Raw genomic sequence first — 72,089 nt, 5'->3', positions numbered from 1 at the left:
ACAGATCGTGACAAATGCCATTGGAACAAATCATTTCTACTGATTTAATATACCAGTAGAGATGTCGCGAACATAAAATTTTCCGTTCGCAAACGGCGAACGTGAATTTCCGCAAATGTTCGCGAACAGGCGAACCGGGCGAGCCACCATTGACTTCAATAGGCAGGCGAATTTTAAAACCCACAGGGACTCTTTCTGGCCACAATAGTGATGGAAAAGTTGTTTCAAGGGGACTAACACCTGGACCGTGGCATGCCGGAGGGGGATCCATGGCAAAACTCCCATGGAAAATTACGTAGTTGACGCAGAGTCGGGTTTTAATCCATAAAGGGCATAAATCACCTAACATTCCTAAATTGTTTGGAATAACGTGCTTTAAAACATCAGGTATGATGTTGTATCGATCAGGTAGTGAAACGGTTATGCCCGCTTCACAGTGACAGACCAAACTATGACAGACCAAACTCCCTGTTTAACGCCCTGCAAACAACCGCAAACAGTCCATTTGCACAACCGCAAACTCCCCATTTGCACAAGGTTGGATACCAAGCTAGCCATGTCCCGTTCCTTGTCCTCACTGATGTCATTGAAGGTCTCTTACTCCACCCAGCCACGTATAACACCAAGGGTCCCCGAAAGGTGACAAGAAGCCCCCTGGGACGCCTGCTGTGTTTGGTCTTCCACCTTCCTCCTCTGACTCCTCTTCTTCAGACTCCTCTCTCTGCGTTGCCTCTCTCTGCATTATTATAAGGTGTGTTAAGTAATACTATTCCTATCAGTTTAATCCCTGTTACGTCCCCTATCAGGGGACGTGTATATGGAATTGATTTTAGGAACCGGGAGATGGAAAAAGATGCTTGGTCGGTCCTCCTACTTCAAATTTGGGGCACTGCGCGTGCAATTTAATGTGCCACCAGATATAAGTGATGTGCTAAGTAGTACTATTCCTATCAGTTTAATCCCTGTTATGTCTCCTATCAGGGGACGTGTATATGGAATCGATTTTAGGAACCGGGAGATGGAAAAAGATGCTTGGTCGGTCCTCCTACTTCAAATTTGGGGCACTGCGCGTGCAATTTAATGTGCCACCAGATATAAGTGATGTGCTAAGTAGTACTATTCCTATCAGTTTAATCCCTGTTATGTCTCCTATCAGGGGACGTGTATATGGAATCGATTTTAGGAACCGGGAGATGGAAAAAGATGCTTGGTCGGTCCTCTTAATTCCAATTTGGGGCACTGCGCGTGCACTGTGTAATGTACTGTGCAATCCCAATATGTGTGGTGTATTAAGTAGTACTATTCCTATCAGTTTAATCCCTGTTACGTTCACTAGTATTATTATTATTATAAGGTGTGTTAAGTAGTACTATTCCTATCAGTTTAATCCCTGTTACGTCCCCTATCAGGGGACGTGTATAGAATAGATTTTAGACAACCGCGAAGAGTTGTCAATAGTTGACACACTCATGACATAAATTTTATTCCTCTATGCGTCAATCTTGGTGTAGTGATGACTGTGCTCGTGCGCACGCTTGGGAGATTGCAGGTGATGGGGTTTTTTCAAAGCCTATGGTCGTGCTGAGGTAGTTCAGTGACAGTTAAGTGACACAGAAAACAATGATTCTGCAGTGTGGGCTCATTGTTGGCCTAGTAGGCTTTAATGATTGATCACCTTAGATGATCACAAAGAAAATTAATGTTTTTTCTATGCAAAATTATCCAGCCGATCGCTTTTGGTCTGTTCACAATGAAGCAACGACCTTATCATCTGGGGTGTGCCAACATTGCCATTGCCAACACACTCATAGAGGTGGTCGCTTCAATTGTGATATGCAAGCCCCTTCACCACAACAAGGTAACGATCACGAAGGGGAATTGACACATGTATGTAGCCTTTTTGTTTGTTTGTTTTTGCAGCCACAGTGCAGCACCAGAGGCCCAGAAAAATTAGGCATGTACACATGCCTGAAAAATTAGGTATTGTTGCAGCAGCTGCTGTAGCAGCGAGCCAGAAAAATTGATGTTTCCCAGGCAGAAAGTGCACTAAAACATTGCGGCTTGGAACCTAGTTGGTGGCGGAGAAGTCACGCAAGTCATCCGGCATGCAGAGATAAATACAGCAGCGTGTGGACCATTTTTAGCCCAAGGCATCTCATAGGCCTTTTTTAGTCAAATGCATCCCCCACTGTCAGTCCCTTCAGGATCCATGCCTCATTCATCTTAATAAAGGTGAGGTAATCTAGACTTTTTTGACCTAAGCGACTTCTCTTCTCAGTGACAATACCTCCTGCTGCGCTAAAGGTCCTTTCTGACAGGACACTAGTAGGCTTTAATGATTGATCACCTTAGATGATCACAAAGAAAATTAATGTTTTTTCTATGCAAAATTATCCAGCCGATCGCTTTTGGTCTGTTCACAATGAAGCAACGACCTTATCATCTGGGGTGTGCCAACATTGCCATTGCCAACACACTCATAGAGGTGGTCGCTTCATTGTGATATGCAAGCCCCTTCACCACAACAAGGTAACGATCACGAAGGGGAATTGACACATGTATGTACCTTTTTGTTTGTTTGTTTTTTGCAGCCACAGTGCAGCACCAGAGGCCAGAAAAATTAGGCATGTACACATGCCTGAAAAATTAGGTATTGTTGCAGCAGCTGCTGTAGCAGCAGCCAGAAAAATTGATGTTTCCCAGGCAGAAAGTGCACTAAAACATTGCGGCTTGAACCCTAGTTGGTGGCGGAGAAGTCACGCAAGTCATCCGGCATTCAGAGATAAAATACAGCAGCGTGTGGACCATTTTTAGCCCAAGACAGCTCATCTCATCAGGCCTTTTTTAGTCGAATGTATCGTCCACTGTCAGTTCCTTCGGGATCCATCTCTCATTCATCTTAATAAAGGCTAGGTAATCTAGACTTTTTTGACCTAGGCGACTTCTCTTCTCAGTGACAATACCTCCTGCTGCACTGAAGGTCCTTTCTGACAGGACACTTGAAGAGGGGCAGGCCAGAAGTTCTATCGCAAATTGGGATAGCTCAGTCCACAGGTCAAGCCTGCACTCCCAGTAGTCAAGAGGTTCATCGCTCCTCAGAGTGTCGATATCTGCAGTTTAATCCATAAATACAGGACCAACCTGGGCAAGGTTAATTAAACACGTATTTACAAATGCCTATGCAGGCGATAGAAACCTATCTTGGCCCGGGTTAATTTAATACTTCACTTTTATTAAACACATTGTTAAAAAGTGTCACTATTCGTTGTGAGTCACATTTGAAAAAGACACAGACAAAACACAAAATAACTGCTAAGGTGTTAAAAACACAGTTGTGGCCCACCACAAGAGATACTGTATGTCAACAATTAGAGGCGATATACTGGATCGCTCACTCTAAAAATAAGGAGAACAGCAGGATCAATTCCATATACCCACAGGGGGTGATATTAGTTATTGCCGGCAAGACTAATTTGATATTGGCAAATGTCAATAGTGGGAGACTAATGTCATCATACCACTTAAATGCTGATAGATTATTTGCCAATCTACTGTTTGCCAGCATACAGGGCTCTTATCAAATATGCCCTGGACTAAAAAGGTGAATGGTCCTGCTAGTGCCAAGGAATTTCCTGTGAACCAAACACAGCCACTATTGTTTATTAGCGGGGTGCATGACCACGTGTCGGTGTATTATTGACAACACCAATTTTTTAGCACCAATAGGCGACAAATCGCACAAATTGTTGCACCTTAGATGTATGGGGGGATTTATGGCATCCACCCTCTATACAACGAGGCATACTCTGGGGTAACTAACACCAGAATAATGGCATAGGCTGTACTGCTAGTGAGTGGGATGTACAAGCTGCTGGTGATTGCCAAACTGTCGAACCCAGCACAATCAAAGCTCACTACTGGTGCCAATAAAATGCCACTGAACAAGCCCAGCCACTGCTTGTTGTTGGCTAGGTGTGTTCCCACGTCTCAGGATACTGTTGCCAGCGATTCTGGTTAACAGCACATGAGGCAGCATGTAGAACAAATGCTGCCCTTTGTTAAGGAAGATTTATTGCATCCACCCTCAATACACCCAGGACGTGATCATGGTGCAGTTTATCCCTAAACAGAGGAGATCGCTGTGCTGTTATAACCTAAAGGTGCAGGTTGCTGACATTAACTAGCCAGTTAATGTCAGTGCAGTGAGACTGATGTATTCTGTGTCTAACTAGAACCACCGACTGTTGGTGCTGTTAGACAGATCAGATGGTATACACAGGACTGGCAGGACTGCTGTCCTCCTGTAAGTGTGACCAGTCATAGACAAAAGACGGGTCACTAATGGTGATTGTCAGATAGGGGCCACATGTCTGCTGATTAAAACCTAAAACTGCCCCCCGACATGTTTCGCCAGTCTCGCTGGCTTCCTCAGGGGTAACGGGCAGCAATGAATCAAACTCTGTACCGGAAGGCTAAATGGTGTCCCCGTGATTGACAGAACCGACTGGCCAATCAATGATGAAAGCAAAACGTTCCAGTAACCAATCGCTGTGAGCGGAGCAGGCTGACATCATCTCCCTGTGCCAGACCTCTCCATTAACGTCATCACGGCGTGACACTGCCACAGAGGTCATGCGCCAGAACTCCGACATGAGATTTTCACTGACGCGGCTCAATGCGCATGCGCTGCGCAGCGAAAGAATGCGCACGAACTCTGAGTAAACCGGATCTCCCCGCAGGGCTCAACTGTATCATATCTGCCATCACGAAGGTGGGAAATGGTTATGTCTATCATTGTGGGAAAGATGGAAGATAATTCTCATGATTATAGACGGTGTTATATACTCATTGTCATCTTAATACTTTGATCCGGTGCAGAGAATTCAAACCTATTATTCTGGTATTATGTCTGTGCATAGATATAGATTCAACTGATAATCCAAACACTTAATAGTAGTTGGAATAATTGGATAACTGATCAATTCCAAATAATTATTAATATTTTCCAGTATTTATAGAAAGGTAGTGAAAGCGAATCCTTCGTTCAATCCCTTTGGATTCAAGCTATCAAGGCGGTAGATCCACCTGGTTTCCTCTTGTAAAAGAATGGCGTCCAGGTCACCTTTCCTTGCTCCTAAAGTTTTTTTGCAGATGCCCCAAAACTTCAGGACCTTATGATCTCCCCCATGATGACTTCTGACATGTTTCGAGATGGATGTGTCTGCAAGGGTGTTAATACTGCTGATATGTTGACACATCCTTCTCCTAAATTCTTGGGAGGTCTTACCAACATAAATTTTGAGACAAGGGCATTGGATTGCGTAAACAATGCCTTTAGTTTTACAATTGATATATTGTCTAATCTGATATTCTTTTTTATCAACAGGATTTATGAAGGACCGACATTTTTTCACAAGCGGGCAGTAGACGCAGTTCCCACAAGGGTAAGTACCAGTAACATTTGATTTCAACCAGGTTGTCTTTTGTGGTTCTGGACGAAAGAAACTGTGGACTAATACGTCCTTTAGGTTTCTTCCACGACGGTAGGTTAGACTGGGATTAGCTGTAATGACTGCCCTCAAGTCATTGTCAGCCCATAGGACATGCCAATGCTTCCTAAGGATCCCAAACACTTTTTTATTTTGTGCATCAAAAGTGCCAATACACCTGACAATAGGCATCTTTGAGGCCTTAGATGGATTGGTCAGAAGCTCCGTTCTACTAGTCCTCCTTGCCCGGGCATAGGCATGATGTAGGACTTTTTTTGGATAGCCTCTGGCTCGGAACCGATCGTATAAGATCTGCTGTTCTCCTTATTTTTAGAGTGAGCGATCCAGTATATCGCCTCTAATTGTTGACATACAGTATCTCTTGTGGTGGGCCACAACTGTGTTTTTAACACCTTAGCAGTTATTTTGTGTTTTGTCTGTGTCTTTTTCAAATGTGACTCACAACGAATAGTGACACTTTTTAACAATGTGTTTAATAAAAGTGAAGTATTAAATTAACCCGGGCCAAGATAGGTTTCTATCGCCTGCATAGGCATTTGTAAATACGAGATATCTGCAGTTAAGGCGAGGTAGTCGTTTTCTGAGTGTGGACCCCGAATGGCTGTGGCGATGCGTAGGACTTAAAAAGCTCTGCATGTCCTCCATCAACAACACGTCTGTAAAGCGTCCTGTCCTTTCCGGCATGGTCGTGGTAGGAGGAGGTATACTTTCACCTCTTCCCCTGTTAGATTCCCGTTGTGCTGTGACATCACCCTCATACGCTGTGTAAAGCATACTTTTTAATTTATTTTGGAACTGCTGCATCCTTTCCGACTTCCGGTAATTCAAGAACATTTTAGGCACTTTCTGCTTTTACTGGGGGTCTAGTAGCATGGACACCCAGTACAGGTTGTTCTCCTTCAGCCTTTTTATACAAGGGTCCCTCAACAGGCATGACAGCATGAAAGACCCCATTTGCACAAGGTTGGATGCCGAGCTACTCATGTCCCGTTCCTCGTCCTCAGTGATCTCACTGAAGGTATGTTCTTCCCCCCAGCCACGTACAACACCACAGGTACCAGATAGGTGACAACGAGCACCCTGGGATGCCTGTTGTGGTTGTTCTTCCTCCTCCTCCTCAAAGCCACATTCCTCCTCTGACTCCTCTTCCTCACACTCCTCTTCCAGCGTTGCCGCAGGTCCAGCAAGCGATGCTGATAAGGCTGTTTCTGGTGGTTATGATGGTGACCACAACTCTTCCAGTAACATGGCAAAAAATTCCCAGCTCCGCAGAGGCTGTCCTAGCACCCCATTCATACAAATACTCGTTGACGGCTTTTTCTTGTTGGAGCAGGCGGTCGAACATTAGGAGTGTTGAATTCCAATGTGTCGGGCTGTCGCAAATCAAGCACCTCACTGGCATGTTGTTTCAGCGCTGAATGTCTGAAATGTGCGCCAAGGCCGTGTAGGAATGCCTGAAATGGCCACACACCTTCCTGGCCTGCTTGAAGACGTCCTGTAAGCCTGGGTACTTATGCATAAAGCGTTGTACAATCGGATTACACACATGTGCGATGCACGGCACATGTGTCAACTTGCCCAAATTCAATGCCGCCAACAAATTGCATTAATTGAAATATATTGCATTGCAGGTATACTGGTCACAATCTGTCATCTCTGTTCACTACGGGTCCACTTGTATGTTGAAGATTAGTTAAGAAAAAAGAAGAGGGACATATAAATAAGGTGAATATAACCTTATTCTGATAAGATCCGAAGATTAGAAAAAACTACAGATATTCTCAATGGGTATATGCTGCTGCCCCAAACATCAACAAAAAACTCAATGGGTATAGGCCACTCTCATTCTCCCATGGTTAGAACTTACCTGTGCCGCAATTTGAAAAGAAGTCAGAAGAAAAACACACCAAAAAGTGCTCTGGAGCACAGGGGTATACCGGTGTACTGTGTCTGTTCCCTGCTGTGATTAAATAGCCTGCCCGCCTTGTGGGAGGCGGCCTATCACAGGAAAACATGTCGACCTCGTTAGGGCCGATACAGAAGAAAACACACCAAAAAGTGCTCTGGAGCACAGGGTTATACCGGTGTACTGCGGCCCATCACAGGAAAACATGTGGGACGCGTTTCACCTACCAGAAGTAAATCGTCAGGTTAAATGCATCGGGACCGGAAGTTGGTTTCTCAAATTGCGGCACAGGTAAGTTCTAACCATGAAAGAATGAGAGTGGCCTATACCCATTGCGATTTTTGTTGATGTTTGGGGCAGCAGCATATACCCATTGAGAATATCTGTAGTTTTTTCTAATCTTCGGATCTTACCAGAATAAGGTTATATTCACCTTATTTATATGTCCCTCTTCTTTTTTCTTAGCTAATCTCCAAACATACAAGTTGACCCGTAGGGAACGGAGGTGACAGATTGTGACCAGTATACCTGCAATGCAATATATTTCAATTAATGTCTTTTTTTAGCTGAATATGTAAATATATCACTGTCAGTAATGTATTCTAGAAGGCTCCAGGACTACAAATTGTGGCCCTGTCCGCGTATCTTTTTAAACGCACTTTATGGCCGCATGTCATACTTAAAGTGTTAAAATAAATAACACCTCTGATTGATGAAAACAATATCTGGCTGTGATTAGAGATGTCGCAAACATAAAATTTTCCATTCTCGAACGGCTAACGCGAATTTCCGCAAATGTTCGCGAACGGGCGAACCGGGCGAACCGCCATAGACTTCAATAGGCAGGCGAATTTTAAAACCCACAGGGACTCTTTCTGGTCACAATAGTGATGGAAAAGTTGTTTCAAGGGGACTAACACCTGGACTGTGGCATGCCAGAGGGGGATCCATGACAATACTCCCAAGGAAAATTACGTAGTTGACGCAGAGTCGGGTTTTAATCCATAAAGGGCATAAATCACCTAACATTCCTAAATTGTTTGGAATAAAGTGCTTTAAAACATCCAGTGTGTGTATACAATCAGGTATGATGTTGTATCGATCAGGTAGTGTAAGGGTTACGCCCGCTTCACAGTGACAGACCAAACTCTGACAGACCAAACTCCCCGTTTAACGCACCGCAAACAACTGCAAACAGTCCATTTGCACAAGGTTAGATACCAATCTAGCCATGTCCCGTTCCTTGTCCTCACTGATGTCATTGAAGGTCTCTTCCTCCACCCAGCCACGTACAACACCAAGGGTCCCCGAAAGGTGACAACAAGCCCCCTGGGACACCTGCTGTGTTTGGTCTTCCACCTCCTCAAAGCCACCTTCCTCCTCTGACTCCTCTTCTTCAGACCCCTCTCTCTGCGATGCCGCAGGTCCAGCAATCGACGACGACATGGCTGCTTCTGGTGGTGATGGTGACCACAACTCTTCCTCTTCATGCTCATCTATGGCCTGATCCAGCATTTTTCGCAGGGCACGCTCCAGAAAAAACGCATATGGGATGAGGTCGATGATGTTGCCTTGGGTTTGACTGACCAGGTTTGTCACCTCCGCAAAAGGACGCATGAGCCTACAGCCATTGTGCATGAGCGTTCAGTAACGCGGCCAAAAAATACCCAGCTACGCAGAGGCTGTCCTCTTTTTTTTAAATAAAAAAATTTGTTCTTACCAGTTTAATCTCTGTTTTGTCCCCTATCAGGGGCCAGTGTATGGAAAAGATTTTAGGAACCGGGAGATGGAAAAAGATGGTTGGTTGGTCCTCTTACTTCCAATTTGGGGCACTGCGCGTGCACCGTGCAATGTACTGTGCCACCCTATATGAGTGGTGTGTTAAGTAGTACTATTCTTATCAGTTTAATCCCTGTTACGTTCGAGAGATTGCAGGTGATGGCAGTTTTTCAAAGCCTATGGTCATGCTGAGGTAGCTCAGTGACAGTTAAGTGACCCATAAAACAATGATTCTGCAGTGTGGGCCCATTGTTGGCCTAGTAGGCTTTAGTGATAACCATAGATGATCAGAAAGAAAATTCATGTTTTTTCTATGCAAAATTATCCAGCCGATCGCTTTTGGTCTGTTCACAATGAAGCAACAACCTTATCATCTGGGGTGTGCCAACATTGCCATTGCCAACACACTCATAAAGGTGATCGCTTCAATGTGATATGCAAGCCCCTTCACCACAACAAGGTAACGATCACGAAGGGGAATTGACACATGTATGTGCCTTTTTTTTTTTTGCAGCCACAGTGCACCACCAGAGGCCCAAAAAATTAGGCATGTACACATGCCTGAAAAATTTGATATTGTTGCAGCAGCTGCTGTAGCAGCGATCGAAAAAATTTATGTTTTCCAGGCAGAAAGTGCACTAAAACATTGCGGCTTGGACCATAGTTGGTGGCGGAGAAGTCATGCAAGTCATCCGGCATGCAGAGATTAAATACAGCAGCGTGTGGACCATTTTTAGCCCAAGGCATCTCATTAGGCCTTTTTTAGTCAAATGCATCCCCCACTGTCAGTCCCTTCAGGATCCATGCCTCATTCATCTTAATAAAGGTGAGGTAATCTAGACTTTTTTGACCTAAGCGACTTCTCTTCTCAGTGACAATACCTCCTGCTGCGCTAAAGGTCCTTTCTGACAGGACACTTGAAGAGTGGCAGGCCAGACGTTCTATTGCAAATTGGTATAGCTAAGGCCACAGGTCAAGCCTGCACACCCAGTAGTCAAGGGGTTCATCGCTCCTTAGAGTGTCGATATCTGCAGTTAAGGCGAGGTAGTCTGCTACCTGTCGGTCGAGTCGTTCTCTGAGGGTGGACCCCGAAGGGCTGTGGTGATGCTTAGGACTTAAAAAGCTCTGCATGTCCTCCATCAACAACACGTCTGTAAAGCGTCCTGTCCTTGCCGGCGTGGTCGTGGCAGGAGGAGGATTACTTTCTCCTCTTCCCCTGTTAGATTCCCGTTGTGCTGTGACATTATCCTTATTTGCCGTGTAAAGCATACTTTTTAACTTGTTTTGGAACTGCTGCATCCTTTACGACTTCCGTTAATTCGGTAACATTTCAGCCACTTTCTGCTTATACCGGGGGTCTAGTAGCATGGACACCCAGTACAGGTCGTTCTCCTTCAGCCTTTTTATACGAGGGTCCCTCAACAGGTATGACAGCATGAAAGACCTCATTTGCACAAGGTTGGATGCCGAGCTACTCATGTCCCGTTCCTCGTCCTCACTGATCTCATTGAAGGTCTGTTCTTCCCCTAACCACGTACAAAACCACGGGAACCAGATAGGTGACAACGAGCACCCTGGGATGCCTGTTGTGAATGGTCTTCGTCCTCCTCAAAGCCATATTCCTCCTCTTCCTCAGACTCCTCTTCCAGCGTTGACGCAGGTACAGCAAGCGATGCTAATAAGGCTGTTTCTGGTGGTGATGGTGACCACAGCTCTTCCTCTTCAAGCTCATCTACAGCCTGATCCAGCACTCTTCGCAGGGCACGCTCCAGGAAGAAAACAAATGGGATGATGTCGCTGATGGTGCCTTCGGTGCGACTGACTAGGTTTGTCACCTCCACAAAAGGACGCATGAGCCTACAGGCATTGCGCATGAGCATCCAGTAACGTGGCAAAAAAATACCCAGCTCTGCAGAGGCTGTCCTAGCACCCCGGTCATACAAATACTCATTGACAGCTTTTTCTTGTTGGAGCAGGCGGTCGAACATTAGGAGTCTTGAATTCCAACGTGTCGGGCTGTTGCAAATAAAGCGCCTCACTGGCATGTTGTTTCGCTGCTGAATATCGGAAAAGTGCGCCATGGACGTGTAGGAACGCCTGAAATGGCCACACACATTCCTGGCCTGCTTGAGGACGTCCTGTAAGCCTGGGTACTTATGCACAAAGCGTTGTACAATCAGATTCAAAACATGTGCCATGCACGGCACATGTGTCAACTTGCCCAAATTCAATGCCGCCAACAAATTGCTTCCGTTGTCACACACCACTTTGCCAATCTCCAGTTGGTGCGGAGTCAGCCACTGATTCACCTGTGCGTTCAGGGCGGACAGGATTGCTGGTCCGGTGTGACTCTCTGCTTTTAGGCAAGTCAACCCCAAGACGGCGTGACACTGTCGTATCCTGGATGTAGAATAGCCCCTGGGAAGCTGGGGTGGGGTGCAGTTGATGTGGAGCAAGACACAGCAGCAGAAGAGGACTCAGCCAAGGAGGTTAGCGAAGAGGATGGAGTAGAAGAGGTGGCAAGTCGTGGCGGTGTCACCAACTCCTCTGCAGAGCAACGCATTCCATGCTTGGCAGCCATCAGCAGGTTTACCCAATGCGCAGTGTACGTGATATACCTGCCCTGACCATGCTTTGCAGACCAGGTATCAGTGGTCATATGGACCCTTGCCTGAACACTGTGTGCCAGACATGCTATGACTTCCTTTTCCACAATAGAGTACAGGTTGGGGATTGCCTTTTTTTTTTTTTACTTTTGTCCGGGTACCTTTCACTGCGGTGTCCCAATAGCTACAAATTTTTTGAAGGCCTCAGACTCCACCAGCTGGTATGGTAAAAGCTGGCGGGCTAAGAGTTCCGTCAAGCCAGTTGTCAGACGCCGGGCAAGGGTGTGACTCTGTGACATTGGCTTCTTACGCTCAAACATTTCCTTGACAGACACCTGACTGTAGGCAGATGAGCAGGAACTGTGATTCCTCTGTGCCACTCTGATTGCGCTCCACGGATGGAGCACTTCCGGCCGGTGAAGGTGAGAGGCGGAGTGGCAGGTGGTTAAGAGGGGGCAAGGAGGACAGCAGTGGTTGACGTGGCAGAAGATGCTGGACCAGGAGGAGGATGGTGGCTTTGAGTTTGTGTGCATCATGTGTTGATCCCATAGGCGTTTGTGATGTGAGATCATGTGCCTTCGCAAAGCAGTTGTACCTAGTTGGATGTTGGACTTCCCACGACTCAGTTTATTTTAGCACAGGTTGCAAATGGCATTGCTGTTATCAGAGGCAGACACACACAAAAAATGCCACACTGCTGAGCTTTGCAATAACAGCATTCTGGTGGTGGCAACAGCATGAGTTGATTGGCGTGCTGTCTGGCTGACCACAGGTGCTGATACATACTGTCTGACTGTGCCACTAGCTCCTTGCGACGACCTCCCCCTGCTTCCAACTCGTCTCCTCCTCCTCTCTGTCTCCCCATCTGAACTTTCCCCCTGTTCTTCTTCTCTTCGAGTGGGCACCCACGTGACAACTTGTATCTGACAACTCAGCAAAGGAAGCAGCAGCGGTTACAACATCATCATCATCACACTGTACGTCCATCTGTGTAATGCTGCCTGACTGAGACATATCCCTGTTATCTACAACCTCTGGCAATAATGGTTGAGCATCACTCATTTCTTCCAACTGATATGTAAATAACTCCTCTGACAGATCAAGTGAAGTGGCTGTGGTGCTAGTGTTGGTGGGGGCGGCAGGCGGGCGAGTGGTAACTTGAGAGGTGCCCGAAGCTGAGCTGGAGGAGGATGATGCGTCAAGGTTCCGAGCGGAAGCTGTAGAAGATTGGGTGTCCTGCGTTAGCCTGCCAGTCAACTATGTCCTCAGAACTTTTCGAGTTCAGGGTACGTGGCCTCTGAACACTGGGCATTATTTTAGGGCCAAAAGAAAATCACAGCACCACGATTACGACGGCCCCTGCGGGGTGGCCTGCCTCTGCCTTTTTTTTTAGATTAGTGGTACTATGCGTGCAAGGTATTGTGCCACCCGATTTGAGTGGTGGGCAGTGGGCACAGTACAGTCTATGGGCCTGACACACGCTGGCAGGCAACTGCAAGTATATTACAGAGAAAAAAAATTATTACTTTTTTATCTGCAAGGTACTGTGCCACCAGATATGAGTGGTGGGCACCGGCAGTGGGCACAGTACAGTCTGTGGGCCTGACACTCACTGGCAGGCAACTGTAATTATATTACAGATAAAATAAATTATTACTTTTTTATCTGCAAGATACTGTGCCACCAGATATGAGTGGTGGGCACTGGAAGTGGGCACAGTACAGTCTGTGGGCCTGACACCCACTGGCAGGCAACTGCAATTATATTACAGAGAAAAATTTGAATTACTTTTTTATCTGCAAGGTACTGTACCACCAGATATGAGTGGTGGGCAGTGGGCACAGTACAGTCTGTGGGCCTGACACACACTGGCAGGCAACTGCAATTATATTACAGAGAAAAAAAATATTAATTTTTTATCTGCAAGGTACTGTGCCACCAGATATGAGTGGTGGGACACTGGCAGTAAGCACAGTACAGTCTGTGGGCCTGACACACACTGGCAGGCAACTGCATCAGAAGGTTCACCCAGTGGGCAGTAAAAGTTATGTATCTTCCCTGCCCATGTTTGCTAGACCACCTGTCTGTGGTCAGATGTATCTTGGCACCGACACTGTGTGTCAGAAATACATTCACTTGCCGGTGAACGTGGCCATATAGCTCCGGGATGCCCTTCTGGTAGAAATATTTCCTTCCGGGAACATTCCATTGCGGTGTGCCAATGGGCAAAAATTTTCTAAAGGTCTCCGAGTCCACCAGTTTATATTGCAGTAGTTGGCGGGCTTTGTAATAAATCACAGCTAGAGATATCCCGAACTATTCGCCGGCGAACAGTTCCCGGTGAACATCGCTTGTTCGCGTTCGCCACGGCGGGCGAACATATGCGATGTTCGGTCCGCCCCCTATACGTCATCATTGAGCAAACTTTGACCCTGTACCTCACAGTCAGCAGACACATTCCAGCCAATTTGACCCTCCCTCCCAGGACCCTCCCACCTCCTATCAAAATGCAAGGACAGCATCCATCTTAGATTCATTCTGAAGCTGCAGTGTTAGTGAGAGCAGGGAGAGTGCTGCTGCTGCTGAATGAATAGGGAAATCTTAAGCTAGGCCAGTGTTCTGTGTCCACTCCAGTCCTCAAAGACTCATCTGCTGTAAGGACAGCGTCCTGACAGCACCCCAAAAAGCACTTTTTAGGGCTAGTACATCAGTCTTCTTTTTTCTAAATATATATATATATATGTATACAGCTTGCAAGAAACTAATTAACTAATCATCGCACACGCACACAGGGACTTTATTATAGAGGATATATATCTATACTAATAAAAGCCCTGTGTACAGTGCTCAGGACTGGTGTCCGTGCGTGTGTGCCAATTATAGAAGTATGCATGCGCAGCGGAAGGACACACACACAGGCCAATCCTGGTCGCAGAGCCGGGCTCGGGGGCAAATCGGCGGGACAGCAGCGCTTAGGGAGGAGGACGCCGGGAGCCGGGCACAGCAGCTTTCAGAGTTACTCTGCCCGGAGCACATGGGACAGCGCAGCCATCACAGATCCCGGGGAGCTGTCCACACTGAGAACTGGCTATCTTACTCATTATGCCGCACTGCACATGCGCCCTCTTACCCACACGCGCAGTGCGGCCAAACGCCGCTCTATCGGCACACAATCCACGGACACTACATGTGCAGCATTCTATTGTAATGGCAGCGGGGAGCAGTCACTGTGTTGCACCGGCCCCGCTCACTTACTACATGGTGAGGCAGGAGGCCAGGCGGGCGGCCAGGCACTGGTAGCGTAACTCACTAAGTGACGCCCCTTCTCCGCCCACTGCATGAATGAAGCAGACGGTGCAGGCGCATGACGCAGTGAGTTACGCTGCCAGTGCCTGGCCGCCCGCCCGGCCTCCTGCCTCACCATGTAGTAAGTGAAGAAGTAAAGATCCTTATTTTTATTACAGTTATTCAAAGTATTACTACTCTGAGCAGTGCCGGTGCAATACATTGACTGCACCGGGCCCCGCTGCCATTACATTCACACTAAACAGCGACACTGTTATGGGGGGACCTATGGATGACACATAGCATAAGATGCTATGTGTCATCCACAGATACCCCCATAACAGTGTCAGCCACAGACCAGCCCCATAACAGTGTCAGCCACAGACCAGCCCCATACCAGTGTCATCCACAAATACCCCCATAACAGTGTCAGCTCCAGATACCCCCATAACAGTGTCATCCACAGATACCCCCATAACAGTGTCATCCACAGATACCCCACATAACAGTGTCATCCACAGTTACCCCCCCATAACAGTGTCATCCACAGGTACCCCCCCATAACAGTGTCATCCACAAGTACCCCTCCATCACAGTGTCATCCACAGGTACCCCCATAACAGTGTCATCCACAGGTACCCCCCCATAACAGTGCCATCAACAGGTACCCCCCCATAACAGTGCCATCCACAGGTACCCCCCATAACAGTGCCATCTACAGGTACCCCCCCATAACAGTGTCATCCACAGGTACCCCCCCCCCCATAACAGTGCCAGCACTACTGTTCTAGTGCCCTTTATTGTAACAGGCTTAATGTCTAGTTATATTATAAAGCCCTTGTAGTGCCCCCAATACTTATGTCCACTTGTGATGCCCACAGTAGTTATAAATAAATGCCCAAGTACTTGTAATTTCCCCCTGTAGTTCTCCTTGTACTTACATTGCCCCCTACAGAACCAACCCCTGATAGTATATCCCCCCAAAGTGACAGAAAAAATACCTAAGTCTTGCTCCATGCTTCCACCTGCAAAGCCAGCTACCATGCGTCCAGGCACAGACGGTTGCAATGAAGGAATAGCGCTGAGACCTGGCGCTGACTGTTGTGATGCTGTCATCGTTTTGGGATCACCTGATCTGCCTCTCCATCTTTAGTGGCCTGTTAGAGTGAGTGGCGGGGTCGGGTATACATTGGTTCCTGTTCCCCTACTTTCAGGGCCCTGGCCAAAACATTTGGGGTCAAAGCCCAAAATGATTTCGCCTAGTGATGCCGCTGGAGTTGGGCGGCTCACACTTGCACTAGCCCATGGGTAGTCTGACCCTGTTTATATGTGTTAGTATATTACTTCCATGGTGCCGTACATCTACAAGAGGCATACATACATAATGTAAAATAACACAAGTCCAATGAGAATGAACGTAAAAGACTGGTACAGCGGGGAAGATGACCCTGCTCTTGAAAGCTTACATTTAGGATTGGTTCTAATTTTACACATTAAAGATGATTTTTGCAATCTATAAATATATTTTACAACTCCAATATGTACGTCTGAATGTCCCATGGCTCATTGGCAGGGCTATATTTGCATATAACCACATTCTGAATTGCAATTGTAATTAAGTTCTCTCTCACTATAACATAAACTAAGTTTCTTCATTAGCCTATTGCTGAAATAACATTTACATCACTTGAAACGCCTGAAGAAATTCTGTTAATAAAGTAATTGCTCTACAATAGGCATCACCGTTGATGGTTTCCGGCTGATTTGGACACCGTTACCCTGAAAATGTGAGCGTCTACAAATTCTGTTAGCAGCTGTTCTCCCTCCAGCTCAATATAAACCAGAGGATGACAAAGCGGTTATGTCATTTCACTGCATTACCTAATGCCTGGTCGGAGAGTTTATAATGTAAAGATGAAAGAAAGGCTGTAAAACACAAAATCTGCTCTGTATGTGCGTTTCATGGATCCTTTCAGCAAATCCGTCCATCTCTCCATTAATAAACGAAAATGGCATGCTTGTTTGTCTCTTCTCGGCATTAGTGTACCCACATGTGGATGGACATACTCTGAGAGTTAAAGAGAGGTCTGGAATGATTACAGAATCACATCTGCAAAATGAGTTTAATGCAGCGGCTTCCATCACCTAATGTAAATCTCCCCATGCCTTTGTAGGATCAGAAGCACTACATTTTTGAAGCATAAATAAATGACTGGCAAATTTGGAATAAATGGCCTTTCTTGCAAAAAGGTAAGAAGATATCAGGCAAACATCCCCGGGAAAAAATAAAATAAAAAAATTGCTGTGACACCATTAGGCCCCATTCACACGTCCGCAATTTTGCTCTGCATTTTACGGAACGGAATTGTGGATCCATTCATTTCTATAGGGCCGCACAATGTGCTGCCCAGATACGGAATTGAGGACCCGCACTTCCGGGTCCGCAATTCCGTTCCCAAAAAAATAGAACATGTCCTATTCTTGTCCGCAATTGCGGACAAGAAAAGGCATAGTCTATTAGTGCCGGTGATATGTGGTCTGCAAAATGCGGAACACACATTGCCGGTGTCCGTGTTTTGCAGATCCGCAAAACACGCTACGGACGTGTGAATGGACCCTTAAAGTTTTAGTTTTTTTTCCTATATTTTAATACTGATGACCTATCATCTGGATGGTTATCAGATCTGATCGGTGGGGGTCCAACACACTGGAAACCTGCCAATTTGAAACCTACTTTTGAGAAAGCACCAACCATCCTGTGAGCAGTGATGGCCAGTTCGCCGTGTTCGTCCGCGAACACATGCGAGCTGCCATCTTAAAACACAAGTCCGGCGAGGCACAGGTAAGTCCTTACCTGTGCCTGCGGCACGAGTCGGCCTGGAACAAATGCAGTCACCGGGAGCAGGCAGTTCCGAGAACAGCCACTGGGGCCTTCATTAGGCTGTTCTCGGAACTGCCTGCTACCGGTGATCGCATTTGTTTCAGACCGGCTCGCGGCGCAGGCACAGGTAAGGATTTACCTGTGCCTTACCGGACTTGTGATTTAAGATGGCAGCTCGCATGTGTTTGCGGGCGAACACTGCGACCTGGCCATCACTGCCTGTGAGCGCCATAGCCTTCTCTCAGCTTTCCCTAGGTCAGTGACGACACGTTCATTGGTCATGTGACCTAGGCGCAGCTCAACCCCATATAAGTGAATGGGGCGAAGTGTGATACCAAGCACAGCCGCTATACAATGTATGGGGCTGTGCTTGGTAAGCGGCGTGAAGGCACTGTGGCGCTCACAGGTGCACCGATGCCTTCTCAAACAGCTGATTAGTGGGGGTCCCCCACTGATGAGATACTGATGACCTATCCACAGGATACATTAACTGTATATAAAGTTTGTCTTCTGCAAATTTCTGGGAAAAAACCTACATGTCAAAATTACGTACTAAATGGAAAAAAATAGGCAAAAATGACACAGAAAGGATTTAGGAAAATGAATTGACAGGAAATGGAACTGTAGCATCCAGTGCCAAGCAGCTGCTTCCAAAGCTAATAGGATCAAAGGGAACATAGATGCACATGATGAAAACGTAGTTTTACCAAATCACTAGTCAGACCGCACATAGAATATTTGGCTTACAGGATACAAGAAAGACAGAAAGCTTAATTTGGTTCCAAGGTAGTCAACCAGTGGCGCCACGGGTGCAGGCTCACGGGGGGGGGGGGGGGATTGGGTGCCAGAAGCAATGAGCGCTTCCATCAATACAGATGAAAGCACTCATTGCTGGAGCACTGACGCCCACATACTGCGGCGGGGCCTGGTAGCCTATAGTTTCCTGCCCTGCCGCCGATCACCTCCAGAGGCTTCGGGCCTAGTAGGCCTTAGGCCTGTGTGGTAGTAAAATCCCGATGCAGGTGTGTGTGATGATGTAATCGCACGCGCCTGTGCCAGGATGCAGCAGCACAGTGTAGTGTGCGCACCTTCCTCTGCGAGTAAGCACCTGGACATAGGTGAGTATTTAGCTTTTAGCTTTTTAGTTTTTTTAATTTTATGTGCCAACTTTGGGGGACACGGGGGGGGACAGGAGGACATGTGGGGGGAAAATATGGTGGGATACTGTGTGGGGGGAAATTATTATAGGAGGAATTACTATGTAATAATTATGGGAGGGATTGCTATGTCGGGGGCAAATTACTATATGGCACAATGTGGGGGAAACTACAGTGTGGGGCAAATTACTATATGGGGCAGTGTGGGGGAAATTACTGTGTGGGGAGCAGTGTGGGGGAACTACTGTGTGGGGAGCAGTGTGGGGGATGTTGTTATTGGGGAGGCACTGTAGGGGCAATTAAATTATTACTGGGGACACTAAATAGGGATTATTACCTGGAGCACAATATAGGGTGTTATTATTACTAGGGGCACTCTAGGGGACATTATAGCTGCTGTGGACACTATAGGGACATTTGGGGTAATTTATCAAACTGGTGTAAAGTAGAACTGGCTTAGTTGCCCATAGCAGCCAATCAGATTCCACCTTTCATATTTGACAGCTCTTTTGGAAATCCAGTTCTACTTTACACCAGTTTGATAAATGACCCCAAGTATGTCTACTGGGTTGCTATTTTTTCAGCATTATAGTACCTGGGGCATTAGAGGCACAACGGGCACAGTATTGGGGGTGGCAGCAGGATGACACTGGGGGGGAGGGTTTGATAAAAGAAAACTGAGAAATCTAACGTGTCTGTGTTACAAACTCTGTAGAGACGAGATGTGGCTGAAAGAATTTCTCATGGCGGTCTAACGGAGGAGAAGAGGAAAGAGAAGGTCTACATGACAGGAGATGTCCCTGGATGTAAAAGGTATGTGGTCAAGTATTGGTGGTGGGGGGGTGCCATTGAAAGGACCTGCCATGGGTGCCGAACACCCTAGGAGCGCCAACCAATATGGAAACTGGAATAGGTGGACTGCAATACCAGAAAGAGTATCAAAATTAGAGTTATTTAATTTAGGAAAAAGAAGCAGTTGAGGGGTGACTTAATACCTATCTAAAATATATCAAAGATCAATAGAGGAAACGTCTAGAGGAAAAAGGGTTTTCACACCAACATAGAAGAGGATACCATGAATGGCATATGGACATTATGGAGAGCCATCTGTCACGGCGGACAAGCACTCAGACACACAGAAAAACCAACAACCAGGCTCTGAGCGAGAAGCAGGGTAAGGGTCACATCCTAGCTAATCCCTGACCTCTCTTCCTGCACTGCTCAGCCCACAGGCAGACCTTGGTGGTAGGAATGCTGTGTCCTCGTGCCTGAGCTAATACACCCTAACTTCCTTGAGATGGTGAAAAGGGGAAATAGGAGCAGCCTGCTCGCACAGAACCTGGATGGGAGAGAAGATACCAACACAACTAAAACAGCAAACAACAAGAACAGAAACCACACTTATCTTAACAGAACTGGGACAGAAAACCTTCCTTGCTTGCTTCCTAGGCCAGACTGATTTCTATAACCCGCTCAGAGCACTGGAATTGAGAGCCATTTAAACTAATGACCCCACCCAGTGCACCTGATGGGAGGCGGATCCAGCATGACTCCAAAACAAACACTAAAGGCATGCTGCTATTCTGGCCGACCTCCTGCACATAGTCAGAGCCGGGAATGACACCATCAATATTTGATTTAGGGGGGGTCTGACACTACACAAAGGATGGGGCTGTGTATTATAGTTCTGATGCCCCTCTCCAACACCAGAGAGTTATTACCAAACAGCTGATCAGCACTTGTGTTGTTTTTTAAGGAAACTCATATATTATAATATGGTCCTATTACTATGTTTAGGAATTTGGGCAATGGATAAGAGGGACCCTGTGCAAATTACATTTTCTGTAGCCAAACCAATATTCTTATGCTTGCCTTTGTCTACTACACTATATCTAGAAAATTGAGTACGTATAGTGCTGATCCGTGCACAGATGAATGGGATATTGGATTTTTTGCCAGTCTAATATCTTGTGGATATGTCATTCAGATGTAGTGTTTGTTACCTTGATCGCTGTGGAGCACCTATGCTATTTGTATAATGTGCCACTCATTTACTTTGTAAGAGAATGGCTGTGCTATGCATTAAATGCGTAGCTTGCCCACAGTAAAGATAAAGCATGCCACATCTGTTAATATCTTAGATGGAAATAGTACCACTTTATTAAGAAATTGTGGGAATGAGAGGAGGACACCTTTTGAGGGACAAGCAGGCTATTCTGCTGTATTTTGTACAAGCCATAATAACTTTGTACACTCCATTAAAGATAATGAATTAAAAGAGTAGTCCAGGATTTTAATATTGATGGTCTATCCTCAGGATGGAGCTGGTTACGGTCCGCTATGGAGGTTAGTGTTAAGGGGCATATTGCTGTATAGGCCACTGTTAAAGGGACGGAGTGTTGTGGAAATCACTGGGGTACTGTGGAGGTCACTAATAAAGGGGTGGCCTCTGTGGAGGTCACTGTTAATGGGGCGGGCTGCTGTGGAGGTCACTGTTAAGGAGGCGTGATGTTGTGGAGGTCACTGTTAAAGGGGCAGGCTGCTGTGGAGGTCACTGTTAAAAGGGCGGGTGCTGTGGAGGTCTCTGTTAAGGAGGAAGGGAATGGTGGAGGTCACAGTTAAGGGGATGGTCCGCTATGGAGGTCAGTGTTAAGGGGCGGATTGCTGTATAGGCCACTGTTAAAGGGACGGAGTGTTGTGGAAATCACTGTTAAGGGGATGGGGTACTGTGGAGGTCACTAATAAAGGGGTGGCCTCTGTGGAGGTCACTGTTAATGGGGCGGGCTGCTGTGGAGGTCACTGTTAAGGAGGCGTGATGTTGTGGAGGTCACTGTTAAAGGGGCAGGCTGCTGTGGAGGTCACTGTTAAAAGGGCGGGTGCTGTGGAGGTCTCTGTTAAGGAGGAAGGGAATGGTGGAGGTCACAGTTAATGGGATGGTCCGCTATGGAGGTCAGTGTTAAGGGGCGGAGTGCTATAGAGGTCACTGTTAAGGGTGCGGGAAGTTGTGCAGGTCACATTTTAAGTAAACGGAGCTCTCTGGAGGTCACTGTTGGGTTATTGTGGAATCATTGTTAACGAGACAGGGTACTGTGGAGGTCACTAATAAAGGGACGGCCGCTGTGAAGGTCACTGTCAAAGGGGAGGGCACTGTGGATGTCACTTTTAAAGGGTCTGGGTACTGTAAATGTCACTGTTATAGTGGATACTGTTGATATCTTTTAACACACACAAACATTAAATTAAATAGATGAAATATACCCGTGCAAAGCCGGGTCATTTTGCTAGTATGTATATATATATATATATATATATATATATATATATATATATATATATAGTATAGTACGAGCTGTAATTTATACCTCAAACCTAAACTTCATATCAGAAAACTGCTGTATATACTGGGCAGGAACGTGCAGTGGGACGGGCTATGAATGAGCATGGGGGTCGAATTTCGATTCTTGACATTGGGCCCAGTGATTCTATGTACGCCCGTGGTAATATATAAGTGCTTTTCAAATAGATGATCACAAAATGCAAATCTACCATTTAGATGTCATGCCATTATTAAAAAGGCATAATTGTTATCCTTGGAGAAACCTCATCCTCTGCCTTGACTGTATAACAAGCCTTGAATATACAACAAAAGTTACAAATGTGCCTTCCTTAATGGCTCTGCGTCTTTGTGTTTTCTCACCCATTTACCAAGGTCTTATTGATAGACCCACACACTGCTATGCCAAAGTGTGTCATTTCAGCTTTGAGAAAATGAGCAGAATGTATTTAACCACGCGGCACACCAAATTTTCTCATATATTCTCTAAAGTAAACAACAGAATCAAAATCACTTCTTTTCCTTTGTTATGCAGAAACCTCAAGCAACTTACTGAAAGACGTGCTTTAGGATAGAAATCACAGCATTTCAGAACAGAATGTCCTTGTTTAATGATGAATGTTATTTCATCATCTTTAAGATCCTGCAATGAAAACTTTACACAACATACAGTGAGTGCTGCTGAGCTGAAGAGCTGTGAAAAGATTTGTTATCGCACACACAGTTCTGCTTAAAATATCTTCATTGTTCTTGATTTCTGTTTCCCCATGCAACATGAAAATGTTCTTACCACCGAACGGGATGGAAAATTATAATCGATCCTAGTGAGGGGTATTGATAAACTTTTTGTTTGGTGCCAGTGGGAAGTTAGTAGAAAAGCTTTGGTTAGAACCTGCCATCCTATGGAATAGACAGAATAAAGAATACAGATAAAGATGTAAGTAAATTCCCCTAAATTCCTGTATATAAATTACATGAACAGTATATAATGTTATTAACATTTTTTTTTTTTTTTTGGTGCTCTGGCTTTTTAGACCATTGCATCTTCTTTATAAAGCCAATCTCTGGTCATTAGACTTGCTTTTTTGTACAGGTGACTGAGACTATTAATTTGATTCAACAGAGGGTGGAAACAGTGTAAAAGCCCTTCAACACAATACATTATTGATGGCCTAACCTACAGATTTCATCGAAACTGGACAACTTTTGTATAAAGGTCTCAAGACACTCTGCAATGAAAAATGATAGTGGGGGAGTAAAAAACTTTGAACGATGAATTTTAATGCCAAACCCTTTCCCCTCTTTGCCGTTCGAAGAGTTGGTGGAATAGTTGGGCGGAATAGCTGTTGGCCCAACAAGCATTTGGCCTACAAATAAGATGTATGGGCACTTGTAGTCACTGAAACCCTTTAGTAGGCCAGTTGATGGCTTTAAAATTTTTCAGGGTAAGTGTAAAGTTACTCATTTTATTAATATTTGAAGCGTATGCTCCCTAGGCTCAACATCTGGAAACTGAAGATAAAATTTAGTTTACATTTTGCTACCTCCACATGGTGATATTGCCACATTGAAACATATGATGTAATAAACTGATAGACTTATATATGGAATTAAATAATTTGATTATTCTGAAGATGGATTTAAATATACTGTAGTTTTCTGATTATAGGCGCTCAGCACCATTTTGAGAGGAAAATAAACAAACCGAGAAGTAAATCACAATAATTAGATGCTAAATTATGGATTTAATTGGCTAATTGTTGTTTATCACAATTTACAAGAAAAAAACAGGAAGTGTGAGGGTAATATTTGCATAATGTGTGACAAATTATGCCTTCAGAGAGCACTTAGTTGTCCTTGACTTTAAGCCTTATATTTTATTTCCTAGTTTTATTACCAGTTTCAGATTATGGCTTTGCAGAGGCTAAACCACATCACTTGTTCATCGTATGGCTCCATATTGCTGCGGTGAAACTTGTCCTGAATCTCACAGCAAAACCTGCAACAAGGCCTTCCTACTATGTGCTGTTTGTTATGTTATTTCATTTGACAGAGGGGTCTTTAGGTCAACCTAGGGACTAAGGCTCAGTTGTGACTGCTACCTCTGCACTCCTTGGCTCTAGTCTATTGAAACATGAGGCCGAATGTTTGAAATGTCAGATTTTCGAGATAATAAATGTGTCATCGTCCCACAAAAAATGCTATAATAAATTAAATTTACAGCTTTATTGCAAGATCATATTTTAGCGCCATACTGTCCTTCATACTTTTAGCCAAGAATATTATTATATTCCAAATACTTTTCTTTCTGGTTCCATTTCTGGCTACAAACCGGATTCCAAAAAAGTTGGGACACTATACAAATCGTGAATAAAAACTGAATGCAATGATGTGGAGGTGCCAACTTCTAATATTTTATTCAGAATAGAACATAAATCACGGAACAAAAGTTTAAACTGAGAAAATGTACCATTTTAAGGGAAAAATATGTTGAATCAGAATTTCATGGTGTCAACAAATCCCCAAAAAGTTGGGACAAGGCCATTTTCACCACTGTGTGGCATCTCCCCTTCTTCTTACAACATTCAACAGACGTCTGGGGACCGAGGAGACCAGTTTCTCAAGTTTAGAAATAGGAATGCTCTCCCATTCTTGTCTAACACAGGCCTCTAACTGTTCAATCGTCTTGGGCCTTCTTTGTTGCACCTTCCTCTGTATGATGCGCCAAATGTTCTCTATAGGTGAAAGATCTGGACTGAAGACTGGCCATTTCAGTACCCGGATCCTTCTCCTACGCAGCCATGATGTTGTGATTGATGCAGAATGTGGTCTGGCATTATCTTGTTGAAAAATGCAGGGTCTTCCCTGAAAGATGACTTCTGGATGGGAGCATATGTTGTTCTAGAACAAGAACCTTAATATATTTTTCTGCATTGATGGTGCCTTTCCAGACATGCAAGCTGCCCATGCCACACGCACTCATGCAACCCCATACCATCATACCATCAGAGATGCAGGCTTCTGAACTGAGCGTTGATAACAACTTGGGTTGTCCTTGTCCTCTTTGGTCCGGATGACATGGCAGTCCCAGATTTCCAAAAAGAACTTTGAATCGTGACTTGTCTGACCACAGAACAGTCTTCCATTTTGCCACACTCCATTTTAAATGATCCCTGGCCCAGTGAAAACGCCTAAGCTTGTGGATCTTGCTTAGAAATGGCTTCTTCTTTGCACTGTAAAGTTTCAGTTGGCAACGGCGGATGGCACGGTGGATTGTGTTCACTGACAATGGTTTCTGGAAGTATTCCTGAGCCCATTCTGTGATTTCCTTTACAGTAGCATTCCTGTTTGTGGTGCAGTGTTGTTTAAGGGCCCGGAGATCACGGGCATCCAGTATGGTTTTACAGCCTTGACCCGTACGCACAGAGATTGTTCCAGATTCTCTGAATCTTCGGATGATGTTATGCACAGTTGATGATGATAGATGCAAAGTCTTTGCAATTTTTCGCTGGGTAACACCTTTCTGATATTGCTCCACTATCTTTCTGCGCAACATTGTGGGAATTGGTGATCCTCTACCCATCTTGGCTTCTGAGAGACACTGCCACTCTGAGAAGCTCTTTTTATACCCAATCATGTTGCCAATTGACCTAATTAGTGTTAATTGGTCTTCCAGCTCTTCGTTATGCTCAAATTTACTTTTTCCAGCCTCTTATTGCTACTTGTCCCAACTTTTGGGGGATTTGTTGACACCATGAAAATTTGAATCAACGTATTTTTCCTTTAAAATGATACATTTACTCGGATTAAACTTTTCGGATTAAACATCTACGTTCTATTACAAATAAAATATTGACATTTTCCATCTCCACATCATTGCATTCAGTTTTTATTCACAATTTGTTTAGTGTCCCAACTTTTTGGGAATCCGATTTGTACATTATTGACCAAAATATGATTAAGAAACAGAGCAAAATATGCATGAGAAAAAAAAGGACCCACAAAGACGACATGGACATTATAAAAGTATTTCCATTTTAGTAATCGAGGCACTGTTGTTTAAACATGAATATATTTTCTACTCCCCTTTGCATACTTGGGTCCCATGACTGGACTTGAAAGAGTTACCAGAGTGCTAGCACATTGGTGGTCTCTATGGTACAATCTGATAGTATCCATAATTGTAGTTATGAAAGTAGAGGTATATGGTAGTAAAGTTCAGTCCCATATTCTGTAACTCTGAGTTCCCATTATGCCTCTGTATAATGTTAATGCTCCAAGATAGAGTGCAAGATGGGTACGACTACAGGATAAAGGAATCAGGGAGAAGACAAGGGGCGACTCACGTGGCTCTGTTGTGTTAAGCACACATCTGGTAGTGCATGTAGCTAGGGTTTTCCCTGCAGTGGCTGGGTTTGGGGTGGCCCCAACACTACACTGGGTCCCCTGGATGCCTTCAAGCTGTCACCACGTGTTGCTGCTCTCCAGATAGTAAGGCATGGTGCACTCCAATGAGAAATAAGTCCAGAGACTCAGGGTATGCAGTAACCAGGGAGCTTCTTTACTGGAGGAATTCAGGTGCAAAACAATACCGGCGAGGCATAGGGCTGGCTTCTCCAGTCTCCTCCTGGGCAGAAGAAGGGTTTAATGAAAAAAAGGCCTGAGCTAGCTGTCCCTCTCTCTCTCTCTCTCTCTCTCTCTCTAAGAAGCCTGGTGCCCTGGACAAAGGCTGGTAATCCAGGACCTGTGACAGAGTATCTCCGTCTCAGTGTCTTCTTTTGGACACTCAAGTAGTCTGGCAGAGTCTCCTCTTCTAAGCACTGATTATTGACTGCAGAACACTGGGGGCTCTGACTGCTCTTCGTATAGTGTCTGGCTGAACTAGAATCTTCTAGTCTAGTGAGAGGGGCAGAGTGGAGAAACTCAGCCCAAACAAATACAATGTTACTCTTTCTATCTCTCATAGACTTACATTAGAGCTTCAATAATACTCCATGGCAATGAGACAGCAGTTTGTCCAGACAAATTCAAGTATTCAGACATAATAGACATATATAAACCTTATGGTAGTTTTGGAAAATTACTAGCTTCTCATTTTTAGCTAGAAAGTCCCAAAAACCCTTTCCACCGTGCCATTTAAATATAGTGCAAATGAACAGACCAAAAGTTTGGACACACCTTCTCATTCAAAGAGTTTTCTTTGGGGATTTATTCAAAATTGAAGGCATACTGAACCAGCATGGCTACCACAGCATCTTGCAGCGGCATGCTATTCCATCCGGTTTGCGTTTAGTTGGACCATCATTTATTTTTCAACAGGACAATGACCCCAAACACACCTCCAGGCTGTGTAAGGGCTATTTGACCATGAAGGAGAGTGATGGGGTGCTGCGCCAGATGACCTGGCCTCCACAGTCACCGGACCTGAACCCAATCGAGATGGTTTGGGATGAGCTGGACCGCAGAGTGAAGGCAAAAGGGCCAACAAGTGCTAAGCATCTCTGGGAACTCCTTCAAGACTGTGGGAAGACCATTTCAGGTGACTACCTCTTGAAGCTCATGTGCAAAGCAGTAATCAAAGCAAAAGGTGGCTACTTTGAAGAACCTAGAATATGACATATTTTCAGTTGTTTCACATTTTTTGTTATGTATATAATTCATAGTTTTGATGCCTTCAGTGTGAAACTACAATTTTCATAGTCATGAAAATAAAGAAAACTCTTTGAATGAGAAGGTGTGTCCAAACTTTTGGTCTGTACTGTATATCAAAACAAACATATAAAATGCAGTTACACAGTTTTAAAGAGTATAATTCAGTGAAAGTTAATCCATTAAAGAAATAAAGGAGTTGATGAATTTGCATAGGGGGAAACAAGGGCACATGTCTACAAATGTCCAGACTTCAAAGTATCCCTGCTCCACAGCACAACATCTCGCCCATTGATTTCCTGAGAGAGTACAGCTCCGAGGCCTACTTCAGAGGAACTGGTCTGTACCACAAACTCCCTCTTGAAGTTGGGCATCACCAAAACCGATGACCCGCACAGGACCGACCTTAGCTGCACTTTCTCCGCTATAGCTTGTCGCCGAGCCTTGAGTACCCGGTATGTTTTTAACCGAACTCAATGACAATGTCATGCCGGATTATGGAAGTGTGTCCAGGGAGGTCTGAGAACACATCCTTGTTCCGACTAATGAACTCCCTGGCTTCCTGAGAATGTTTAGAGGAGAGTCTGTCACTGACTGTCAGCCATTTTTACTGTGGCAACTGCTTTTCTTGCATCAGACCGAGGAACCTGAACCTTTTCTCCTACAAAACCTGGCTGCAGGCTGTCTTCAGTAGAGGACTCCCTATCTTTCCTTGGTTTTAGTAAATTTAAATGGTACCTACTCCAGCTTTCGCCACCCCGGCTGGTGTACCTTGTAATTTACCTCTCCTACTTTCTTAAGTACCTCTTAGGACCCTGCCACCTAGCTATGAACTTACTGTCTATGGTTGGTACCAGAACCAAAACCCGATCACCCGGATTAAAGTTCCGGACCTGAGCCTGCCGATTATAGACCCTACTCTGGGCTTGCTGCGCTGACTCCATATGCTACCTGACCAGAGGAAACACTGTCTTCATCCGTCCTTGCATCTGGGTGACGTATTTAATAACACTATTGTGCAGTGTAGGTTGTTGTTCCCGCGCTTCATTGGCTATGTCCAACATACCGCAAGGATGTCTGCCATATAGCAGTTCAAAGGGCGAGAGGGGGGCACCTCTTGCACTGTGAACATGAGATAGGGCAGAAGAAGGTCCCAGTCCCTCCCATCCTTTGACACCACTCTTTTTAGCATGTTTTTAAATGTTTGATTAAATCTCTCTACCAGGCCATTCGTTTGCGGATTATACACAGACATCCGTAGCTGTTTTATGTGGAGCAACTTACAGAGTTCCCTCATGACCTTAGACATAAAAGGGGTCCCTTGGTCAGTCAGAACCTCTTTAAGTAGTCCCACTCAGGAAAACATCTCCATTAACTCCTTAGCTATGAGTTTAACTGATGTATGTTGCAGTGGCACTGCCTCCGGGTACCGAGTGGCTTAGTTTAGGAACAACCAAGATGTGTTGTTGCCCTCTAGCGGACTTCGGTACTTGGCCTATGAGATCCATAGCAATTTTCTTGAACGGGATCTTGATAATCAGTAGAGACACCAGGGGGCTCCGAAAATGTGGCTGGGGGCTATTTATCTGGCAGATTGGGCAAGAATTACAAAACTCTTCTACCTCTCTGAACACACTGGGCCAGTAAAACCGCTGTGGTAACCGGTCCTGTGTTTTCTGCCACCCCAAGTGACCCCCAAGAACATGTTGGTGGGCAAGATCCAATATGAGCTTGCAAAACGCCTTGGGCACCACCAGCTGTTCAATATGTTCACCTTTTAGTTGGTTTACCCAATAGAGCATTTTCTGGTGAACGACAAAACGGGGAAACATCGACTCGGCCCTGGGTTTTTGTGGTTCACCATCAATACAACATTCTCCAGGCCCGGGATAAAGTTGGGTCCCGGTGTTGTACGGTTTCGAAATTTTCATGGGAGACATTGAGGTCTGCCAATTCAGGACCCAATGGCAAGTCCTCAACTTCTCCTACCAACACACTCAGCGGGGTTGCCTCCAGCCCGAGCTAGGCCACTCTGCTGAAGTTACCCCTGACTCAGGGCCATCAGAATCCTGTGCCAGGTAAAGTGGTGGCAACAGCCACCTCGTGGGTCCATTTTCCGCCTCCCATGGTTAGAGACACCAGGTAGGATAGTCATTAAAATCTCCATGTATGCAGACGACCCCGATTTTTCAGCCAGTATACTAGTCGGGCCACACCAGGGTAGCTCTTACCAGGGACACCAGACTCCCTGAGTCCAATAAAGCCACCACTGCCAGAGTGTCTCCCACTTCTACCTGGCACAAGTGGTTATTGTCTATAGTCTCTGGGATACCTGATGCACACAGCTTCCTGGCATAACGCAAGTTGCAGTATCCATAGTTATTCTCCACGGGTTCGATAGGGAAAGTCAGCCCTTACATGGCCAGGCTCCTGCCACTGCCAGCATACTATCAGATCCGGGTCTATGGGGTACACCCCGGCTGGGCTTGGTTGGCACAAGTCACTGGGTCTGGGATTGAGACAGCGGGGGTTTGGCTGCCCCCCTCCCAAACGAACCCCCTTTCAAATTCCACCATCTCAAGGGCATTACCAGGAGACACCTGGCCGATCCAGTGCTGGAGGGGGGACGTCAAAGCCCTCCAGAACACATCAAACAACAGACGGTCCAACATAGCAGTGGGACTCAGCACGTCAGGTTGCAGCCATTTTTGCAACAGGTGTAATAGGGTATAATACTTGGGGCCTCGCGGGCTTAGCCGGGTTAAACGCCCACTGATTTACCCGCTGGGCCTGGACTAATACATTCACCCCCAATCTTGCCAGGATCTCACCCTTTACTGTCAGGTAATCAGCCGCTTAATCATCTTAGTCAAAATACACCTGCTGGGGTACAGACGCCTGGAACGGAGCAACAACCTCAGCCCTTTGCTCCCTGGGTAGCTTCTCTCTCATGGCCACCTTCTCGCCAGATAGGTCTCGACGTCGGCTACGGTGGTTATCTTGGGGATCGCCGCGCGGACTGCTTTCCGGGCATCTGGGATGCTCTTGCTGCTTGTAAAGCCATCACATGTTGTAACAGCAGTTGGTTTGTTTCCTGCTGTTGCCTATTGGCCTCCCGCTGTTGCAGGTTATCCTCCACGAGGCACTGTCACAGAAGCCAACTACCTAAAACATAACTTTTATTCTTAATGCAATAAGATCAAAAGGTCCCTCACTTGGGGACTAATACATATACAACACAGACAAACAAACAACCGTAAGCAGCCAACAAGGATGAGGTAAAGATGTCCTGGTACTGACAACGGGTACTGGGCAACCATATAGGGTCCCTGGTGTATCCCTAGGATATTCCTGGTCTTATTCTCTGCCCAGAGATGCCCCCAGATAGTAGAGGCACTCTGTCCCCGTGCCTAAAACTATCTGTCCTTGAAATGCCCTTACCACACAGATTGGCTCATATGGATGCCTGGGTCATTCAATGCGCTAGATAAACTCCTGTTGGTAATATACTTCTGGTCTTGACGCGTTTCCCCTATTAATAACAGGTTCATCAGGAGACAAGGAAGGTAATCAAGTGGGCCACAATCAATGCTTAGTGTCCACTCACCAACGGTTTGACAGATATAAACCAAAAGCAAAAACAATGAAATAATAACTGGAGCACCCCCACGGCCGCGTATAGCTGCCACGGATTTCACAACAATGGTGCACTATAATAAATCACAGCCAGTTCAGATAGAAACAATGATTTTAATTTAATCAATACTTATCTTTTGCTGTATAGGTCCTGAGCAGCGACCTGCGGACTGGGGTGCTCCAAGGGGCACTAAAAATGCGGCTCCAATTTGTGTGCTATTCCCTAGCATATTTAAACCTCCAGGTAGGGGCAGTACCTAGTGGTTAGCCTCCAATCACAGTGGTGGCAGGAGCATCATGTGGTCTGGTCCCCTCCCCTCATATTCACAGGTGCATGGATTAATTACAAATTTAATGTAGATATATTTAAGTACATCATTGCACATGATGTTATTCCAGACTCCCCCCCAGTGTGGATAGATCGCCGATGTTCTCACCCGTCCTGTCCGTAGCTCTCGGTCATAGCTGGTGGAACGCACGCCGGAGTTTAAAGATGGCCGTGCGTTCCACCACGAGGCGGCCAATCAGGGCCATCCACGTCATCACAGGGGCGCGGCGACTGGATCGCAAGTATGCTTGCGCTCCAGCGCGGCATCCCGTGGGCGTGGTTATGCGGTCCACTGAGATGTAGCCCTCGTTCTGAGCCCTGCATACGCAGAAGCCGGTAAAGGAGAGGAGGGAGCTAATGTTAATTATGGGGAGAGGCGAGGGGAGGGAATACTATAAGCTTGCTTATGGAGATAAGTCCCACAAAGTATATATATCCTCCACGAGGGCCTTCACAACAGCCTCCATTTTGTCGAGGGACACAGGTTGTAATCTCACTGGTTTGATGTTAAACATACAACCGTGCCCGGAAAAAATAAAATAAAAATTCGGCCTTTACGCCAGCCTCACTGCAAAGCCCGCATGCTCCACAAATTGTGGGGATTTGCTCTGGTAGGCAGGTTAGTGGACAAAGTATAGAGGAAACAACAAAGTCTTGGAATTAAACAGTTCAGTGTTCATTCACACATTAAGTAAATGACAAAACAAAAAGTCTGCTTCAAGGAAAACAGTCACCTTGTGATTCTGGTGTTCGTTCACACCATGTGGAAAATAAGAAGTCCTTGAACAAAGCTGAATCCATCTGCTTTCACACCAACAAGGTAGCAAGCCTTAATCTACGCCCAAACTCCCAGGTCCCAACACAGAGACTAACAAAAAGAAATCAGCCATCACTCACTCAGTGCGCGCCGCACAAAATAGGAAGCAATCTCCACTTGAAATCCAAAAGAAATCCCAGCAGTCGTGTCGTAATGTATAGTCGTAATGTTTTATTGCATCAAATCAATATGTCCTACAACCAGGACGCATTTCGGCAAACATGCCTTTATCAACAGAGACTGACAGAGCTCCATTGTCAGAGAGGAGTAATCCACTAACAGCTGACACTGCTGGCTGTTTTATTTTTTTAGGCCAGTCGAGACCCGGCCTGGAACTTGGGGAGCAGTCACCCACCCATCACTTTGGGTACTCCCAGTAAGAGCGTCCCGGATCAGCTATACAGCTATACTAAAATAGCAAAGTGTCGATCAACATTAACTGACGCTGACATCTGAAAATATCGACTCTTACTTCAACGAGGCCAGGAACCTCGGTGACACATGCCTTCCATCAACGACGGACCCTTGCGCTTTACCACTATAAATATATATATATATATATATATATATATATATATATATATATATATATATATACATATATACACAGTGGATATAAAAAGTCTATACACCCCTGATAAAATGTCAGGTTTCTGTGCTGTAAAAAAAATTAGACAAAGATAAATAATTTCAGAACTTTTTCCACCTTTAATGTGACATATAAACTGAAATCTTTTAGGTGGAGGGAAGAAAACAATAAAAAAACTAAAATAATGTGGTTGCATAAGTGTGCACACCCTCTTATAACTGGGGATGTAGCTGTGTTCAGAATTAATCAATCACATTCAAAATAATGTTTAATAGGAGTCAGCATACACCAGCCATCATTTAAAGTGCCTCTGATTAACCCCAAATAAAGTTCAGCTGCTCTAGTTGGTCTTTCCTGAAATGTTCTTAGTCGCATCCCACAGCAAAAGCCATGGTCCACAGAGAGCTTCCAAAGCATCCAAGGGATCTCATTGTTAAAAGTTATCAGTCAGGAGAAGGGTGCAAAAGAATTTCCAAGGCATTAGATAGACCATGGGACACAGTGAAGACAGTCATCAAGTAGAGAAAATATGGCACAAGAGTGACATTACCAAGAACTGGACGTCCCTCCAAAATTGATAAAAAGACTAGAAGAGGCTACTAAGAGGCCTTCAGCAACATTAAAGATGCTGCAGGAATATCTGGCAAGTACTGGACTGTGTGGTACATGTGACAACAATGTCTGGGCTATGGGGTAGAGTGGCAAGACAAAAGCCTTTTCTTATGAAGAAAAACATCCAAGCCAGGCTACATTTTGCAAAAACGCATCTGAAGTATCCCAAAAGCATGTGGGAAAAGGTGTTATGGTCTGATGAAACCAAGGTTGAACTTTTTGGACATAATTCCAAAAGATATGTTTGTCGCAAAAACATCACCAAAAGAACACAATACCCACAGTGAAGCATGGTGGTGGCAGCATCATGCTTTGGGGCTGTTTTTCTTCAGCTGGAACTGGGGCCCTAGTTAAGCTAGAGGGGATTATGAACAGTTCCAAATACCAGTCAATATTGACACAAAACCTTCAGGCTATTTTGCGGAACGGAACAGCTGGCCCCAAATAGAACAGTCCTATCCTTGTCCGTAATGCAGACAATAATAGGACATTATTTTTTGTATTTTTAGTATTTTTTGGCGGAACGGAAACACGGACATTCGGAAACAGAATGCACACGGAGTAACTTCCGTTTTTTTTTTTACGAACCCATTGAAATAAATAGTTCTGTATATGGTCTACAAAAAAAATGGAACGGTCACGGAAAGAAAATACGTTTGTGTGCATGAGGCCTTACTGATACATCATCATTGCTATTTCAATGCTGCTCTAGTCCCCCTGCTCACCTGTTTCTGGTCCTGACTAGTGATGAGCAGCATAGGCAATATTCAAATTTTTTGTTGATTATTTGCCATAAATTAGCAAATTCGAGAATTCGTGATCTCCAGTCATTGTTTACTTGATTGGGAAAATCGTCAATGTAATATTTTCGCGATAAATTTGCAATTAGATTATTCAACACTATTCGTGAATATGAAGATATAGCACTATATTCTAAATATTCGCAAATTCTCGAAGTGGCGATATTCGTGATTAAAATTAGCGATTCGAATATTCACGCTCAACACTAGTCCTGATTTGAAACACACACAGGGAATGGCTTAGACTGCCCTCAAAGCGGAGTGGTGGAGGACAGGGAGCACACAGTGAAGATGAGTATTGATTATTATTATATTCTTAAAACATTCTATGTTTTAATATAGATAATGACCTGGAAACTTTTTTTTTCTTTACAAAAATAAATATATATATATATATATATATATATATATATATATATATATATATATATATCTGTCTGGACATCTGTCTGTCTGTCTGGACGTCTGTCTGTTCTTTATGCATGACCAAACGACTGAACTGATCTTCGCCAAATTTGACACACAGGTACATCAGTTGTCGGAGAAGGTTTTAGATCGGGGTCTCAGCTCTCTAGGACTCTCGGAGATATTCCCCAAAAATGACCTGCATTAGCCAATACAAGCTTGCAAGTCTTTCTCTTCAAATCCCAACTGCCATACACACAGTTTTACTCCAGGTTTCCATAACAACCCAGCCATTTTTCTTTACTGCTGTAGGTCAGCTTTAGGGTAGGGTTACAGAACGACAATAAGTCGCACGACACGTAGGCAGAACTACGCTGCTACATGCATCCATCTTGGATGGATTTTTTGCGACTGTCATGTTGCAGTCGCAGCATGTTTCATGTCGCAGTGCGACACCATAGCCTATCGTTATATAAGTTGCTGAGGCAAAATGTCGCGCGTCACATGTTGTTGTGTAGCCCTAGCATTAAAGGGGCAGGGCGCTGTGGAGGTCACTGTTAAATGGGCGGGCGCTGTGGAGGTCACTGTTAAAGAGGCGGGCACTGTGAGGGGCAGGGTGCTGTGGAGGTCACTGTTAAGGGGGCAGGGGCCACTATTAAAGGGGCAACTGCTTTGGAGGTCACTGTTAAGGCAGCGGGGTACTGTGGAGATCACTGTTAAGGGGGCAGGCCCCTGATAATCTCACTGTCAAGGGAATAGGGTGCTGTGAAACTCACTGTTAAAGGGGTGGGCTGCTGTGAAGGTCAAAGTTAAGGGGATGGGCTGCTGGGCTACCATTTTAAAGTGGCTGGGCACTCTAGGGGGGTCAGTGTTAAAGGGTGGGGAACTGTGGAGTTCACTGTTAAAGGGGCGGGGTGCTGTAGAGGTCACTGTTATGGGGGATACTGTCGATATCTTTTAACAACACATAGAAACATTAAATGAAATAGATGAAATATACCCGTGCGAAGCCAGGTTCTTCTGCTAGTATATACTGTATATAAACCTGATTTAGACAGTTCTGATGACTGACACATTCCCTTTAAAAGTTATTTTTCTTCCCTGCTCAAGGCCCAAAAGATGGTAATTGCAGTTGCCTATAGCCAATTCTATGAATGACTTACTAAAGATGCATTTATGTATCAAATTATATATTTATTGATTTTATGCACTGTATTCCGTAGCGCTTTACAGACATTATCATCCAACTGTCCCCAATGGGGCTCACAATCTAAGGTCCCTATCAGTATGTATTTGGAGTGTGGGAGGAAACCGGAGTACCCAGGGGAAACCCACGCAAACACGGGGAGAACATACAAACTCCATGCAGATGTTGTCCTTGGTTGGATTTGAACCTAGAACCGCAGCACTGCAAGGCATCAGTGCTAACTACTGAGCCACATATATTTTTTTTCCACGTACATTTTTTTCCCAGTAAGACCCATAAATCAATAAGTCGATTTGCATAAAACTTTGAATACTGTATGGAGCAAGCGCTTCGTACAGTATTAGAATATTAGAATGTATTGGCTCAGATGAGGCAAAGTTATTACTTCTCAAAGTCTCGCAAGACTTCTGGTAATAACTTCAAAAAGTAATTTCTACTGTTAAATACCGGTACTACTTGGAACCGAATCCAAGTTCAGGAAAAGGTTTTTAACAGTAGAAATAAATTTTTGAAGTTATCACCCGAAGTCTCGTGAGACTTTGCGAAGTAATAAATTCGGCTCATCTAAGCCAATGCATTCTAATACTGTATGGAGCGCTCGCTTCGTACAGTATTCAAACATAGTTTTATGTGAATAGTTTCATCCGAAGTCGATTCGCTCATCCCTAGTGATAATATCAGCGATCAGCAATCCAAAAAATATGTCCTATATTTTCTATCCACAAAATATGTCCTATCTTTAGCAGAGCGGAGGCACGGATCTGAAGCCCACAGAAACACTTGATAGCCCACAAAAAGGCAGGACATGTCCTATCTTTTGCCATGTTTTGCAGATTGTGGATCCATTCAAGTCAATGAGTCTGCACCTGCAGCACTGTGTTTACATGTCCGGTGCCTATGCATTGCGGACTGCTATTTGCAGTTTGCAGCATGGGCAAAACAACTATGCAGTTGTGTGAATGAGCCCTCACTCTGTGGCTCTTTGGAAATAAAGAAGGACATTTATGCCTCATTTCCACTGAGAGGATCGGTTCGGGTCGGCACAGTTTGGAAGATTTTTAATGGTCCGGTCTATTTAGGTGAGTGTTTCCACTGCAACTCGGGCCGCCGGTCCATACATGGTTTAGAAAAAAATGCGTAGCGTGACGTCACACTAGTGCAACAACAAATGCAACACTACAAACAACAAAGATGGAGGTCATCCAGCAGCTCGTGTTTTCACTACTTGCATTTTGGTGTTTGGTAGTTCCTGAGACGACCACAGCTTGCTGTTGCTTGCAGGCATCCTTCTCCTAATATCTGTAGTAATAGCGGCGTGGTGTTTATGTTGTGCTTATGTTTGACGTTATTCAGGCCGCCAATCAGGAGAATGTATTGTGTGACGCAAGTAGCTCCGCCCTAACAGAAACCGTTCCATTTTTCTATGGCCCTACATCTGAAGCAGGACCCTGAATGGTGCGGTACGGTTCACTTGTATGGATTGCTTTCATAGTGGAAACACCCAAAATAGCGAACCGTACCGTACCGACACGAACCAATCCGCTCAGTGGAAACGAGGCATTAGAGCATTGTAAAAGAAAAAGAAAGCTACCACCATACAATTATATATTGAAGAATATGTACACTTTAATGAGGCTCGCCTTGTGTCATCATCACCTATTCACATGTGTATTGTTAAAGAAATAATGAAGGAAAACATGGAGCCAAAGATTAAACTTGAATTCAAGCTCCATTGAAACCTCAACAGCAACATAAACAATGGCATGCACATACATATTACAATATAGTCATGTATTGATCTTTATGAATAAAACAACACATTCTTACTTTCTTTTGTTCTTTATCTGGTGTCAATTATCAATTATTACTTAGAAAAGAAAAATGTTGTTTATAATGGATATTGGTTTTGTATAACTTGAACTGTTAGTCAATCAGTTATAAAGCAGATACATAAACCCAAAAAAAGTATATTAAGATGTTTTCTGGGACTCATAAAAGTTGTTTATTGGACTATGTAGACTGGGGAGCATTTATACAAAGTGCTGTCTTGCTAACACTTGGTAATTGGTTTAAATGCAATTTGGACGCGATGTGTGGCAAATGCCCAAAATGTGATATGTTTGGCACTGTTACGAGCGCTGCTACTTTTTTTGGCAGAGAAAGTATCACAAGCTTTAATAACGGGCTGCATGTTTACAAGGTAGTACTCACTCGCTAACTGAAAACTCAGCCACAAGGAAAAATGAGTAAAATCTGTGGAGGACCACTATGATCATTAGAGATAAATGGAACAGAGCTAGGAAAGTGTTGTGCTCAATCATCTCCCTTCAGCTTCACTATTGACTATAATTGTAACAATATGGATCAGTGAGGCCCTAAACTTCGCACGCACCACTGTCCCTACCTGCATGCAAGATCCACCCTAGATGGCCCACAACTGGATGGCTGTCCCTTCTTTACTAAATGCAGGGGTATGCAGGGAAAAAGTCAAGAACAAAATAATATACTTAGTGACGGATACGCAAAGCAGATAACCGACTTGATGGGTCATGCGACAAATAGAGGCCTATTACTGTATATATTGTGATCAGATAACCAGAACAGGACTAAACTGAATATAGCACAATCGTAAAAGCCTAAGTCAATAGGAGAATACAATCTAAAGCCAAAACAGAAACATACCAAGCTAGGAGGTCAAACCAGGAAGTTTCGTGAAATCAAAATCACCAGGCAAAGGGGTAGTAGTCAAAAACATGCCAAGGTCCCAAAATTCAAAGGCAAAAAAGTAGGGTATATGATGATTAACACCTTAATCACAGGCAACTGTGGCCAGCAGATACCTGTTTAAATAGGGCGCCTCTTAGATCACAAGGGACATTCGAGTTACATGACCTGTGTGATGTCATGACGCTGGACATTCTAGCATTCCTCTTAACTGACTGGGGCTCTAGCACACGGAGGCCAGCCAGGTGACCATGGCCACAAGTTGGCAGCGGTGCACCTGCTGGCTACAATATGAAAGGAGCAAACTTGCGGAGTGGCCAGATAGGCAGGTAACAATGATAAGCCAACCAGGCAAATAAACCAACGTTAGTTAGTCATATGCAGCGGCCAGAGGTGGAATCAGTTACAGAAACAGCCAAATGGACTATTCTACGTTATTTCTGTAACTCCAATTCACTTCAGTGGGAGTTATGAAGGTCACATAGCACAACCTACTGCGCTGTTTACATAAGCTTGGCCACCTTTGACCACCACATACAGTACAATGGTTAATCAGATCTCACCTCACCAGATCTCACTTGACCAGGAGATTTTACCCATTTGATGTTTTATTTCACCTTTGTATAGAACTATGAAAAATGTGTTCTCGTAGTTATAAAGAAGAAAAGTTTAGGCTGATGTAAAAAAAAAAAGTTTAGGAGATAGCATAATGTTGATGGTGAAATAATTGGTGTTCATTCTGGACTTACATCTCAGGGGGGATAACTGTGGGCAACTTCTGCAGAAATGTACTCTAGAACAGTGTTTCTCAACCTCTACTTATCAAGTTCCCCCTAATGACAAAGAGGTTAAACTGAGTACCACCAAGGAAGTGAACAGTAATAAATGATAACAGAATAAGGTATTCTTGTGATGTCCTAGGCTCTGTCCAAAGCCTCTGTCAGCAGCTCCTTCAGACTTGACAGAAAGAATAATGCAGCATGCAGCACTAATTTTCCTGTCAAAGAGACAGACTCCACATTAGGATCCATGATGAACGAAAGCTACTTTTTAAATTACTGTCTGTGCTGCCGAACATGCAGGAGAATACAGCACTACATTCTACATTCCTATTACATACACTGACGTCTCCTCAGATATATATGTTCTTTTTCCTCATCTTCTCCATTCAAACCGGATTGCCATGATGATTTCTTTCCACCATGTCTCATCCCTGCAGACTTTACAACACAGGCATCTTAGATTCCTACTTTTCCATCATCCTACCCACTAGTGTTGGGCTCGAATATCGGCACTTCGAGAATTTTCGAATATTTAGAATATAGTGATATATATTCGTAATTTCGAATATTCTAGATTTTTTTTTTTCATCAGTAACCTCCCTTCTTGCTTGTGGGCCAATGAGAAGGCTGCAATGTCTTTGTCTGAGCTTAGTAACATCCCTAGCAACCAATAGGAAAGTTGCCTACCCCTTACTATATAAGAACCTCCCCAGCAGTCCTTGTATGCAGTATTTTGCAGATCTGAGAGAGACAGCAGTGTTATTGCTGTGCTCTCTGCTTTCCTGTGTCATTACATTAGATAGTTAGTTAGTTAGTTAGTTTATATATATATATATATAATACAGATAGTTAGTAGGAAATAGTCAGTGTAGGTTAGATAGTGATATAGTGGACTGCAGGTTCTGCAGTACATACATACATGCTACATGCATAGTGCTGTAAGTATGTATGTATGTATGCTACATACATACATACATAGTTCTGTGATGTCACAAGTTCACAACAATACTTATTGCACCAATCAGTAATAACTTAAGTAGTCGGACCTGTTAAAATGTGAACTTCGATTTGCATCATTACTGCCGATATCGCAATCGCGAATATATTGGAGCACTCTATCTGCATATAAAGCTATTGTAATGTTCTGCCGTGCCAACCATTTTCTCCAGTCTCAGGAAACTTCTAGCAGCTTGAAAAATGTAGCTATAGTGACCCACACCTGTATTTTGCACGCATTACGCGAATATTACTTCGCTGATTTTTTTGCAATCAAGAAAATATTCTTGAATTTGCGAATATATGACGAAAATTCTACAAAATATTTGCTAAATATTGCGAATTTGAATATTGTCCCTGCCGCTCATCACTACTACCCACCTTCTCAACACTGTCTCCCCAATACTGTGTATGCTGTGCTCCCCAATTCTACAAAATACTATACTGCAGAAACTCATAATCTCCCTTGAAAATACTTGTACCACACAGAGAGTACCCCCTTCAATTATTATTGCCTCATAGTTCCCTGGAAATAATTGCAGTAAGTAGAGATAACAAATTTCTTTTTTTTATGTTTTACTATTTTTGCTATTTCTGTTCCCCCACCCCCCAAGTTAATGACAGCAATAGCAAATAGTGTCAGAGTGACACTGACACTGTATAGCTAATGGTTGATGGTATTAACAAGCAGCTTATTTAAAAACACACTGTGCTGTCACATTTGTTAGGCTTTTTAATATTAACCTTCCAGAACTTGTCCCTTACTGGGGACAGAAGATGTTTAAACACACACATAGGTATGGGGAAAAAAACTGTGTCTTGTTGGGACTAAGCATCCAAAAATTATGCCTAAACAATGGGGGCTGAATGCCTGCCTGTATTTATACATACACAAGTCTTAATTGTGAGAAGAAACAGTGGCTTGTTCTGAAGATGAAGTATACAGTAGAAAAGAATGGCTATATAAAAAAGCCGCACATTCCTCCCAAAGATAGAATATAGGGGGTCATTTACTAATTTAAAATACGGTATCTGCAACTTTTCCCCACTCACACCAGGTCTAAAATGTGGGGGCAACGCCTGCTTTGGGCGTAGAAAATGGTCTAAATGTAAGACAGTGTGAATCAACTACCAACTATGGGGCTTTATTAAGACCGGCGTTTTACATTTGTGCCCCATAATCTTATTATAGCCACAGCAAGATAAAGAAGTTAAAATATTCTATACAGTAAAGACCTTATGATGGACCCAAAATCCGTCCCTATATTATACCACATAATATATACCTGGTACTACAGAGGTGGACATTATCTACCGGGTGCACCAAGGAAGTGGGGAAGTTTTATATATACCTGGTACTACAGAGGGGGCACACCTGAAGCTGGGATCAATATAATTGTGGAAATGTGCCCTCTCCAAGAAGGCACAGGTTGCCCTCACCACATCAGCAATTGTGGATGTTCCCATACAAAACTGAAAATGTTATGCAGAAAAAGAATTGCCAGTCGCCAAGAATCTAAGGGGAAAAAAAGGTCAATTAAAACACAAAACATGTGCGGTACACTTTCACAATTATTCAGAGTAATAATTACGTTCTGGTGACACACTGCGACACATATTTGTATCCTAGAAAGTCAGGGCTAGCCGCAACGCCAACAACAGCCTATCAACTGTACTGATCGACATGCGGCAATAATTCAAGAATTTTTGTGGGTGCTGACTAGGTTGGCATAGAGTTCAGTAAATTGGTCTTTGCAGGCCTGCTGAGCAATGAGAGGATACACCTACATTCTCTGCAGTTCTCCGCACGTGGTCAGTAGCTGACAAGGGGAAAGTGGACATCCTGCAAAGGAAAAAAAAATCACCATACTCCCAAAAAAAAACTAACTATATATAAACATTCACACCAAATACATTTTTCCCAAATATTATTTCTATGTGTTTGAAGTGACTGTAGAGGATAGGTCAGTTTTTTTTGATGCGCGATAAAAACTCATGCCATCCGGATGTCATCTGCCCTAAACGCAATTGCAGACAAAACTGACAGAACTTGCTTGCAAAATTGTGCATTTTTTACTGAGCAAATCCTGAGACAATCCGTAATGCTCATGTAAAAGGGGCCTTAACCCCCTTATGACCAAGCTCTGTATGTGCACAGTGCTTTGTGCTATACTTTAATCCAGAGTACATGTACAGTGCTGGATTAAAGCTTCTGCAATCTAGAAGGAGTAGGTCAGTCCCGAGCTGTCAGTGCCCCTTCTCCTGTGCTTGGTGCAAAGCGCTCAATGAAAGCTATGTAGTTATTAGAGAAAGCAGCTATGCTGCCTCTCCTATTTGGCCTGGCTATTATGTGATTTCCAGGTTTCTTGGGGGAAGAGCTGCTTGGTTGTGGCGGACTCTGATTAGCTCTGCCTGTGTGATATGCCCCCACATGGGCTATTTTTCCTTGTAGCTGGTTTTGCAGTTACAGTGGAAAAGTTAAAAAGAAAGTATGATGACCCTGCCATTGTGGGGCCCGATGGGGTAGAAAGAGCTCTCCCTTCCCTTTTTGAACCACCTAGATGCAGCGATTGCTACTGATCGCAGCATCTGAGGGGTTAAATGGCATGCATTGGAGCTAGCTTCAATTATTTCGGCCGTTGAATCAGTGTGTAAGCTGTATGTTATAGCTGAAACCCGCTGCTAATAGCGATGCCATCGCTCTACAATAAATGTATGGCATGGTATGCAAACGGGTTAAAGAGGGAAGTTGGAGAAAGGAATAGTCAATAACTACATTAAAGTGGGAATATGCTTTCCAGCTACACCATGAGCTGCACGAATGTTCCCTTTGTCCAAAAATATGGACATGACACTACAAATCAGCATATCACCGAATTTCATGGAATATTCGATTTGCCACGAAGCCGAATTTCATGGTAGCGAATACATTTTCCCTGAATGGCGGTAAAAAATAAATCATACCCCCCTTATCCGTTTTAGCACAAAGTGCTGGCTGCCACCAAAATGACTGAACAACTCGCACGAAATCCAGTGAGCGGTGGTGTATGACGTTACCATGCCAGCTGATGTGATGATGTTATCATGGGCCGCGTAAGATTTAGCACTAGATTTTCAATCAAGATGGCGGCATCCATGATTAAATGGATGAGGCTAAGTATAATTTTATATTATATTTTTTTATTTTACACTGTATTATTGCTGTCAGATGCCACGATCAGAAAACCTCAGGGATTGGCAGCACTACTTATCCCACATACTTGGGTACGGACCAGTAGACAGGCAATCGCCGATCCTTCTCATTGCACCCACTACTTACAAAGAAATGTACTTTCTGATGAAGTAATTTCACCACGAAGATTTTTTTTTTTTGTAAAATTCGGCAAAGCAGCCGAATCAAAATTTTCTTCGCTCCTGACTGAATACATTATTGCAGTATTTTAGAAAAGGTTGCAATTAATCACACAACTCCTGGGTTTATACAGAATAGAGATCCCATGACACAGTACTGCTAAATAATTTCCTTTTTTCAGTAAAGCTGATATTCTTGTGCCACACATCTCAAGATATGTTGAGCCTGGAGCAAAGATAATGGGCACATATGAACCCTCCTCTTTCCTTTCATTTGCATCCCCCCACTTGTTGAACTTCATTGCAATATGTTTTTGTCTCAGCCATATTAATGGGGCAACTACTGTAGGTACTTTTTCTATAATGCATATTAATAGTTGCATAAATCGTACTTATTACACTATATTTGTGGTAGGAGCTAATCGAGGAACAGAGTAGGCATGCCTAGGTACTGCCCTGAACCAACTGGCTGGAGTGTGCCCGGTGCCAGTGACGAGGTAAGGCTTAGATAAGTGGGCCACCCAGGAGGAGAGCCTGAGAAGGGGATGGGAGGGAGGGGCAAGAAACGGGCGCCCTCCTGCTCGTAGGAGGGGGTTTAAATAAGGTAAGTGCGCTCCTCCCACAATTGCAGGCTGCAAGCAGCCTTAACTATTTGTGGTAGGAGCTAATCGAGGAACAGAGTAGGCATGCCTAGGTACTGCCCTGAACCAACTGGCTGGAGTGTGCCCGGTGCCAGTGACGAGGTAAGGCCTAGATAAGTGGGCAAAGAGAACCGGCCCGGAGTAGGGCGTAATGTAATTTATTGGAGCATCATGGGATCCATGAGCCCAAAGAACGGAAGGCTCTGACAATTTCAACTTGCGGATTGGGAATGTACCTTGCGTAGCAGGACGACCGCTAACGACCCACCTTGCGTGTGCCGGTACCTGATGACTGGATGCTGCAGAAGCGGCCCCTACGCAAGAGGAGTGCACGGGTACCGTGCTAGGGTTGAACCCCAACCATGCCGCCAGGGGGCGGATATTGGAGACAACCTGGGCCGAAGAAGAGGGGCCTACCGTTGATTGGGAGCAACGGGTCGTCTAACGCGGGAGACTGGAGTGAGGCCAGGAGCCCTTGGAGCGCCTTGACGGGACACCAACAGTTGGCCGCAGGGAAGAACTCTACCTCGGTGGGAGGACCAGCCTGGTTGGACTGGTGGCTGAGATGGACAGAATGACGTGGACCGCATGCCAGGCAAGAAATCGCCTGAGCAGGGTCGCTCGGTTGACCGTGCCGCAGGTGAACTCCCCGGGTCTAAGAACCCATAGAACCCTGGGTACATGGCTGCTTGGTGATGATGCTTGCTGAGTGCCCAAAAAAGGAAACCGTCTAGGCCTGCGGACAATCTGCGGACAAGCTCGCCTGACACTAGTTGCCTACGCACCTGGACCGCCGCGCTAACCCTGAGGGTGGCTTTGATGGCCTGATACGAAAATGGATTTGGCAGAGGGGTCGCCGAGCATCCGATGGTGTTGAATGCTGGCCAAATACAGCTTGATGGTGTTAAATGATAGGTGGTGGTGCGTGAGGCAATGGGCTATGATGCCATGAAAACGTGAGGAACCCTAACAGGGACTGGAGCTCCCACTTGGACAGGACCCTGGAAGAAGCCCCTGGAAGAAGCCTCGGATGGATCTCAGCCAGCTTGGCGGCCGCCACGGGGCCTCAAGCCTGGCGAAAAGCTGGAGCAACCAACCCAGCCCGAGGGGACGCCCTGAGGTCCCTAGATGATCAGGAATCAGGGTGCAGACTGCCCAAGTGAAATTGAGCAAAACCATGACGTAGCAATGAACAGGAGAATGCCGCTTGAGCGGGAGCAGAGTACAATACCTGATGTAACAACAGTTGTCGAGATAATGGATGACCATGTCCAAACCCCCGTGATGAACCCGGATCCAATGCAATCAGGGATTTAAACATGCGGAACACGAACCGGATAACAGGAACCACTGGATACTGCTGAAAAACCCTGAGCGTTTCAGGCAAATATATTGGATCCTGAGTGATTCAGGCAAATGTGAACCACCAGTGGGAAAAGACCTGAGCGATTCAGGCAACTGCGTACAACCTGTGGGACACAAGACCTGAGCGACTCAGGCAAATGCGAACAACCTGTGGGAAAAGACCTGAGCGATTCAGGGAATACGTAACCTGAGTGATTTAAACACACAACCTGGAAATACCGCCAACCTGAAAGACAGGAAAATACAAAACCTGAGTGATTCAGGGAAATACGAAACCTGGGTGAATCAGGAAAACATACGACCTGGAAAATACCGGCAACCTGAAAGCGACAGGAAAAACAAACTATAGCGATTCAGGGAAAAACCTGACCTGAGCGATTCCGGGAAACACCTGACCTGAGTGATTCAGGGAAAACGTGAACCTGAGTGACTTGGGCACATACATAAACCTGAGCGATCCAGACAACATGAACCCGGGCGATTCTGGAAACATAAACCCGAGTGATTCAGGAACACGTGGAACCCGCGTGACTCCAGGGAATTAGACCTGGGTGAATGACTAAATACGTGAATTCTTGAGCTTATCCGGGCAATGCATGAAACCTCAGAATCAGAAGGAAACAGGAATGAACATGGTATAGAAAGGATCGCCACCTAACCGAATCAACGGACAGCGCTGCCAACTCTCCGGCGATACTGAAGACCTAGGAATGGAGGCTCGTGATGAATGAAGGAAAGCTCTGAGCTGCGGAGAAGCGTCATGCCGCCACTCGGCTGGAACTTACCTGAAACCCGGCACCGTGGAGTGACCGGGCATGGAGGAGCCCTGCGACACAATTGAGGATGGATCGAATTTCCAGTGGCCTGAGCTCCTGCTTACGTGAAAAATAAGCTTGCGTTGGTACGAGACCCGGAGAGAGGTGCGATCTGGTAGCACTGGAAAGAGGCGACGGAGAATCGGGATGCAGCCTGGGCGCCATGGCCAACTGCTGGGTGGCCCTGGACAGCCAGAATCAGAGCCCGAAGTCACGCCGCATGCAACAAACCTGCGGAAACAGGAATCCAGACACACCGGACACGAATCGGGTAACCAGGAACCAGTCGGACGCCGCTGAACAAACCCCCGAGCGTTACAGGCTGATGCATGGAACCTGCGTAATTCGGGCGATGCACTGAATCCTGACCGGTTCGGGCAACATGGAAACCTAAGCAAAGCAGGCAATTACATACACCTTCATGAAGATGACGGACACCTGAGTGGGTCGGGCGGTACCTTGAACCTGGTTGGACCTGGCCACTACCCACCCACTGGGAGACTAGGGAAAACAGAAGCCTGAGCGGATCAGGCCAACCTGACCTGAGTGAATCAGGGGAATACATAACCAGACTGTTCAGGAAACTATGCAACCTGGGAACAACCGACCTGGAAGAGAAAGGAAAAACAACCTGAATAAGGAAGAACATGGCACCTGAGCGATTCAGGGAAATACATGACACCTGAGCGATTCAGGGAACACACAAGACCTGAGCGATTCAGGGAACATTACCCCTAAGTGACTAAGGGGAGGCATAACACCAGAGCGATTCAGGGGACATGACCCCTGAGTCACTTAGGGAAGACATTACACAAGCGATTTTTGGGAACATGACATGTGTGAATTGGAAAAACATGACCATGAGCGATTCAGGGAAGACATGACACATGCGATTCTTGGGTAAATGACACCTGCAATTTGGAGAAAAACACCACGCCTGAGCGAATCAGGGAAGACAAACCTGACTGATCCAGGAAAACATGACACCTGCGATCCCGGGAACATGACACCTGCGATTAGAGGAAAAACATGACCCTTGATCGATTCAGGGAACCGGGAAGACATAATACCTGAGTGATTCAGGGAAGACATTGCACCTGGGCGATTCAGGGGAGACATTACGCCTGAGCGATTCAGGGGAGACATTACACCTGAGCGATTCAGGGGAGACATTACACCTGAGCGATTCAGGGGAGACATTACACCTGAGCGATTCAGGGGAGACATTACACCTGAGCGATTCAGGGGAGACATTACACCTGAGCGATTCAGGGGAGACATTACACCTGAGCGATTCAGGGGAGACATTACACCTGAGCGATTCAGGGGAGACATTACACCTGAGCGATTCAGGGGAGACATTACACCTGACCGATTCAGGGAAGACATTACACCTGACCGATTCAGGGAAGACATTACACCTGACCGATTCCGGGAAGACATTGCACCTGAGCGATTCAGGGAAGACATTACACCTAAGCGATTCAGGGAAGACCTTACACCTGAGCGATTTAGGGAAGACCCTCACACCTGAGTGCGTCGGGAAGACATTGTACCTGAGCGGTTTCAGGGACGACATGACACCTGGGTTGTACAGGGAAACATTGTAATAGAGCGGTTTGGGGACCCCATTTATTGGGTGAATCAGGGATTACTAGCACCTGAGCGAGTCAGGGAGTACATTATACCTGTGCGAATTGGGGACGACATTACACCTGAGCGATTCAGGGGACCAATGACACCTGGTGGTTGCAGGGACAATATGACAACTGTGCGGATCGGGAAACACGTGAGGCTTGGGCGGTACCCCGAGACATTTCACCTGAGCAGGTTCAGGTAAGAAATTGCACCAGGGAATTCAGGGAAGACATGACACCCGAGTGGTACAGGGAACATTGTAACAGAGTGATTTGGGGACCTCATCCCATTGAGTGAATCAGGGAGTATAGCTGAGTGAATCGGGGATGACATTGGACCTGAGCGATTCAGCGGACAATGACACCTGGTGGTTGCAGAAGATAGACAACCGTGCGGATCGGGAAACGTGATGCCTGGGCGGTACCAGGAATGACGCCACCCTGAGTGATTTGGGGAGCGGGACCCCTGGGTGACCTAAGGACAGCCGCACCGGCGCGAGGCCCAGGCAACAGACCCCTGACCTCAAGGAACGACTGCCCTCAGTCCCCCAGAGGTTGATTGGCCAATGACTTGGCGTGGTTGGCAGGTGCTCAGCCTGGTATTGAACAAGATGCCATCAGATGACTGCCATTTTATTTTTTATTTTTTTTGGCAGTGCAGGGGTTAAGGGCAGCAACTGACAGACAGACAACACCAGCTGATGACCCGCGGTGGCTGGAGAACGCGGCACATGCTGCATGAGCCTGCTGAGACAGAGGTATTGGCTGTCTGCAGCCGCCAGCCCCGCCTCCCTCGGGATCCCTGGACCATCATGACCCCCGCACGAACCCCAGAGGGAGAGAGTGACCGCCCCAGGAACGTCCGGCTGTGAAGCCTCTCCCTCCTACTGGAAACCCAGGTGGTGCCCGAGACCCCGTTGGACCCACGTCATGACTGCATGGAGTCCCGTTTGCGTCCTGAGCCCAGCCAGTCTTGGATAGTGGGCGCGGCCACTGAACTCCGCCCCCGTGACGGACAGACCCGGCCGCGACGTCTGTGCTGGCTGAGTGCCAGGGTACCTTGAGGGGAAGCCGTCTGGCTGCGACGTCCGTGGACTCCGACCGGAACCCCGAGTGATGCCTGAGGGCCCATTCCGGTTGCAGGGCTTGTTCAGGCGGAAGGCAGACGGGGCAGGGGGAGAAGCGCCAGGTGCTGGTGGGAGGCCGCGGCCGCATGGATGTGCCGAAGCACTTACCGCTGGCGCCGCTCTGCAGGTACAAACGGAAGTCACGGGAACCGGAAGTGACGCCACGGATCTGCCGAGGGGAGAACCATGCAAGAAACGGGCGCCCTCCTGCTTGTAGGAGGGGGTTTAAATAAGGTAAGTGCGCTCCTCCCACAATTGCAGGCTGCAAGCAGCCTTAACTATTTGTTATCGGCTTACAAACAGTATATCATGAAGCCTCTAGCATGATTCCCGTATCTGTCCTTTGATCTAGCATTGTGATGTCTAAAACAGTGCTAAGTGGAAAGCCAGAGACCAAAGCCGTCATACCCTGAAGGACCTTCAGGGTCAAATTCACCTTTCTTGTAGGAAAATTCATTTTTCAAACTTGCCTCTTCTATGGAAAATTGCCCTTATAGCCTTGAGGGTCTTCTGTCATGTATCCTAATTGTTTGCTCTTTTAAGACCCATAATTATAGCCTTAAGGGCCAACTTTCATAGATCCTACTGGTCGAAGGAGCATGCATGGAAAATGTAGAAAACCTGAAGGCAAATTCCAGACTGCATTACAGGTCTTGATTAACAGTCTTATTTGACTTCTAAATGTTCAACATGTTTGCTTTTAATAACCCACACTTTGTCTTTAGGCTTAATTTCTCACCTACTGTAGTTTTAGTGTTACAGCCAGATATTCAAAGCACTGAGACGTTTCCTTCATCCATCAGGCTAAAATGCCTCCTTGACACCAGCAGGAAGGAAGAAGACACTGTGCAACAGGTAATAGTAATGATACAGTTCCCATTATGAAATGTCCTAAACATGTGCAGATTGAAATGAAAATTACACACTCGGCTGCCAATTCTTCCCTCTTGCCTGAGCTTAATAAATAGTTTCCTTCTCCAGTCCCTTGTGATTACAGAGTTTCCAGGACAACTGCTAAACATTGGCATTAACATTTATTCCCCCATTAAGCCCCCTTGCTTATCTGTGCCTATGAATTTATTTGTATTTCCTATTACGCTTTAAACTTCAGGAAATGCAAGTTTAACCTGAATAAAACATGTCCTCCTGAGTCATGCCATTCCACATAATTTATTCGTCTTTACTGAAACCAATCGTCTAGTGGAAGCAATATTATTTGATTCTTCTAGCAGCTGTTTAAGACTGCTCGTATCAGGACTAGATTATTCCTCCTTGGATAACATACGATTGGGGCTATTTATTCCTGCAGGGGTTGCATCATATTAAAATACCGTAGGTGACTATTGTTGTCCATGGGCTCTGTCTGGCATTGCATCTCACACTTATTTAGGTAAATACTAAGCTGGTGTATCAGACACAGTCTACGGTTTAGGGTGCCACTGTTTCTGGAAAATTCAGACCCTTATTAACATTCTCACACAAACCATTTAAAGATGACTGTTTTATAATAATGGTATGAAAAATGATGTTATATTTGATTTAATTTTATGAAAATAAAAATCTGTGGTTTTCTGGGATCATCATATTTTTGGCCTCTCTTTAGAATAGACCAGGGATGCTCAAACTGCGGCCCTCCAGCTGTTGCAAAACTCCCACCTTGCTCTGCTGTAGGCTGATAGCTGAATGCTGGGAGTTGTAGATTTGCAACAGCTGGAGGGCCGCAGGTTGAGCATGCCTGGAATAGACCATTAATAGCAGATCAGTGAGGATCTAACTCTTGGCATGCTAGCAGACAAGTTGATTAAGGGATGGCAGCATTTGTGTGAGCACTGCAGCCTGTTCGATGTTTACCTCCATCCGTCTACCTGCATCCCATACATATATTAACTGCAGTGCAGGGTATTGCAGCTTCATTCCATTCAAGTTTATAGGACAAAGCTGTAATACTTTATATTGCTGCTTTTAAGTAGACAGTGTGCAAGTCTACAGATCAAATAAAACATCAAAGACTCTGCACACTCTCATAGGAGCCACAACCACTTCAACGAGTTGATCATGGGGATGTCTAGAGTTGGACCCCCAGCAATATCTATCCTCAAAATATTCTGATCCTTGAAAACTCCTTAATATATTGATGAAATACCGGGTACTGGAGCATTACTTAGGTTGTGTTTTATGGCATTGAATTCTCAATATGTAAAACTTTTTAACTGGTTGTGCAATATTGAGTATTTATTTTCATTGAGTATTGTTTTAAAGGGATTGACTAATGACAGGTTATACAAGTAAGTCAGTTGGAGGTTACCTACCATAGTTGAGAATGCAAGGCTCTAAATTTCTGTTTTTGGCCAGAGAGCAAGCTAAGCATTCACCATCCCTATCCATCAAGATGAATGAGAGTACTGGCAACAGTGAATGAGCTCATGCAGAGTATTCAATTCACATAAATAGCAGTAACAAAAATAGTCAAGTGAGGAGCATCATTGGCTAGTATAGCATAATCTGTATAGTATGGTAATAGTATGAATCAATTCTACACAAATAAAATTCATTATGAATTTCCCCAAAATTTGAATATCAGATAGGGAATCCAGAACTTTTGTGATTTGTTCCTGAACAAATCGTGTGTGCGTGCCATTGGCCCCAGCACATTTATTATAATTTACACCATTATTCTGGCTAGTGTTGATCATGAATATTCAAATTGCTAATTTTTATCGTGAATATCGGCACTTCGAGAAATATCTTTGAGTTTAGCAGTAGTGTTGATTGCAAATTTTTGTAATGCAAATTTCTATTGCAAATTTTTCAATTGCCGATTTCTGCAATCAAGAAAATAATCACTGGAGATAAATTCTCGAATTCGCGAATATACTGTATGGCATATATTCGCCCAAATATTTGCGAAATATCACAAATTTGAATATTGCCCTGGGACTCATCACTAATTCTGGCATAAATGTTGCCTGAAATCAATGTCAGCTATGGGTTAGCATAGATTTCGGTTTAGGCGTGTGGACTGCTGGATGATGTGCCTAATTCATGAGTAGGCTGTGACTTGTCATAAATCAAGCAGTGAAAGACTGGCATAAAACACCAGCCTCCTCAATCACTAAAATATTATCACTACCTCTTAAGTAGTACCAATACCAACCTTGAATAGGCCCTCCTTTCTTCAGGGTATGCTTTATTGAGGAGTAGCACTTTATCTAGCCATTTTATGACTTTATTCTGCATTTTACAGCAGTTTTTCACATCTATAGCGAATGCTCAGTTTTCAGTAGAGGGATAAGACTAGTAGAGTAGAGGGAGGAGACAAACTGCTATGAAGGGACCATACACAGCACACAGAGAAGAGAAGATCCTGTCCACTGGTCAGAAGCAACATAGAGGATATTATACATCTGTAATGAGCAGTGTAGCTGTACATCCAGCACTGGGGTATAACAGAAAACAGTATTTCTGTTTGCCTCTCTATCTCCTTCCACCATTTCACTTCTCCTACCCACTCTACTGTCTACAGTTGTGGCCAAAAGTTTTGAGAATTACATAAATATTGGAAATTGGAAAAGTTGCTGCTTAAGTTTTTATAATAGCAATTTGCATATAGTCCAGAATGTTATGAAGAGTGATCAGATAAATGGCATAGTCCTTCTTTGCCATAAAAATTAACTTAATCCCCCAAAAACTTTCCTCTGCATTTCATTGCTGTCATTAAAGGACCTGCTGAGATCATTTCAGTAATCATCTTGTTAACTCAGGTGAGAATGTTGACAAGCACAAGGCTGGAGATCATTATGTCAGGCTGATTGGGTTAAAATGGCAGACTTGACCTGTTAAAAGGAGAGTGATGCTTGAAAACATTGTTCTTCCATTGTTAACCATGGTGACCTGCAAAGAAACGCTTGCAGCCATCATTGCGTTGCATAAAAATGGCTTCACAGGCAAGGATATTGTGGCTACTAAGATTGCACCTCAATCAACAATTTATAGGATCATCAAGAACTTCAAGGAAAGAGGTTCAATTCCTGTTAAGAAGGCTTCAGGGCATCCAAGAAAGTCCAGCAAGCGCCAGGATCGTCTCCTAAAGAGGATTCAGCTCCGGGATCGGAGTGCCACCAGTGCAGAGCTTGCTCAGGAATGGTAGCAGGCAGGTGTGAGCGCATCTGCACGCACAGTGAGGCGAAGACTTTTGGAAGATGGCCTGGTGTCAAGAAGGGCAGCAAAGAAGCCACTTCTCTCCAAAAAAAACCCATCAGGGACAGATTGATCTTCTGCAGAAAATATGGTGAATGGACTGCTGAGGACTGGGGCAAAGTCAAATTCTCCGATGAAGCCTCTTTCCGATTGTTTGGGGCATCTGGAAAAAGGCTTGTCCGGAGAAGAAAAGGTGAGCGCTACCATTAGTCCTGTGTCATGCCAACAGTAAAGCATCCTGAGACCATTCATGTGTGGGGTTGCTTTTCATCCAAGGGAGTGGGCTCACTCACAATTTTTCCCAAAAACACAGCCATGAATAAAGAATGGTACCAAAACACCCTCCAACAGCAACTTCTTCCAACAATCCAACAACAGTTTGGTGAAGAACAATGCATATTCCAGCACGATGGAGGACTGTGCCATAAGGCAAAAGTGATAACTAAGTGGCTCGGGGGCCAAAACGTTGACATTTTGGGTCCATGGCCTGTAAACTCCCCAGATCTTAATCCCATTGAGAACTTGTGGTCAATCCTCAAGAGGAGGGTGGACAAACAAAAACCCACTAATTCTGACAAACTCCAAGAAGTGATTATGAAAGAATGGGTTGCTATCAGTCAGGAATTGGCCCAGAAGTTGATTGAGAGCATGCCCAGTCGAATTGCAGAGGTCCTGAAAAAGAAGGGCCAACACTGCAAATACTGACTCTTTGCATAAATGTCATGTAATTGTCGATAAAAGCCTTTGAAACGTATGAAATGCGTGTAATTATATTTCACTACATCACAGAAACAACTGAAACAAAGATCTAAAAGCAGTTTAGCAGCAAACTTTGTAAAAACTAATATTTGTGTCATCCTTAAAACTTTTGGCCACGACTGTATAGTCAGTATGGTAAAGGCAGCTTGCAACCTGATCCCTCAAGATTGCTGATTCATCGTCTCTGCTCTCAAGATGGATTTTAGCTGTGAACAAAAGATCAGTTGAGGAGGCAGGACAGGGAGAAAAAGCAGTGGAAGAAGAGTCATCTTTCTCTAATAAGACGTATCACACAGTTTTAAATCATTTGCTTGTACTTTTTGTGTTGAAATTACAATGCCTATTTAATGTCCTCTTCTGTTCTTTTTTGCTTCAATTTTATGTAAAAGGTTTTGTATTATGAGTATGACCAGTACAATATTTAATACCTCTAGTTTTGTCTACAAAGAATCCCCAATCATCCTGACTGTATTTCATTCTAAGAATAGTTGAAAGGATGCAAACTAAAGTGTATAGTTCATACTGTAAGTCGGTGAATGTAAGCTGGCGTTTCTCACTGGATCTTGATATGTCAAAGGTAACTTTATTCTATCTGTTTGTAAGACTGTTACTTGTCTAGCCGACCGCTTTCTTTTCGACTAGATTATGACTTGGATTTGCATACCCTGGAATGAAGGAACTAAATTTTAAAATTCTGGAACAGATGTTTGATGTAGATGGCTTTAAAGAGCATAACTTAAGTATAAACATGCTAAAGAACCTAAGCTCTAACATGAACCGTAATATATTATAGAAAGAATGAATGCAGTCTGCTAAGTTAGTGCTGGAATGTTTGGAAAAGTACTGTATATGCTCTCACTGAATAGGTAAAATAGCTACATTACATCTAGCATTCCACTATTGATTCTCATACAATGAGACTACATACATAAGCTGAATGCACACAACCGTTGTTCACGGCCGTGAGCGGTCCGTGGAACCGCGGCCTGGATTCCTGCTGAGAGCAGGAGCGCACGGCGTCATTGGTTGCTATGACGCCGTGCGCTCCCTGCTGCCGCCACAGTACAGTAATACACTGGTATAGATCATACGTCCGTGTGCATTCGGCCTAAGAGTAACCCTTCTGGGAATCATTGATCTTCTGTCACAAAATAGCTATATTTTTTTTTATTTTGTGATCCTGGAGACTAGTGATGAGCGGCAGGGGCAATATTCGAATTCGCAATATTTCAAAAATATTTGGTATTCGACATATATTCGCAAATTCGCAAATTTGAGATTTTTTTCTTGATCGAAAAATCGGCAATGTAATATTCGCGTAATGTGCGCAAAATACAGGCATGGGTCACTATAGCTAAATTTTTCAAGCTGCTAGATGTTTCCTGAGACTGGAGAAAATAGTTGGCCTGGCAGAACATTACAATAGTTTTAAATGCAGATAGAGTGCGCCAATACATTCGCGATTGCGAAATCAGCAGTAATGATGCGAACATTTAGGCGCAATACATGCAACTTCACATTTCAACAGTTCTGACTACTTATTGGCCCAAAAACAAGAAGGGAGGTTACTGATGAAAAAAAATCTAGAATATTACAAATATATCACTATATCCTAAATATTTGCAAATTTTCAAAGTGCCCATATTCAATATTATTATTCGCTATTTGAATATTTGCGCCCAACACTACTGGAGACCTCATACATTTTTTTACAAGATCATTGACGGTGACAACTCATAATATTAAATGGCTAACTCCTGTGGAAAGCATTGGCAAAGCTAAAACTTGTTGAGAGACTCAACTCTTTTTGCCAAGAACCACTAATGATCTGCCATTGTGTGAAGCGCAAAACTATGGGGGAGAATAAAGTTGCACTCCAGTTGTATAGTTAACCCAGGTCAGTTTGGAACAGTAAGTTATGTAAAGCAAAATTGTGGAGTACAGGGTGTGGTATTCCTCCAAAACATGAATGTCACAAATACAGAGCATCATTCCGAACAACTCCTGATGGTTATGTCACAACTGAGTCACAAAACTTGGTGGTTACTTGGCGGTTACTCTTAGATGAGGCTCTTAGCCTAAAACGACCAATGTTTTAACAAGAGGAAGCACCCAGGGGGCAAAAATAAGTCACAGGTTCCTATAGTCAAGCTTAGCTGCAGTTTTTTTACTACTGTATGCCAGGCAACAGCTCTCAGGCCTATCATGGTCACTCACAAGCTTTTAGTCTTTCAAGGTCTTGGTTGGCCCAATCAAAATACACAGTCTATAAAGGGAGGCAACACCCTATCTAGTACTGCACTGGCACAGTTACAGTATATACAATACATATAAATAATAGAGGTCGATATGAATGATGGCACAAATGACAGTGGTCTAGAGTCAATTACATGGGGCTCAATACGTTCTTCACTTGTTAAATGGGGCGTTTTCTGTGATAGCGCTCTTCTACCACTACACTCTCAGTCTTTTCATTACAATGAGTCATCTGCCCTCTTACAGTAAGATAAGAATGCCAACATGGCTATCATCATGTCATTTTTATAGGATCTGAATTTGGTGTACTTGTTGAACCTTCCCAGCCATTCTACTGTGTATAACGACCATGACCTGTTTTAATAACCATGATGTTTTCTGTTGAGAAAAACAAAAACTGTGAGGCATATTTATTAAAACTGACATTTTAGACACCGGTCTTAATAAGGCTCTATGCTGTCGTTGGATCTGCCAAAGTTATGTAGAGACGCCGGCCTTTACATAACTTCAGTGGATCCACCGCCGCTTCCAAATGTAAGACAGCTTCCCTTCCCCATCCCACCCACGCCATGCCCACTTTTTTACCTGGCGTGAGCAGGGAAAAGTTGCAGATTGCAGCTGCAATGGATCTTTGTGCCACAATCTGCACCAGAAATACGCCTAATATAGGCGTGTTTGTGTTTAATAATTGACCCTTTGTGTTTCTGGGACTGCAGTGCTTTAGACAAAACACCAAATGTTGCACAGTGTACAGCAGGGATCAGCAACCTCCTGGCACTCCAGAACTACAACTCCCAGAATCCTCCTTTTACTTCTATGGGAGTTACAAGAAGAGCCAAGAAAGAGTGCATGCTGGGAGTTGTAGTTTCACAGCAGTTGGAGTGCCGAAGGTTTCTGATCTACAGTATGCAATTTAGTTACATAGGTTGAAAAATAAGACACAATTCCATTAAGTTCAACCTTTCTCAAATAATATGATTTTATTTTCTGATTAATTACATGTATATTATTGAATGTATTTGCTATTGGATAATCATGTAGCCATTTATAAATGCTGACATATTATCTGACATTACCTCTTTTAAGGTAGGGCATTCTATAGTTTGACTAACTACAAAGATGTATGGTCAGGGGTGTACATAGAAATCACTGGGCCCCATCGTGGTGATGAACATGATTGGTCACCTCATGTTCACTAAACAGATCTCTTATTTTTCATAAAAGTGCCTATGTTTCACCTCTGTTCTGCAAACAGAGAAAATAAGAAACTGAGTGCAATATATGGCCATTGGATGGAGTGAAGAACTGCTTCTAAGGCCACTATAATGTATTTTTTACCCCATTTGCCCTAGGGAATATCAGTTGACTGAGACTTTAAAGTTGTTTGATCTTCAGAACAGCACATTGCATGGATCACATACAGCTCACATCCTAGGTTTTCACTTCTTCTAGGCATACAAAACCCTAGAAATTATATTAATCCTAATTCATCATAATTAAAATAACATTTAGAAATCTAAATCAAATTTCACCCACTGTTTCTAAAATCAGCAAAAATGTGGTGCAAAATGGTAAGGAATAGAGATGAGAAAATTTTCCAAAAATTCGATTCGCTGGTTCGCCGAATTTTTCAGGAATTATTTTGTTCGATCTGAATATATTTGCGGCAAATTAGGTTAAAAAAAATGATATTTCCTGGATGCAGAGAGCCTTTATAGTGGTACTGTGCCTTGTAGTAACACACATAGGGAGTCTGCTTTGGTAGTGAAACAATACTGTCCGTATGACATGCAGATGACAGGCGTCGCTCTTAGAATCACTGTACACTTCACTTATTAGGGCAGTCACGGGGCCAAAACTGACCAAATAACTCAAGTATGAACTCAGCCTTACAGGTCGATGTTATCGCCAATAAGAAGCTGATTTCACATAGATGTCTACAGAACCTGTTCTATTAAACGCTTATACAAGTAGAGCCCCCCTGACAGAGTGGAGAGGGTGTCAGCAGTAAGTTTGTGTTGACGTCACTGATTATTTTGCCCTTCCTCTGATCCATCAGAACAATAACCCACAAAAAACGGATCCTGTCTGTGGAGCATACGCCTTCACTCGGTCAGCATTTGCTCAATAATCCATCAGTATTGCTAATGCCAAAAAAAACACAGATGACACGTGACACGTGAATATATATGTGTTACAGTCGTTACCTCTGACTGTGACCTTCTGTCTATGCTCTTGCTGCAGCTCCGTTCCTGTGTGTTTGTGGTTCTTTATGGGTTAACTCCCCTGTGTGCCTATTAGGAGTTAATCCTCTGTCTGCTCCATGGGTGTGGCCTCTCTGCTGCACCCATGGAACCTGTATATAAGGCTGAGGTTTCCTCAGTTCTGTGTCAGCTCTCCTGGTGTGTGTTGTCTTGTCCTGCTCCTTGTTTGTACTCACTCTCCCATGCTGCTGACCCATGGGATCCGTGTCTGTCTGTGCTCTGTGGGTTTCCTACTTGTTCATTCCCGTCCTCTTTCCTGTGTTTTGTTATCTGTTCTGTCAGTTATATTTTAGTCACCAAGTTTGAATTCATGTCTCTGTTCAGCAAGCCCTTGCTGCATCTTTCTTTACAGCAGAGTGCCATGGGCAAGGCCATGCAGTTTACTACTGGTGGAGCTAGTCCTTCTCTGCTCATTGTCACTCCTGTTTCCTTGCTATGAACTCCTGCTTGTGTTTTTAGTTGCCTGCTTATATTTGCCTGTTTGTTATGTTTGCCTATGTACAGTCGGTACCTTCTGGTACCTGTTGTCCGTTTGCTCCTGTGTTCACTGTCTAGTTCACGCTCCAGAGTGGACCATGGCAACTCCCTGCGGCAAAGCCTAACTGTCACAACCAGACAGCTGAGAAGCTCTGACAGAGGCCTTTCAGAAACTCCTCCTTGAGTTTCTTTGTTGTGGTATTCAGTTCCTCATCTCGTTAGCCTCTCTCAGCTGTCATGTGTTGGACTAATTGCTTCCCTTTAAATTCCTCCCCAGAATGCTTTTCTGGGCGGCTTATACTTCTTCCTGGAGTGTGTGTGCATGCTGACCTTGTTCTCCTGTCTGGTACAAAGTTAAGTGCTGAACATTTATCTGTTATTTTCTGTTTGCTGGATCCCAGGTGACCCTGACTCCCTCCGTATCTTGTGTAGGAAGCCGGTGGTCGTGTCCCCTCACTATTGTAGGGTGCTCAGGGGTTATATAGTCAAGGTACGTGGATATGCAAACTTCCACCATTCGGATCTTTGCATAGGCTGAGCAGCCAGGGAAAGTGCCAGGTCTTCTGCAGGGGTCTCCCTTTTGTTCCTTAGCTTTTGGATCCAGCGAGTCATTTATGCATGTTGCTTTGCCTTGTTTCCTGTACACCGTCCGTGACACTAACCCTACCATCTGGGGCCCTAGTAAATACCAGGAGTTGCTTAGTCACGCCCCTCTGGAGTATTACTAGACAGTGGCGCAGTGGGGTTTTTCCTCCTACTGTACGGACGGTACATAGAGCTCTCTATTTCCCTGTTTCCCTCCTTGGATTCTGTTTGTGCAATAAACTCTTGTGTGTTTGTACCTGAGTTCCGTTTGTTTATTGCTTGACGACGCAGAGGTCTCTCCTGGGACCTCCAACTCGTGACAATATGTCTGTGTTTTGTACCCACTCCTGCTTTTGGCTACCAAATCATAAGCCAGTTCTGATGGGACCATACAGGCCTTACAGCTGCTACACAGACAGAATCTATTGTGCGTCTCATTTTTCCTTCCTTCTCACAGATAAGAAGAAGGGTCAAATAAATGATGATGTCAGCAAGGCCGAAAGGAAAAATACTGGCCCAGTCATGAAGTGGGGAGGGTGGGAACAGCATGAGAAGTCCACAGAGTGGACCTATGACATAGTGGTGAGGTGGAAGCCGAATGAGGAGACCATTGAGTGGCCTAATGACAGAGTCTGGAGGTGGCGGTAGCATCAGGAGGCCACAGAGTGGCACGATGACGACGGATTGCGGAGGTTGTGGCAGCATCAGGAGGCAACAGAGTAGCATGAGGACAAGAGATTTTGGAGGTGGCAACAGCATGAGGAGGCCACAGAGTGGCACAAAGACAAAGTGTGGATGTGTCAGCAGCATGAGGAGGCCAGAGTAGCACGACGACGAGAGATTGTGGAGGTGGCAGCAGCATTAGGAGGCCACAGAGTGGCATCACGACAAAGTGTGGAGGTGTCAGCAGTATGAGGAGGCAGCTGAGTGAAGTCTGAAGTCCCAATAACCTCAGGCTACAAGCCCAAGTACTATAACAGCCCACACCCAGCTCCACCTTGCTCACACTTTAACCCCATACCCACCAGAATGGGAAGGAACAACAACCTTAAAGGGCAAGTGTGTAAACATGCTAAAAACTACACATTGCCACCGGCAACAAGCATGCATGGCTAAAGTGTCAAGGTCCACTACCACCAGACCATGGCACAGCCGTGACAATGAGGAGGCCACTGAGTGGCACAATGACCGAGACTGGAGTTGGCAGTAGTATGAGGAGGCCACAGAGTGGCCCAATGACAGGGTGCGGCGGTGGCGGCAGCAGCAGCATCAGGAGGAGGCCACAGAGTGGCACAATGACCAAGTCTGGAGGTGGTGACAGCAGCAGCATCAGGAGAAAACCACAGAGTGGCAAGGTGACATAGTGTCGAGATTGCAGTAGCAGCAGCAACATCAGGATACCACAGAGTAGCAAGGTGACATAGTGTGGAGATGGCAGTAGCAGCAGCATCACAATACCACAGAGTAGCAAGGTGACATAGTGTGGAGATGGCAGTAGCAGCAGCATCAGAAGGATACCCCAGAGGGGCAAGGTGACATAGTGTGGAGATGGCAGTAGCATCAGGATACCACAGAGTGGCAAGGTGACATAGTGTGGAGATAGCAGTAGCAGTAGCAGCAGCATCAGAATACCACAGAGTGGCAAGGTGACATAGTGTGGAGATGGCAGTAGCAGCAGCATCAGGAGGATACCACAGAGTGGCAAGGTGACCAAGTGTGGAGATGAGTAGCAGCAGCAGGATACCACAGAGTGGCAAGGTGACATAGTGTGGAGATGGCAGTAGCAGCAGCAGCATCAGGATACCATAGAGTGGCAAGGTGACATAGTGTGGAGATGGCAGCAGCAGCATCATCAGGAGGATACCACAGAGTGGCAAGGTGACCAAGTATAGAGATGGCAGTATCAGCAGCAGCAGCATCAGGATACCACAGAGTGGCAAGATGAAATAGTGTGGAGATGACAGTAGCAGCATCAGGAGGATACTGTGGGAGATGAGAATCGATTTTTATGTGAAGACATATTAAGATATAGGACAAAAAGGTCATGATTAGGGTTGTGCGAACCCGAACTGTAAAGTTCGGGTTCGTACTGAACTTTACGATTTTTTGACCCCGAACCCGAACATTTCAGTAAAAGTTTGGGTTCGAGTTCGGTGTTCTGCAATTTAATGGCGCTTTTTGAAAGGCTGCAGGGCAGCCAATCAACAAGCGTTTAACTTGTGTGTCCTTAGAAGCCATCACAGCCATGCCTACTAATGGCATGGCTGTTATTGGCCAGTGCAGCATGTGACCCAATCTCTATATAAGCTTGAGTCACATAGCGCCGCACATCACTCAGCATTTACTAGTGTAGGGATATGATGCTGCTTCTGTGAGGGAGAGAATAGGAAAGAATCTGATATCAGAACTTGTTGTTAACTTTGCGATCTACAGCAAAAAAAAAATATTTGTGGGCGCAATGCAACATTTTTGTACCCTGCCCTGAGCCCAGTGACACAGAAAAATAAGTTTTATCTGTCTGTTAGGTAGGCGTCGGCGGCCATTTTGTGCATGTGCAGTGCATCAGCACTGCATATGTGCCAGGGACAATAATTTAATCCTGTTATTTTAGTTCAGTGGGCAACATATACCCATTTTTTAAGTGCACCTACACTGCATATGTGCCAGGGGAAGGGAAAATAATATAGGTAATCCGTCTGTGAGTTCAGGGACCCAGGGGGTGATATATTCACATTATTTTTCTGTAAAGTACCCCTGTGCTGCATATGTAAGTGTAATTAATTCAGTAAATCCATCTGTTAGATTCTGGGGGGAAATTTTTTTTATTTTTTGTCCCTAAAGTAGTTTTTCAGCCTGCACTGCATTAGTGATAGGTGAAAGAAAGTCAGTTAAATCCATATGCTTCACTGAGGGTGAAAAAAAATCATATTTTTTTTGCCAGACAGTACTTTTGCGGCCTGCACTGCGAATCTGATAGTGAAATATAATCAGTGAATACAATTGGGATATTGTGGGTAAAAAAAAAACTTAACTTTTTTTGGGCCATAAAGTACCTTTGCGGCCTGCACTGCATTTGTGATAGTGAAAGAAAATCAGTTAAATCCATCTGTTTCATTGTGGGTGAAAAAATCATATTTTTTTCCATAAAGTACCTTTGCGTCCTGCACTGTACTGCAGGTGCTCTATTGCGGCTGCTCCAGTTACATTTTTCCAGGTTTATTGAGAATAAGCCACTCTTTCTTTCTGACAATTAACACTTGTGTATGTATAAATATGGTCAGCCGTTCTGCCCCTGTTAAAACATCATTTTTTGGAAGCCTGTGAAGAATAAGCCACTTTTTCTTGTGACATTAATATGTGTATGTATAAACAGGGCAGTAATCTGCCCCCATTAAGGAACCATTTTTGGATAGTTTGTCCCAACAAGCATTTGTATTTTTCTAATAACACCATGTGTATTTAAAAACCATCTGCCTTAAATAAAAGACAATTTGTGGAAAGACAATATTTAAAAGCACAGTGTGTTTTAAACATGTTGTTTGTTAAGACCTTTAACCATAGCTATAAATTTTTGTTTTAATCTGACATTGAAATAGTCCTAGGAGACCTCAGAGTGTCATATACCAGTTTGCAATACTATTACAAAAGAATAAAAAAAAAAAAAAAGTCATACACACTCAATAATACATATCGCCTTTCAAAAAATGAGCCATCATGCAGCTCTGTAGATACAAGTATAAAAACGTTACAGGGGTTGAAAATACCATATTTTCCTCTTTATAATATGCACTATCTTTCCCCCAAAAGTGGGAGAAAAATGGCGTTAGCCTTTACCTAACTTAGACGAATTTTCTACGCTTAAAAAAGCATAGAAAATGATAAATGAGACGGGTCTGCCGACCCACCCTTTTCCCTGCCACCTTTTTACATCTGGGAGAGGAAAAAAAGTCATATATTGTGGCGCAAATAACCTTTGTGCTGCATTCTGCGACAGATATACTCCAAAAACTAGCGTATATCTGTTCATAAATAACCCTTATGGTGTATTTAGTGTTTTTGCAAATCTGGCATATGTCACCTTATGTGGTAATAACTTTAAAACGCTTTTACTTATACAGGCCATTCTGAGACTGTTTTCTCGTCACATATCGTACTTCATGACAGTGGTAAAAATGAGTAAAAAAATATATTTTTTATTCATAAAAAAATACCATCAAACTTTACAGTTGGCTCTGTGCATTCAACAGGTAATGTTCTCCCATGTGTTATGCCAGGATTATCTGAGTGGGTTTCTGCCTGCTTTGGTAAGCTAAGAGCTGACATTCATTACTTTTAGCTTAGCGGAGCAAGCAGGAGCCTCCAAAAGGGGCAGCTGCCCGGGCCCAGTTGCTCCTGGAGAGCCCAAGGCATCTGCCTCTTGAGCCCTGCTGGCCAGTGGCATAGCGTGGTGGGCAGTTGCCCTGGGCGCAAAATTCCAGGGGGCACTAGCAGAGCCACACAGCCAATTAGGCAAAGTGAGGCGATGGCCCCAGGCGGCGCGGCCCTGGTGACAAGTGGCGGGCAGTGGCATGGCACAGGAAGATGAGTGCTTCCATTGTGGATCTCCATAGTGTGGGGATTCACTCTGGTAGGCAGGGTAAGCGGATGCATTACAGATAGGGATGAGCGAACTCGAACTGTATAGTTCGGGTTCGTACCGAATTTTGGGGTGTCCGTGACACGGACCCGAACCCGGACATTTTCGTAAAAGTCCGGGTTCGGGTTCGGTGTTCGTCGCTTTCTTGGCGCTTTTGTGACGCTTTCTTGGCGCTTTTTGAAAGGCTGCAAAGCAGCCAATCAACAAGCGTCATACTACTTGCCCCAAGAGGCCATCACAGCCATGCCTACTATTGGCATGGCTGTGATTGGCCAGAGCACCATGTGACCCAGCCTCTATTTAAGCTGGAGTCACATAGCGCCGCCCGTCACTCTGCTCTGATTAGCGTAGGGAGAGGTTGCGGCTGCGACAGTAGGGCGAGATTAGGCAGATTAACTCCTCCAAAGGACTTGATTAACTGATCGATCTGCAGCTGTGGATCATTGAGCTGCTGATCCTCAATTGCTCACTGTTTTTAGGCTGCACAGACCGTTTGTCAGTCTCATTTTTCTGGGGTGATCGGCGGCCATTTTGTGTCTTGTGGTGCGCCAGCACAAGCTGCGACCAAGTGCATTTAACCCTCAATGGTGTGGTTGTTTTTTGGCTAAAGCCTACATCAGGGTGAAGCTGTCACACCAAGTGCATTTAACCAGCAATAGTCTGTTCATTTTTTGGCCATATACAAAATCAGGGGCAAGCTGCGCCTGTCACCAAGTGCATTTAACCCTCAATGGTGTGGTTGTTTTTTGGCTAAAGCCTACATCAGGGTGAAGCTGTCACACCAAGTGCATTTAACCAGCAATAGTCTGTTCATTTTTTGGCCATATACAAAATCAGGGGCAAGCTGCGCCTGTCACCAAGTGCATTTAACCCTCAATGGTGTGGTTGTTTTTTGGCTAAAGCCTACATCAGGGTGAAGCTGTCACACCAAGTGCATTTAACCAGCAATAGTCTGTTTATTTTTTGGCCATATCCCAGTCTAATTCTGTCACTAAATCCATACCGGTCACCCAGCGCCTAAATACTAGGCCTCAAATTTATATCCAGCTAAATCTGTCCCTAGTGCTGTAGCTGGGCGAGTTATTTAGTGTCCGTTCAAGCACATTTCTTGTTCTGGGTTGAAATACAATTCCCAATTTAGCAATTTCATAATTTAGTGGTTCCTGCTATATCAGAGCTATTTGAAATCTATCCCAAAAAGGGTATATAATATTGAAGGTGCACATTGGGTCATTCAGAATAACTTCACACACACCCGCTACTGTGTATTTCCAAGTCTAATTCTGTCACTAAACCCATACCTGTCACCCAGCGCCTAAATACTAGGCCTCAAATTTAAATCCCTCTAAATCTCTCGTTACCGCTGTACTGTTGTTGCTGGGCAAGATATTTAGTGTCCGTCAAAGCACATTTTTTGTTCTGGGTTGAAGTACAATTCCCAATTTAGCAATTTCATAATTTAGTGGTTCCTGCTATATCAGAGCTATTTGGAATCTATCCCTAAAAGGGTATATAATATTGAAGGTGCACATTGGGTCATTCAGAATAACTTCACACACACCCGCTACTGTGTATTTCCAAGTCTAATTCTGTCACTAAACCCATACCTGTCACCCAGCGCCTAAATACTAGGCCTCAAATTTAAATCCCTCTAAATCTCTCGTTACCGCTCTACTGTTGTTGCTGGGCAAGATATTTAGTGTCCGTCAAAGCACATTTTTTGTTCTGGGTTGAAGTACAATTCCCAATTTAGCAATTTCATAATTTAGTGGTTTCTGCTATATCAGAGCTATTTGAAATCTATCCCTAAAAGGGTATATAATATTGAAGGTGCACATTGGGTCATTCAGAATAACTTCACACACACGCTTCTGTGCATTTCCAAGTCTAATTCTGTCACTAAATCCATACCGGTGACCCAGCGCCTAAATACTAGGCCTCAAATTTAAATCCCTCTAAATCTCTCGTTACCCACCGCTGTACTGTTGTTGCTGGGCAAGATATTTAGTGTCCGTCAAAGCACATTTTTTGTTCTGGGTTGAAGTACAATTCCCAATTTAGCAATTTCATAATTTAGTGGTTTCTGCTATATCAGAGCTATTTGAAATCTATCCCTAAAAGGGTATATAATATTGAAGGTGCACATAGGGTCATTCAGAATAACTTCACACACACGCTTCTGTGCATTTCCAAGTCTAATTCTGTCACTAAATCCATACCGGTGACCCAGCGCCTAAATACTAGGCCTCAAATTTAAATCCCTCTAAATCTCTCGTTACCCACCGCTGTACTGTTGTTGCTGGGCAAGATATTTAGTGTCCGTCAAAGCACATTTTTTGTTCTGGGTTGAAGTACAATTCCCAATTTAGCAATTTCATAATTTAGTGGTTTCTGCTATATCAGAGCTATTTGAAATCTATCCCTAAAAGGGTATATAATATTGAAGGTGCACATTGGGTCATTCAGAATAACTTCACACACACGCTTCTGTGCATTTCCAAGTCTAATTCTGTCACTAAACCCATACCTGTCACCCAGCGCCTAAATACTAGGCCTCAAATTTAAATCCCTCTAAATCTCTCGTTACCGCTGTACTGTTGTTGCTGGGCAAGATATTTAGTGTCCGTCAAAGCACATTTTTTGTTCTGGGTTGAAGTACAATTCCCAATTTAGCAATTTCATAATTTAGTGGTTTCTGCTATATCAGAGCTATTTGAAATCTATCCCTAAAAGGGTATATAATATTGAAGGTGCACATTGGGTCATTCAGAATAACTTCACACACACGCTTCTGTGCATTTCCAAGTCTAATTCTGTCACTAAATCCATACCGGTGACCCAGCGCCTAAATACTAGGCCTCAAATTTAAATCCCTCTAAATCTCTCGTTACCCACCGCTGTACTGTTGTTGCTGGGCAAGATATTTAGTGTCCGTCAAAGCACATTTTTTGTTCTGGGTTGAAGTACAATTCCCAATTTAGCAATTTCATAATTTAGTGGTTTCTGCTATATCAGAGCTATTTGAAATCTATCCCTAAAAGGGTATATAATATTGAAGGTGCACATAGGGTCATTCAGAATAACTTCACACACACGCTTCTGTGCATTTCCAAGTCTAATTCTGTCACTAAATCCATACCGGTGACCCAGCGCCTAAATACTAGGCCTCAAATTTAAATCCCTCTAAATCTCTCGTTACCGCTGTCCTGTTGTAGCTGGGAAAGTTATTTAGTGCCCGTCAAAGCACATTTTTTGTTCTGGGTTGAAGTACAATTCCCAATTTAGCAATTTCATAATTTAGTGGTTCCTGCTATATCAGAGCTATTTGAAATCTATCCCAAAAAGGGTATATAATATTCAAGGTGCACATTGGGTCATTCAGAATAACTTCACACACACGCTTCTGTGCATTTCCAAGTCTAATTCTGTCACTAAATCCATACCGGTCACCCAGCGCCTAAATACTAGGCCTCAAATTTAAATCCCTCTAAATCTCTCGTTACCCACCGCTGTACTGTTGTTGCTGGGCAAGATATTTAGTGTCCGTCAAAGCACATTTTTTGTTCTGGGTTGAAGTACAATTCCCAATTTAGCAATTTCATAATTTAGTGGTTTCTGCTATATCAGAGCTATTTGAAATCTATCCCTAAAAGGGTATATAATATTGAAGGTGCACATAGGGTCATTCAGAATAACTTCACACACACGCTTCTGTGCATTTCCAAGTCTAATTCTGTCACTAAATCCATACCGGTGACCCAGCGCCTAAATACTAGGCCTCAAATTTAAATCCCTCTAAATCTCTCGTTACCGCTGTCCTGTTGTAGCTGGGAAAGTTATTTAGTGCCCGTCAAAGCACATTTTTTGTTCTGGGTTGAAGTACAATTCCCAATTTAGCAATTTCATAATTTAGTGGTTCCTGCTATATCAGAGCTATTTGAAATCTATCCCAAAAAGGGTATATAATATTCAAGGTGCACATTGGGTCATTCAGAATAACTTCACACACACGCTTCTGTGCATTTCCAAGTCTAATTCTGTCACTAAATCCATACCGGTCACCCAGCGCCTAAATACTAGGCCTCAAATTTAAATCCCTCTAAATCTCTCGTTACCCACCGCTGTACTGTTGTTGCTGGGCAAGATATTTAGTGTCCGTCAAAGCACATTTTTTGTTCTGGGTTGAAGTACAATTCCCAATTTAGCAATTTCATAATTTAGTGGTTTCTGCTATATCAGAGCTATTTGAAATCTATCCCTAAAAGGGTATATAATATTGAAGGTGCACATAGGGTCATTCAGAATAACTTCACACACACGCTTCTGTGCATTTCCAAGTCTAATTCTGTCACTAAATCCATACCGGTGACCCAGCGCCTAAATACTAGGCCTCAAATTTAAATCCCTCTAAATCTCTCGTTACCGCTGTCCTGTTGTAGCTGGGAAAGTTATTTAGTGCCCGTCAAAGCACATTTTTTGTTCTGGGTTGAAGTACAATTCCCAATTTAGCAATTTCATAATTTAGTGGTTCCTGCTATATCAGAGCTATTTGAAATCTATCCCAAAAAGGGTATATAATATTCAAGGTGCACATTGGGTCATTCAGAATAACTTCACACACACGCTTCTGTGCATTTCCAAGTCTAATTCTGTCACTAAATCCATACCGGTCACCCAGCGCCTAAATACTAGGCCTCAAATTTATATCCCGCTGAATTTGAATACAATACATTGGGCCAAATAATATATTTGTTGTTGTGGTGAACCATAACAATGAGAAAAACATCTAGTAAGGGACGCGGACGTGGACATGGTCGTGGTGGTGTTAGTGGACCCTCTGGTGCTGGGAGAGGACGTGGCCGTTCTGCCACATCCACACGTCCTAGTGTACCAACTACCTCAGGTCCCAGTAGCCGCCAGAATTTACAGCGATATATGGTGGGGCCCAATGCCGTTCTAAGGATGGTAAGGCCTGAGCAGGTACAGGCATTAGTCAATTGGGTGGCCGACAGTGGATCCAGCACGTTCACATTATCTCCCACCCAGTCTTCTGCAGAAAGCGCACAGATGGCGCCTGAAAACCAACCCCATCAGTCTGTCACATCACCCCCATGCATACCAGGGAAACTGTCTCAGCCTCAAGTTATGCAGCAGTCTCTTATGCTGTTTGAAGACTCCGCTGGCAGGGTTTCCCAAGGGCATCCACCTAGCCCTTCCCCAGCGGTGAAAGACATAGAATGCACTGACGCACAACCACTTATGTTTCCTGATGATGAGGACATGGGAATACCACCTCAGCATGTCTCTGATGATGACGAAACACAGGTGCCAACTGCTGCGTCTTTCTGCAGTGTGCAGACTGAACAGGAGGTCAGGGATCAAGACTGGGTGGAAGACGATGCAGGGGACGATGAGGTCCTAGACCCCACATGGAATGAAGGTCGTGCCACTGACTTTCACAGTTCGGAGGAAGAGGCAGTGGTGAGACCGAGCCAACAGCGTAGCAAAAGAGGGAGCAGTGGGCAAAAGCAGAACACCCGCCGCCAAGAGACTCCGCCTGCTACTGACCGCCGCCATCTGGGACCGAGCACCCCAAAGGCAGCTTCAAGGAGTTCCCTGGCATGGCACTTCTTCAAACAATGTGCTGACGACAAGACCCGAGTGGTTTGCACGCTGTGCCATCAGAGCCTGAAGCGAGGCATTAACGTTCTGAACCTGAGCACAACCTGCATGACCAGGCACCTGCATGCAAAGCATGAACTGCAGTGGAGTAAACACCTTAAAACCAAGGAAGTCACTCAGGCTCCCCCTGCTACCTCTTCTGCTGCTGCCGCCTCGGCCTATTCTGCTGCTGCCGCCTCGGCCTCTTCCTCCGCCTCTGGAGGAACGTTGGCACCTGCCGCCCAGCAAACAGGGGATGTACCACCAACACCACCACCACCACCTCCGTCACCAAGCGTCTCAACCATGTCACACGCCAGCGTTCAGCTCTCCATCTCACAAACATTTGATAGAAAGCGTAAATTCCCACCTAGCCACCCTCGATCCCTGGCCCTGAATGCCAGCATTTCTAAACTACTGGCCTATGAAATGCTGTCATTTAGGCTGGTGGACACAGACAGCTTCAAACAGCTCATGTCGCTTGCTGTCCCACAGTATGTTGTTCCCAGCCGGCACTACTTCTCCAAGAGAGCCGTGCCTTCCCTGCACAACCAAGTATCCGATAAAATCAAGTGTGCACTGCGCAACGCCATCTGTAGCAAGGTCCACCTAACCACAGATACGTGGACCAGTAAGCACGGCCAGGGACGCTATATCTCCCTAACTGCACACTGGGTAAATGTAGTGGCAGCTGGGCCCCAGGCGGAGAGCTGTTTGGCGCACGTCCTGCCGCCGCCAAGGATCGCAGGGCAACATTCTTTGCCTCCTGTTGCCACCTCCTCCTTCTCGGCTTCCTCCTCCTCTTCTTCCACCTGCTCATCCAGTCAGCCACACACCTTCACCACCAACTTCAGCACAGCCCGGGGTAAACGTCAGCAGGCCATTCTGAAACTCATATGTTTGGGGGACAGGCCCCACACCGCACAGGAGTTGTGGCGGGGTATTGAACAACAGACCGACGAGTGGTTGCTGCCGGTGAGCCTCAAGCCCGGCCTGGTGGTGTGTGATAATGGGCGAAATCTCGTTGCAGCTCTGGGACTAGCCAATTTGACGCACATCCCTTGCTTGGCGCATGTGCTGAATTTGGTGGTGCAGAAGTTCATTCACAACTACCCCGACATGTCAGAGCTGCTGCATAAAGTGCGGGCCGTCTGTTCGCGCTTCCGGCGTTCACATCCTGCCGCTGCTCGCCTGTCTGCGCTACAGCGTAACTTCGGCCTTCCCGCTCACCGCCTCATATGCGACGTGCCCACCAGGTGGAACTCCACCTTGCACATGCTGGACAGACTGTGCGAGCAGCAGCAGGCCATAGTGG

Source organism: Bufo gargarizans, chromosome 9, assembly GCF_014858855.1.
Source record: "Bufo gargarizans isolate SCDJY-AF-19 chromosome 9, ASM1485885v1, whole genome shotgun sequence".
NCBI lineage: Eukaryota > Metazoa > Chordata > Amphibia > Anura > Bufonidae > Bufo > Bufo gargarizans.
The sequence above is the reverse complement of the archived record's forward strand: the minus strand, read 5'-3'. Positions refer to the sequence as shown.